The sequence below is a fragment of the Lutra lutra genome, chromosome 10, assembly GCF_902655055.1.
Source record: "Lutra lutra chromosome 10, mLutLut1.2, whole genome shotgun sequence".
In the NCBI taxonomy this organism is placed as follows: Eukaryota; Metazoa; Chordata; class Mammalia; order Carnivora; family Mustelidae; genus Lutra; species Lutra lutra.
Window position 1 is genome coordinate 103711058 of NC_062287.1, and position 70352 is coordinate 103781409.

General features: G+C 40.1%; 5 protein-coding genes and 1 pseudogene across 9 annotated transcripts in view; 1 reads left to right on the forward strand and 5 right to left on the reverse strand.

Moving 5' to 3' along the window:
* Positions 1-1376, reverse strand: part of LOC125079304 (high affinity immunoglobulin epsilon receptor subunit beta-like) — a 16372-nt gene extending 14996 nt beyond the window's left edge. The window contains exons 1-2 of one of the 2 annotated variants that reach the window (XM_047692823.1): positions 1220-1324; positions 736-804 (exon numbers count right to left, since the gene is read on the reverse strand). Coding sequence is in view for 1 of the 2 variants with exons in the window: in XM_047692822.1 (XP_047548778.1) it covers positions 1220-1350 (131 nt within the window). In the remaining variant the exon portion in view is untranslated. Of the gene's footprint in view, positions 1-735; positions 805-1219 lie in introns of both variants that reach the window. The other variant, XM_047692822.1, reaches the window with a different exon arrangement.
* A 3126-nt stretch (positions 1377-4502) lies between these two features.
* Positions 4503-10059, reverse strand: LOC125079372 (membrane-spanning 4-domains subfamily A member 4D-like). Its single transcript, XM_047692931.1, has 8 exons — positions 9916-10059; positions 7577-7700; positions 7009-7162; positions 6534-6668; positions 6297-6353; positions 5853-5978; positions 4988-5089; positions 4503-4645 (listed from the first exon to the last, which is right to left on the reverse strand). Exons 3-8 carry the CDS (start codon positions 7126-7128, stop codon positions 4565-4567), a joined length of 621 nt encoding a protein of 206 aa, XP_047548887.1. The 5' UTR covers positions 7129-7162; positions 7577-7700; positions 9916-10059; the 3' UTR covers positions 4503-4564.
* Positions 10060-10959: 900 nt separating this feature from the next.
* On the reverse strand, positions 10960-11072 carry LOC125080244 (uncharacterized; annotated as a pseudogene).
* Positions 11073-17886: 6814 nt separating this feature from the next.
* On the reverse strand, positions 17887-42793 carry LOC125079887 (high affinity immunoglobulin epsilon receptor subunit beta-like). The gene is made up of 6 exons (XM_047693610.1): positions 42749-42793; positions 27235-27264; positions 25631-25687; positions 24671-24832; positions 18655-18756; positions 17887-17925 (listed from the first exon to the last, which is right to left on the reverse strand). Exons 1-6 carry the CDS (start codon positions 42791-42793, stop codon positions 17887-17889), a joined length of 435 nt encoding a protein of 144 aa, XP_047549566.1.
* Positions 42794-44058: 1265 nt separating this feature from the next.
* LOC125079154 (membrane-spanning 4-domains subfamily A member 4A-like) lies at positions 44059-48127 on the forward strand. The gene is made up of 7 exons (XM_047692604.1): positions 44059-44121; positions 44604-44766; positions 45194-45322; positions 45514-45570; positions 45970-46101; positions 47094-47192; positions 47865-48127. Exons 1-7 carry the CDS (start codon positions 44114-44116, stop codon positions 47943-47945), a joined length of 669 nt encoding a protein of 222 aa, XP_047548560.1. The 5' UTR covers positions 44059-44113; the 3' UTR covers positions 47946-48127.
* Positions 48128-59414: 11287 nt separating this feature from the next.
* LOC125079096 (high affinity immunoglobulin epsilon receptor subunit beta-like) lies at positions 59415-68966 on the reverse strand. 4 transcript variants are annotated; one of them, XM_047692475.1, is made up of 7 exons: positions 68847-68966; positions 65007-65163; positions 64459-64590; positions 63745-63801; positions 62932-63069; positions 61643-61744; positions 59415-60196 (listed from the first exon to the last, which is right to left on the reverse strand). In XM_047692475.1, exons 2-7 carry the CDS (start codon positions 65160-65162, stop codon positions 60071-60073), a joined length of 711 nt encoding a protein of 236 aa, XP_047548431.1. In that variant the 5' UTR covers position 65163; positions 68847-68966; the 3' UTR covers positions 59415-60070. The 4 variants fall into 4 exon arrangements, with proteins under 4 accessions (XP_047548431.1, XP_047548430.1, XP_047548433.1 ...); XM_047692474.1 differs by having other exon boundaries at positions 62926-63069; XM_047692477.1 differs by lacking the exon at positions 64459-64590 and having other exon boundaries at positions 62926-63069.
* Between the last annotated feature and the right edge of the window lie 1386 nt (positions 68967-70352).

The window sequence follows — 70352 nt, forward strand, 5'->3', positions numbered from 1 at the left end:
AATGAACTGTTGACTCCAAAAAAGTATCTCCTGTCACTCCTCACTGCAAATGTCATTATTTTACTCATCCATTCACTCAACAAATATGTATTTTAGGTTCAAAATATTGACCATAATATTTACTTTACTCACTCCAATTCACTTTAATGATTTTTATTACAGATATGTTATTATATACTGTAATAGTCTATCAAATCTTAAGCCTGTCATTCAGCCTTTCCTTTTTAAGCTACCATCCAATTGTTCAATATCTTTTTTAAAAGATTTCCTTTATTTTTTTGACAGAGAGAAAGAGGGAAAGAGGGAGCACACGAGCAGGGGGAATGGCAGGCAAAGACAGAGGGAGAAGCAGGCTCTCCACTTGCAAGGAGCCTGATGCGGGACTCGATCCCAGGACCCCGGGATCATGACCTGAGCCAAAGGCAGTTTCTTAATCAACTGAACCACCCAAATGCCCCAACTGTTCAATATTTTGAGCAGGATTTTCACATTTACAGTCATCATCTTTCTAACAAATGCTGCCCTTTCACCTGGTGCCGAGTTAGAGAAGGACAATGAAGTATTTCTTGGTTACTCCACAGTACAAACATTAGCCTTGTTTACCACATTGCTCTCAACTTAAATATTAACTTCAAAGCCCTACTACCCTTTATAAGTTAACACAGCTTCAAAACCACCTAATCCTCTTTATTCTACCTCTACAAAATTAGTTATAAAAACTCTCATGATTCTCACCAAGAATACTATTGTGAACTTAGCTGGCTCACCACGTCCAGACTTGACATTCTGAATTGCACTTGCAGACTGTAAACAAAAAAGTTTCAATGTCTCAATTCTAACCAAGTTATTCCCCTGTATCATAAATTGGGTCTGCTAGAAAATAGGACTGGAGACAAACTTCCTTCTTAATGCTGAGCCTTACCACTATCCCCTGACGCAGAAAGGGTACTTGCATAATCAGAAAGTCAGAAAGCAGGAACAAAGACAAGATCAAATGTGTCTAAGCCACTGAAACTTTCTGCATTATCTAAAAAAATTTCCTGAAATATTATGCACTGAGTATCTACCAATAATGGAAAGAAAGGAAGAACTGTCTCTGCTTTGAGCCCACATTCTGTCCAGTGTTTCTGTCAGGTTCTACAATTGTGCCTCTCAGAACATAGACAAAAGTACATTCTGGTGCTCTGGATAATGGAAAAAAAAAAATAGTTCTACCTACCTAGGTTTGTTCCACCGCAGGGATGTGGGAGCTTGTAGTCTTCTTAAGCTTATGTCCCTTCTGTGACTATCAAGGACTGTACCAATGTGTGGGGGAGGAAAATTTATGTTTTGATCTCTGTGTTTCCTCATTTGCTGTATTTCCACACCTAGAACTCCTGATAAGCAGTTCTGATGTTTTCAGACAAAGTTGATATACATAATGTTTTGTTCCACAAAATCAAAAGCATTATAACATAATCCTCAATACTGATAGTTTTATTTCCATACATTCTCTTTCTATTAATCTGACAAAGACTGTATTTGTTCTTTTAACTCACTAAATAAAATTATTTCCTTCAGAGCAATTTCTAGGAAATTCATATTTTCAACCAACTTCTCTTGGTCTTTGCTAGTACCTTATTAACTATAACGTCGCTAAAATAAAATAAATATAAACAAAACAAAAAATAAAAATATTTCCAATGATAGTTAAACTTCAGGAATATCTATCTATCTACCTATTATCTACCAACTCAATGATCAGGCTATGATTTGTACACCTAACAAAGTATTAACAAATAACTGTATTAAGATGATATTACAATAAAAATCAACAAAGTGGATTAAACTTCATTGAGAATGACCAAGGGAAAAAGATAGAAGACAAAAGTTATCAATGTAAGGAATGAAAGAAGGGATATCACTGCAGAATGCAGAGATGCTAAAAGGAAATAAAGAAACACTGTGAATATATTTATGAAATAAATTTAACATCTGGAAGGAAATGGAATTACCTGAAATACACAAATTATGAACACTGACTCAAAAATAGATGATCTCAGTAGTTTAATATCTATTAAAGAAATCTAATGTATAGACAAAAGCATTACAATGACAATAACAAAACCAACTCCACCTCGTTAGCCATATCACTGGCTAATTCTACCAAATACTTAAGGAAAAAAGTAATTCAGCATAATCCCTTCTATTTTATGAGGTCAGCCTTACTCCAATACCAAAACAAGACAAATATATCATAAGAAACACATAGAAATAACTTTCAAAATAGATGCAAAAATCATTAACAAAATCTTATCAAATCAAATACAAAAGTATATCAAAGGATAATACACCACAATCGATGGGGTTTATTTCAAGAAAGCAACACTGGTTTAACAAAAAAATCAATGTGTACAATTCACCATATTGACAGAATAAATATGAAAGCCCATATGATCTTCTCAACATACAGAAAATATATATATATTTTTAAAGATTTATTTTTTTATTTGACAGAGATCACAGGTAGGCAGCGAGGCAGGCAGAGAGAGAGAGGAGGAAGCGGGCTCCCCGCCGAGCAGAGAGCCCGATGCGGGGCTCGATCCCAGGACCCCGGAATCATGACCTGAGCTGAAGGCAGAGGCTTTAACCCACTGAGCCACCCAGGCGCCCCCAGAAAATATATTTGACAAAACTTATTTATTCATGATAAAGAAAAAACTCAAAAAACTAGGAATAGATGGGAATTCCTATTATCTGAAAAAACCCATCTACAAAACCCTACAGTTACAACATACCCAATAATGGCCTACTGAATGTACTCCCCTGTCCCCCAATACTACTGTGTCTGCCCTCGCCACTCCTGTTCAACATCTACTGGAAGTCACAGCCAATGTAACACGTCAAGAAAAGAACAAAAGACCTACAGCTTGGAAATTAAGAAATATAAATGCCCCTATTGAAGATATAATAGTACATGTGGAAAATCCCAAAGAATCTTTTAAAAAAATCCAGTATAGTAGAGTATAGTAGACTTTGCTTTCTGAAAAAAGCATTAAAATAAGAGATGGAGTTTAATTTGTTAGGCCACAATGAGATGCATTTTCCACATTATTTTTGTTCCCATAGGCCAGAGTCTAGTGTCTAAGACAGTGTTAAGTGCCAATTAATATATTGTAGTTGACAACGTGGTATCAAACTGTGACAAGAGTTAAGTCAGAATCATACAGAATCATACAGAATCATACCGATTGCCACTTTCTGGTCCTATTGTGGATGGTACAGGCAGGATTGCATTAAGCCATCTCCCAGTACCTCCTTGAATTTTGGTTAGACATGTACTAAGAGAGGCCACTTGTGTCTTTTGACTACATAATTACAAACTGATAGTGTTCCAGGACTTTCAAAAAAGTGAAAACATGATGATGACTGTTCCCTCGTCAAGTAGTTTGGGGGTTATTTTAGGCTGCATCAGGATCTATGAAGCAAAGGAGAATAAGAAAAAGCAGAACTGGGGCTCCTGGGTGGCCTCCTGGGTTAAGCCTCTGCCTTCGGCTTGGGTCATGATCCCAGGGTCCTGGGATCGAGCCCCGCATTGGCTCCCTGCTCAGTGGGGAGCCTGTTTCCCTTCCTCTCTCTCTCTGCCTGCCTCTCTGCCTACTTGTGATCTGTCTGTAACATAAAAAAATAAAATCTTTTAAGAAAAGAAAAAAGAAAAAGCAGAACCTGTGCGCAGAAAGTATGTGTATTTTCCTTTAAAAATATTTTATTTTCATTTATTTGAGAGAATGAGAGTGCAAGAGAGAGTGCACCAAGTGGGGGAGGGAGGAGGGGCAGAGGAAGAGGGAGAAGCAGGTTCCCTGCTGATCCCAGGTTCCATCCCAGGATCCTGGGATCATGACCTGAGCTGAAGGCAGATGCTTAGCCAACTGAGCTACCCAGGCACCCCCCGTATTTTCCTATTTTAAAACATCTTTACTCATTGGAATAGTTTTATAGGGTCCTGAGGTTAAAAGACTATAACTGACTTCGTGATGTAAAATCTTCATGGCACAGATGGAAATAATAATAGGAAATGATAACTCCTTTAAGGTGAAAGGATAAGAACAGGGCTTATTTTAATTCTTTTATTTCACGGAAATTTGTACTCTTTAGGGATAGGGTCAGTAGCAGCATGGTCTACGCAGCTGGCCTACTGTACAGCTCCCAGTATAGGGTTAAAATTATAGTCTGAAGCAAGTGGATTCTCAGAAATTGTGTAGGTGGGCAGTTCTGGTACATATCCTCCACACCAGACCAGAGTCCCAGAGTACCTACAACCTTTCCATTTATTCCATTTTTTCCTATTATGGAGGGTGTGAGATGATGCCATTGTTGATGCTGATGAATCATATGCTTCATTTATCATTTCTAAATGTAATCATGATCGGGGATAGAGCAGGAGACCATAGCAGAGTCAAGCCAACTGTGACTTTTTCTCCCCTTGAGAACACCGAAGGCTCTGTTTACTGCCTGATTATTGATTTACTCTCAATGTATTATTGAGGAATAATTCAAAAGTTGATATATCAAACAACTAAGTGGGTTAGAAAGCCACCTCATCATAGTCAGGATAAAGAGCAGCTATGGGAAGTCCACGCTCATTGGAGGATAAGTCGACAACCACCTGTGGAGGAAGAACACACAGTAGATGATATTTCATATGTTATGACATTACACTTGCCCATGACCCTAGTTCTCCTAATGCACGGATGCTCCTTGGGGCCCCTCTTCTCTTTCTGACATGAACATCTACATCCAGTCAAGCAACCTTCTGCTAGTACCCAGTCTAATTTTACACATGTGGCTGCTAGTGGCAAGACAGATTGCAAGGGGCTCCTAACCTGACAGAGGGTCTTGGATGTTTTGTATGCTTTGAACGGTTCAGTAAAACTTAAAGAGGTAAATGTAAAAGTGGCAAAGAATATCCTAAAACGCATTCTGGGTCTTCTGGATCACAGACACTCACTGAGGTCATATCACAGCAGACAGCACTGCATCCAAATGCAGACAGCAACACCGAGATGATGAATCCCAAGATGATGAGGGCGAGATTCATAAACAAAATCCCCTGCAAATTAAAATCACACAGGGAGGAAAGATGGAAGGACTGAGCGAGGGAACGCTTGCCATGGACCCTGCAGGTTTTCCTTCATAACTAATTGACAGATTGTCAATGGCAGTAAAATATCCCACTCTGGCCACCTTCCGATAAAATCTGGGCAGAGACACATAATTACTCTAATTTACAGACTCCCAAATTTGCAATTTCATTCATTTATAGTTTTCGCATGGAAGAAGTGAGACTCTCTTAACCAATGTTTTCCTCGACATAACCAATTAGTAAAGAGTCTGCACATTTGCAAGCTGTGCTTTGGCTTGTTTTAGGATCCCTTTACATTCCACAGTAATTTTCACCATATAATCAAGGAGATCAGTGTCAGTTTTATTAAACAGATACTTTCTAGAAAGGATCCTGGACTTTGTCTATTATTATGCTGAATGGATTAAACATCTAGATTTCTCTTTACCTTAATAAAGACAGCAATTACAATCATTGAGTGAATTCATTGGCAACCATTCTGATCTCATCTCAAATAAGGGTTTTATTTAGCTCACCTGATGTACTTAAGTCCTAACATCACCAATAATTTATAGTTCGGAGATATTTACTCGCTCAGTGTCGAGGCCCTGACCTTTTTCTTCAAGTGATTTGTCAGTGTTAAGCAGTGCCAGATTGCCCACTTGTGATGAGAAAGACGTCTGCAAGGAATTTCATATATATATGGATAAGTACCAAGAGATTATTTTTCACTGGATCTGTCAATACTTACAGTTATGAAATAATGAGCTGATATGTTTAAGAAGTAATAGGATAGGGTCATTCTGAGTGCAAGGATCATTAGTGACAATCCTGTTGATACGGCCGCCACAGTGTTTGCTCCAACGCTGCCACAGATCTGAAAAAGAATCAGAACCTGTTCTTCTACTCTTGAACCTGGCAAGTGATTGTACATATGTGTGCATTTTATTTAAAATTCAAGTAAAATTGAAATTCATAAAACTTGTGCACAGGGTTGCTATTTGCTACTGGGTAATTTCTCATCTGAGCTGGACAGAGACAACATGACCTGTGGGGAATAGGGAAGGAATCATTCTGGGATCTCAACTCAAGGCAAAGAGAAACCTGGGAATTGGAGACAGCTTGATCATTTTGGAGACAAAGGTTGGTCTACGCTATGCCTGTCTTAATTTTCTGAAACTGTAGATAAATGTACCATCTCTTTTGTTGTCTTCTTTCCAGACACAATAGACACAGTTCCGGATATGATTAACTGTAAAATGTTAAAGTTCAATGAGTTAGTCTGCGAATACATCATTCTGTAATCTTTTTTCCTGACACCAAATACTTCTCAATACTTTTCCCTGAATTTTGTGCTTATAAATGATAACTATTAAGGATTTTACATATATCCTAAGTAATACAGAAATCAAAGTGATTCCAATTTACTTACAAAAATTGGTCCCAAAAGGAAAATGAAGAAATATGCAGTGTTCCCTGGGACTAGATATCGTTCATAGAATGAAAGGAAGACTTTTACCATAATCCACAGGTAAATATTCATTAGGCCAATCACGATTTGGCTCACCTAGAAAATGAGAAAATGCCTCTGAGTTAGGAGGAATAAGCTTTAGAATTATTTGCCCCACATTTGGAGGTTGTAAACAATTCAGGATTCCTTTAATTTCGAGAATTCCATGACCAGTGCTTAAATTTTCATTCAGTGTTACTGAATATAAAACAGTTTGGTGATTTGGCTAAATGGCATATGTGATTTCTTATTCGAAAGTCCTATTTTTTTCTTGATTTGGGAATTATTGCAAACACTCCAAATTCTCCTCTCAGGTCATCATGTAGCTTTGATCCAGAGTAAATTTAGGGGAATATGAGCCACCTCAAAATCCCTAGGGAACCTTCATTGTACTTACCCCAAGAATAACTGGCTTCCCCTTTAGGAAATTCTGCAGGTTGCTCTGTGCCTCCTGAGGGAAAGGTATTGGTCCAGACTGGCCCTGGCGAATGGCTTGATCTCTTTGTTGAGGATCCATAGTTAGGCCCCTTGATGCCCTTGGTCTTCACAACCTGTGGGTTGTGATATTGAGTCACAGGTAGTGTTGAGTCACGACACATGTCTGGCATATGCTGGCCAGAAAGATCAGGTAAAAGGATTAGTCTCTTTGGTTCCATGCGATAGTGTTCACAAATATTTCAAAGTAAAAGGTAGGTACTGTGCTAAATGTAAGAAATTAGGCCATGTAATTGTTTGAATTCTTTTTTTTTCATTTTATTTTATTTCTTTTCAGTGTTCCAAAATTCATTGTTTATGCACCAAACCCAGTGCTCCATGCAATACTTGCCCTCCATAATACCCACCACCAGGCTTAAGAGTGGGAAAGCTAACATTTATTATTTAGCAATGTACTTCAAGCAGGTCCAAATAGCATATTCTCTCCTATCTAGAGTTCCAGAAAGGCTATGTAAGGAATGTAGACTTACATTATAGGAAGCCGAGGATCTTAGCCTTAGTGCATGTGTCTTATGGATCTTTTTGTCTTGAAATCATGTTGACCATCTTGGTCATGCTGCTGAAAATTAATATTGCCCTCTAGTCCTGGTATTCCTGCCCCATGGAGAGACAACAAAGTGTTTGTTACTTTGTTTCTGTGTTTTGCTGGGTAGAATTCTTTCATTTACACTTCTGTTCCTAGGTAGTTATCGGGCATAGTTATTTTTGTTCTGTCTCTAGGTTCAGGCTCCTTCTGAAGTTAAAGAACTAACAGCATTTGACTCAACAAGCAACAATGTAACATGCACGCTCTTAGACTCAGAGTTTGCTCCCTCTTGATACCCCTGACTTGCTCACAACAGGTGACTCACACAACTGACTCACCACACAAACTGTACACAACTCGCCACACATCTTTGCACTGGCATAGCTGGGTAGGAGATTTGGTACCACATCTTCCTGAGCCTTCAGGAAGATTGTTTTTCTACTCATGATCTGCCTACAGAAATGTTAAGCAAAATACCCGCATATTAGCAGTGCTTTTCTTCTCTAACAGCAAGAAATCTTCTTTTTTTATTTGAACACATGGACCATCCTGAGTATAAACAAAAAATATATAGCCTTTTTTGTCTTCATCATGATGACAATGGATACTCTGTTTCATGTACATTTCTCATTGAAGTGAAATCATAGGAAACTTGGTAGAGTCCATGGAGCTAGAATTTTACTTTTCGTATAGAACTGTAAAAATTTCTAGCTGTATGGTGTACAGGTATGTTCAAATTTATCAGAAAACATATTAAAAGAATAGCAATAAAACAAATATTTCTTCTACCTACCTTTATTAAGCTCTGTAAAATCTGATGGTTCTTCTACAGAAATTAAAACGTTTTATTCTGAGGAGATTGACCAAACAAAAAGGAAAGGAAACATTATACAGTTGAACCTTGAACAACACAGTTTTGAACCTTGCAAGTCCACTTATTATGTGGATTTTTACAGTATGATAGTACAGTACTAAAAATGTATTTTCTTTTCCTTATGATTTTCTTAGTAACATTTTCTTTTCCTTAGTTTACTTTATTGCAATAATATAGTATATAATACTTAGAACATAAAATGTATGTGTTAATTGACTCTTCATGTTCCTGGTAGGGCTTCCAGTCAACACTGGGCTATTAACAATTAAGTTTTGGGGGAGTCCAAAGTTATATCAGATTTTCTACTCTGGGGAGGGAGGGTGCCCAGAACCCCCCTGTTGTTCAAGGGTCAGTGGTAATTACTTTCAAATGGAAAATGGCATGGAAAAAAATCATGCACATTTGAAAGCTAGTATTTAAATGTTGAATTTGCTTAATGCAGGCCAGTGACCTTTTCTATAGAATTATTCATGATGTTCTGACTTTATTCCTACCCTTGTTTCAATGACAGTTACTACCTTCTCATACTCAAAATCTCTGTTTTTATTACCAACAGAGAATTTACCTTAGGTATGGAAATAAATGTGAATTTTTTCTTATTTCTTGATAACATTATAATTAGTATGATACTGCCCTTACTATCTAATTTAGTATTTTTTTTTAAATCTTTAATTCCGTTCCTTATTATTAGTCATACCTGAAGCAAAAATACGTTTCTCTGAACAAACTGTAACTCACTTTTCATGATGGTAAAGACAACATCCTAAAAATTTTTTTTTCATTGATACCTGATAAACAAAGCAGTCTTTGGAACTGAGAGTCCACTCAATGCCATATAATTTTTTTCAACAAGAGTAATGATCATGCAAAGAATATGATTCCAGATCAAGACCATCCTCCTTTTGGATCAAAGTTCTTTCATTGACCAAAAAAAAAAAAAAAAAGTCAAATGTCATTACATAAAAATGAATAAAGCAGCACTAAATAATACTAGCAAGCCAGACTTACAGACTAGTAGAAAGCTACTCTGTGTTGTAAATTCTAGATAGTATATGATTTTTAGGCCAGTTCTTCTCTGTCTTTTGAAAATGACTACATGGCTGAGATGGTTTCAGAGAACAATCTGGAATGGTTCTATGGGTCTTTAAAATTGTAACATTAAGTTTGCTACTAGAGAGTCAAACATTTTTTTTAATGAAAAAAAAATCCCCTTAGACATCTATGTCCTTCTCAAATAATGAGTTTTATAAAAAGTAGTTTTTATAAGATTATTCTATGGCTATGGTTTCCTCCTATGGAATAATTTCAGGAAAACTTGTATGAGTCTTAGGGCCTGGCATGGAACTGACATGCCCTCTCATATGCCAGAGGAATACCCATGTAAATAAGAATAAAAGAAAAATACATACCTCTGTCTCAAAACAACATTCAGTCTTAACTCGGTATCTGTACAGGACCTGGGAACACCAGTACCTTAGAATCGGTTTCAGAGGCTTTTCAGTGAAATTCCCCCAAGGCAGCAAGCAGTATATGATCTGTGTCTCTATCAGGCACTATAGGCTGTGGGAATTTGGTATATGTAGGTTTTGCTCAGTAAGACAGAATGAAGAGATAATGATACACCATCCTAAAAGACACCACCCTAAAAGACATCTTTTTGCTCTGTGTTTCTTGCAGATGGGTTTCTATGATGGCGTAAAATGCATGATGCTGACAGAGATAATCATTTATCTCTATGCTTCAGATAGCCACAGTCTTGAGTGCCAAAGCTTTGCACACTCTTTTCTCAGTGTGAGGGCAAATCTTAATTCCTATTTACCTACAACTTCCCAAAGACCTCGCTAATGAAACATGTGCTTACTATTTGGGGAAATATTTTGACTTATAATAAAACCTTAATTTGCCCATAGAAATCCTCACCTTTAATAGAAAATATGGGATTTTTTCATAAATATGGGGTTTTAACTCTCTTGCCTCCCAAATTATACTTCATATGTTTTGCTAACAACACCGGTTCCTCTGTGATAATGTTAGCTTCCTTGACAAATAATAATAGAAAAATTGCACACAATATTTATAGAGCCCATGTCAGGAAATCCAAAGATGGGAGTAATGTGTTATTTGTCCACATCTCTGGAATTATATTCTCCAAAAGTATAAGGGAGCCTTTGCGTGTTCTATAGTCTTGGCTAAATTATCCTTTAACTTAGAAAGAAAGTAGAAATCTGTCATCCCCTCCACTCTGTGACTCCTCTGGGTTCTTTTGTGGTACTTATGGTTACCATCATGAATTATGGAGAATCTCCGTACTACCACCCCTGCCTTCCTTCAAGGCATCATAACCTGAGGTAAAGCTTCTAATAGGGAAAAAGATGTTCTTTTCTTATCCTGATGTCTGTCTACAACTGTACAAAATGTTCCTGTTCTTGTTATCTTGTGCTTAAAATCTGTCAAAAGGAATGCTCTGCCTTTTCTTCACAAACCCAAGTGTCCTCCTTGTGCAGAGGTCACGCAAATCTTCTCTGGATTGTTCCAATTTTAGTATATGTGCTGCCGAAGCAAGCCCTGCTCTGCCTTTTCTTTTTTTTTTTTCTTTTTTTTTTTTTAAGATTTTATTTATTTATTTGTCATAGAGAGAGAAGCGAGAGTGAGCACAGGCAGACAGAGTGGCAGGCAGAGGCAGAGGGAGAAGCAGGCTCGCTGCCAAGCAAGGAGCCCGATGTGGGACTCGATCCCAGGACGCTGGGATCATGACCTGAGCCAAAGGCAGCTGCTTAACCAACTGAGCCACCCAGGCGTCCCTGCTCTGCCTTTTCTTAACTGGAAGAATTTTCAGTACCATATTCTTTAATTCGCTGAAAAGTTCTGTTATGCAAGGAGTTTGACCTCTTTCAACAACTTTTTCTCCACCTATGGGGAGGACCATATAGTTTCTGCCCTTTACTCAGAGCTGTAAAACAACCTTGCACAGCTGGCATAAACTGGCATGGTTAGGACATACTTTTTTAATATGTTGCTTGGTTTAATTTATTAATATTGTTAAGGATCTAAGTTCATGTAAATGTATTTTATTTTCTTATGATATTTCGATCTGTTTTGGACGGGGGGGAGACCTGGTTACTGCTTGCCTCAAAAATAATCTCTGAAGTTTTTCTTCCTCTTTGATTTTCAGAATCGAATACCAATACTATTGGTATTATTTCTTCATTGGATGTTTGATAGAATTGCCCCTCAAAGCCATGTCCACCCAATCTTCTCTGCATGACAAGCCCTTTAATTATGAATTCAATTTCTTTTCATGATACAGGTCTATTTTATTAATCAGGGTCCTCCAGAGAAACAGAACTAATAAGATGCACCAATATGGACAATGAAATTTATTATACAGACTTGGCATGTGTGATTGTGGAGGCTGAAAAGTCCCAAGTTCTGCAATCAGCAAGTAGGAGACCAGAGATCCAATGTGTAGTTCGGGTCCAAATCCAAAGACCTAAGTAACAGGAGAGCCTACTACAAGGTAAGGTGTTAAGGACAGGGTTTATTTTCAATTATTTACATTTCATTGTTATGTATATTTTGTGGCAAACACATCAGAAAAATCACGCTCCGGCACAGATGGCCTATTGCATAACTCCAAGTAGCATTCACAGTATGGTGTGCAACGAATGACTTCCCAGAAATTGTGTGGATCAGTGGTCCTGAGACATGTTTTACAGGAGCAGACCAGTGTCCTAAATCTTCGACAAGCTTCCTGATGTGTCTCTTTCTTCATGCTAAGAAGGTTGTGACATGATGATAGTCCCGATGGCATAAGCATTGTATGCTTAATTCATTATGTTCAAAGGTAATACATTGATGGAAAGAGTAGGTGACCCCACCAAAGCCAACATTAACGGACTCATGACCTTCATATTGTTGAGGACAGTTCAGCCCCTCTTCTCTATGTAGACACGGATATATTTTCAAGAGCACAAACTAGAATAAATCTAGGAGCTGCTCATTGAAGAGGTATATTAAACAACTTAAATAGGTTAGGAAGCCACGCCATCACAATCATGATATACAGAGGTTATGGAGAGTCTGCACTTGTTGGAAGATAAGTGAGCTACCAGCTGTGGAGAAATCAGGACACACAACAGATGAGCATATGGTATTTCTTTTGCTTGTGGCCTTAGGTCTCCTGATGTCCTATGGATCCTTCAGGCTACTTTTGTCTTCTTCTCATCCAAACATCTACACCTACTTAAGCATCTCCTCCTCAATTTCTGCCTAGTCCAATCTTGTGTGTATGGATTGTAGGGGCAAAACTGAGCACTAGGGCTTCTAGTGCTTCTAGAAGCACTGAGCTTCTAATACAGATGTTTAACCTGAAGCAGGAGACTTTTATATGTTTTGTATTGCTTAATAACAATGAAGAGGTAAATATAAAAATGGCAGAGAATGTCCCAGAACACATTCCAAGTCTTCTCGACTGCAGACATTCACTGAGATCACATCACAGCAGATAGCGCTTGCATCTAAATGCAGAGACTCTGAGGGGACAAGTCCAAGCACAAAGAGGATGGGCCTCAAAATCATAATCCCCCGCCAATTAAAATCATGTATACAGGGATGCCTGGTGGGCTCAGTTGGAAGAGCACAAGACTCTTGATCTCAGGGTCTTGAGTTTGAGCCCGATGTTGGGTGTAGAGACCACTTAAATACAATTTTTAAAAAAATGTAAATAACTCTTAAAAAATAAACTAAAATCATGGATAAAGAAAAGATTGAAGGATTAAGCAAAGTGAGTTTCTGCCATTGGCACTTCTTCCTGCCCTTCATAAGTGATCGGCATTTCTCAATGGTGATAAAATATCACATCCTAGGAGCTCATGGGTGGCTCAGTGGGTTAAATCCTCTGTTTTTGGCTCAGGTCATGATCCCAGGGTTCTGGGATGGAGCCCCTCATTGGGCTCTCTGCTCAGCGGGGAGCCTGCTCCCTCCTCTCTCTCTGCCTGCTTCTCTGTGATCTCTATCTGTCAAATAAATAAAATCTTAAAAAAAATCACATCCTGGCTTCTTCGACAGATCAAATATAAGTCAGTGTGCAGCAAAATTAACCACATATTATACAGATGCTCAAATTTGCAGTTATATTTACAAAATGACATGAGCTCCTTTTATCTGTGTTTTTCCTGATACCACTAACATGAAAACTGTTGATTAGCAAACATTGCTTTATTGAAGCTTATGTGATTCAGAATATCTTATCAACACTTTCGGACTTCATAGCAATCTTGACTTTGTCCTCAGTCTATCAGTGCAGGAGAGGGGCCATGCAATATCTGCGGAGAGAATCTTGGACTTTGTCAACATGCAGTCTTTTCATTTTTTTACCTTATGGAGACAGGAATCACATTCATTGAATGAAATCATTGGCATCCATTCTTCTCTACCTAAATAAAGGTTTTAGTTAGCTTCACCTGATACCCATGTCTTCACATGACCAGTAACTTATAGCCTAGAGAAAGGTGTCCAGTCAGGGTCAAGGCCCTGACCTTCTTCCTTCAACTGGTCTTTCAGTGGTAATCTCTGCATTTCTGCTACCTGCATTGAGAATAAATTCTGGAAGTCATTTTGTATATGTAGATAAAGATCAGGAGCTCTTTTCACTGGATCCGGATATCCTTGCAACAATGAGCGAGTCATCTGTTTTCTGTGTCATAAATGAATCTGTCCAAACTGACTACAAGGATTATTAGTCATACTTCTGCTAATGTGGCACTCACAGTATTTATCCTAGGCTGACATACATCTGCAAGAGACTCAGAAAACCACTCTTATTTCACAGTCTTTAAACTGACAAATGATTATACATGTGTGTTCACAACATTTAAAAGAAAAGTGGGCCACCTGGGTGGTCACAGGGAATATGCAACTAATATGATAAAATTATGATAAACACAAGAAGTATTTTAGGGATCAGATCTCATTATGGCATCACCGTCTATGGTGACTGATACAACAGTAGTCAAAAAAGAAGATCCAAACAAGCTTTTGACCTTACATTGTTTTATTTTTCCAGTTTCCATCTGCATGCCTGCAGGTTACAGAAGCATATCCTCACATCTGTATTTCTGTCTCAGGTGTTATAGTGTAAGACTGTGTCCTTATTCTTAAGATTTTTGTAGAATGAGAGCTGAGACAGCAAGCCTTGATAAGGACCTCCTGAAACCTATTTTAGGAAAAATAATGCAGAAAGCTGTAAATAAGCCAAAACATCATTCAGAATCATTTCACCTAAATCCTCAGAGTTTTATTCCCATCCTATTCCTAAAGGTATATCCTGGCCTCCAAAGTCTATCCCACATTACTGAGTTGCTGTTATTATTTTTTTTTTGAACTTTTTAATTTTTTTATTTTTTCAGCATAACAGTATTCATTATTTTTGCACCACACCCAGTGCTCCATGCAATCCGTGCCCTCTACAATACCCACCACCTGGTGCCCCCAACCTCACACCCCCCACCCCTTCAAAATTCTCAGATCGTTTTTCAGAGTCCATAGTCTCTCATGGTTCACCTCCCCTTCCAATTTCCCTCAACTCCCTTCTCCTCTCCATCTCCCCTTGTCCTCCATGCTATTTGTTATGCTCCACAAATAAGTGAAACCATATGATAATTGACTCTCTCTGCTTGACTTATTTCACTCAGCATAATCTCTTCCAGTCCCGTCCATGTTGCTACAAAACTTGGGTATTCATCCTTTCTTTTTTTTTTTTTTTTTTTTTTTTTACAGCTTTATAAACATATATTTTTATCCCCAGGGGTACAGGTATGCGAATCGCCAGGTTTACACACTTCACAGCACTCACCATAGCACATACCCTCACCAATATCCATAACCCCACCCCCCTCTCCCAACCCCCTCCCCCCATCAACCCTCAGTTTGTTTTGTGAGATTAAGAGTCACTTATGGTTTGTCTCCCTCCCAATCCCATCTTGTTTCATTTACTCTTCTCCTACCCTCTTAACCCCCCATGTTGCATCTCCTCTCCCTCATATCAGGGAGATCATATGATAGTTGTCTTTCTCCGATTGACTTATTTCGCTAAGCATGATACCCTCTAGTTCCATCCACATCGTCGCAAATGGCAAGATTTCATTTCTTTTGATGGCTGCATACTGAGTTGCTGTTATTTAATACATAGGCCCCAGAGCGGGCACCGTAGAAGTCAATGTCAATCCCTACATTGCCAAGTTATCCGGGGATCCAGCTACGTGTCATGGTGTGTGTGAACATTTTCCAGCTTATTTTTCTGTGTCCACAGAATTTAATGAAGGTAAAGGAAAAAGAAAATCTATCATTAAAAGATATCCAGGATGACACAAACTAAGGAGAGATAGGAGTTTGTGGCTTTCCTTTTCTGTCTTGAATGTGGAAAAATTAGCCTGGCTATTTCTGGAAACTTAGCTACTTATGAGAGTCTAGAAATTTAATCTGTGCCTTTTGGACATGTAATATATATTTGTATGTGTGTGATTTTATGTCTGTCTATGCATAAATGTGTAAAGAAGATTTCATAAGAGAATATACCTAAGATTCTCTACATGTATGGGGGGGATCATTGTGTTTTCCAAAAATGTATTTAGCATTCTTTTCTAAGACGCTTCTGTGAGGTTAAATCTACATTTTCTCTCTTACTGCTTTAAAAAAAATCATTTGTATTTATCTGAGCAAACCATTGTCAATTTGTGACTTTATTTTTCTTTCTTTTTTTAAAATTTTATTTTATTTAAATTCAATTGATTAACATAGGGTTGTGACTTTATTTTTCAAGGTTATTTTCATCTCCGTGTGGCCAGATTCTAAGACCTGGTCAAGCCAAAGTAAGAAAAATTACTGTGAACCACTCCTGAATGACTCACTTAAAATAAATATGCATCTGTTTCTTTTTTTCTTTTCCTATCCCTTAGAATGCACACACAGGGACTGGAATTGAAATAGCAGGCAGGGTTGCAGACATGAAATTCACAGGCTGAAGAGACTAAGACTGTTCAACCATCCCTGATTTTCTAAAGATATTTTCTTTTCATAAGCTCAAAGGCCAACATTGCAAAACCCAGAACTGTTTGACATCTGAAACAATTCCCAGATCTCCCTACACCCTCAGGAAGTGAGGTACAAAAATCAAGCAACCCCCCAAAGAGGGAAAACTCCTTGATACCCAGAGGATAGTAAATAAAGGGCTATTTCATAAGTGAGCAGAGGAGAAAGCCACACCATTGCTTGGACTTCTCAGAATCAGATAATTCCTATGGATGGGCAACATTAAGGTTATCAATGTCTTGTTTATGAAAGTGGAGACTGTTATTATTATTAAATTTTATTTTAGTGCAAAAGGTGCTTTTTTTAAAAAAAAAGAAAAAAGACTTTATTTATTTGTTTATTTGACAGAGTGAGAGCACTAGCAGGGGGAACAATAGAGGAAGAGGGAGAAGCAGACTCCCTGCTGAGCAGAGAGCCCAACAGGGGGCTCCATCCCAGGACCTGGGGATCACAACTCTAGCCAAAGGCAGATGCTTAACCATCTGAGCCACCCCGCCGCCCCAAAAAAGTGTTTTTATTTTAGCACAGGAATGGGCCCCATGGGCAGAAAGAGTTGCAGGGGGATTGTGAGGTGCAACTGATTGATTGTTATTATTTTTAATACTCCTACATTTTAGCTTTGAGTGGAAGCAAGTGCAGTTAACAGGACTTCCACTCCGTAACTTCTTAAATAGCAGATAAGTAGTTCCAGAATTGTAGGGGAAAAGGGCAAATCACTCAAAAATCCTGGACTTTGAGCTAAGTATAAAAATGCATGAGGGGTGCCTGGGTGGCTCAGTGGGTTAAGCCTCTGCCTTTAGCTCATGTCATGATCTCAGGGTCCTGGGATCGAGCCCCACATCGGGCTCTCTGTTCAGCAGGGAGCCTGCTTCCCCTTCTCTCTCTCTGTCTGCCTCTCTGCCTACTTGTGATCTCTCTCTGTCAAAATAAATAAATTAATTTTAAAAAATGCATGAGAGTCTCATTTTTCCAAGCATTTTCCACCTTGATGAGTGGAGAAGTGCATTCAGTTTGGGGGAGGAAAGCTGAGCATAACATTTGGGTGGCCAGGGAACAAAATGTGACAGAAAATACTGGTTGTCTACCAATTTTCAATATCGTCTGCCTCCTTGAATAGCAGAACTCAGTTTAACTTACACAAACAACTGCCCAGCTAACGACTAAATTATGCAATTTCCCTTGTAATTGTGTGTGGCCACATGACAAAGATCTGGGTGTAGGTTGCAGACATAAAGGAAAGAGCCAGAGAAGCAACCTCTACCCAGAAAGGAAAGCCACACAACTCAGGAGGTTCAAGTTACACTACGAGGTGTGGACTGCCTACTTGTGGGCTGTTACAGGAAAGGAAAATCAAATGACAACATTAAGGCATTTTGGAGGTCGTCTGAGTTTACAGCACAAACACCACAGTAGTATCATCGATCTCTTCATAGGGTGATACTACTAATCATGCTTGGAGTTATTTAAGGGAAGGACTGATTTTTGTCTCCTTGCCATGTTACACAGTGCAATACACAAGTAGGGACGCTGTGTGTATTAAATACACAAATCAATGAATCCATAAGCTAACCAAAAAATGGTGTCAACATGGGTGGAAGTTTCTGGTTATCCTAGGCATCCATCAGTGTGCTGGAAAGTGTGGTCAGCCTATACAGAGAGGTCCTCAGAAATTCTATAGCACCTGTTTCATCTTTGTTCTACTCCAAAATTATACAAATAATTTCAGCCCAAATCCCTCAATAATCAACTGCACCTTCATTCTCTCAAAAACAGCTACTAACCCGGGGGAGCCTGGGTGGCTCAGTGGGTTAAAGCCTCTGCCTTTGGCTTAGGTCATGATCCCAGGGTCCTGGGATCGAGCCCCGCATCGAGCCCCGCATCGAGCCCCGCATCGAGCCCCGTATCGAGCCCCGCATCGAGCCCCGCATCGGACTCTCTGCTCAGCAGGGAGCCTGCTTCCCTTCCTTTCTCTCTGCCTGCCTCTCTGCCTACTTGTGATCTCTTTCTGTCAAATAAATAAATAAAATCTTAAACAAACAAACAAAAAAACAGCTACTTACCTGATCAGTTCTCTCCCCATCTTCATTATAGGTGAGTATGGACAGGGAAAGCGTAATTGAAAATTGCAGACAGTTTAGTATTATGAGTATAACCATGAGACCCTGTTAAAGAGAATACAATTTGACTGAGTTGGGTTTTACTCCCATAGCCTTACAAAAACCTCTCTCCCAGACCTCCCCCTTAGGACTTTGGAGGGAACCATCTTCGCATTACATAAAATGGTGATACCAGGTTGGATCTGAATTTAAAAATATAATGCGGTGCTTTTGAAGAAGAACTGAATTTCAGAAGGAAAAAAAAAGCCGGTGTTCCTATGAATTTTAACAGAACAGTGATTGCATTTAAAAAAAAAAATAGCCGTGGTTACTTTCCTGTGTCCACAATGATCACTTTATAAGTTACTATTTTAATATTGTTCATTCTCAGATAGTAAAAAATATGCAATGTCGACAAGGGCAAATCTTTTCAGTGGATAGGGGATTCAAGGAGAAACGGTAAGGGATCCAAATACCCCTCCTGAATCTGGTCTCCTAACTAAAACCAGAAATCTCTTAAGAGTCGAAGGCTTTTTTATAATTTATCTGAAAGATGTGAAATTGTCCATAAGGCCAAAAATGGTGTCTCAAAAATGTTGTCAATCCTTTTTAGCAGATGTGTGGTAGCTGGCAATTGTGATCTTAATCTGCTTTTACTTGGACCAGGGGCATCTTCCCATGTGCTTATTTGCAATCTATCTTTGTCAAAGTGTCTTTTCCATCTTTAACCCATTTTTTTCAACTTTTATATGGAAATAATTATAGGAAGCTACAAGCAGTTGCTAAGAGAGCATGAGGTGGTTCCATTTACCCTTACCCACTCTCCTCCAATGGCAGTAGTCCACATGTCCATGGTGCAACATCAAGACCAGAAAATTAACATTGGTGTAACGTGTGTGTGTGTGCGGGTTCTGTGAGATTGTATAACTTAATGCGTGGATTTGTGCTAACCACCACCATGATTAAGGCACAATATTATTCCATCTCCACAACAATATCCCTCTTTCCTTCCGCCATCGCTAACCCCTGCTCACCACGAATCTGTTTTCTGTGTCTATAATGTTGCCATCCAGAGAGTGTCATGCAAATGGAATCATACAGTATGTGATATTTGGAGACCGGCTTTTCACTCAGCATCCTGCTCTTGATATCCCAAGAAGTTATGAATGAGTGGTTCATTCCTTCTATTTACGGAGTCGTGTTCTATTGTATGAGTGTATCATGATTAAACCATTGATCTCCAAGTGTCTGGAGAACACTTGCTTGTTACCAGTCTTTGTACGTAGCTGCTCTGAGGATATGAAGCTGCTCTGAAGAACCAAATACAGAGTATGCGTGGAATTCAGTTTTTATCTTTCTGAGACTTATGTACAGGAGTGAGACTGTGTATCTTTGGTTTTTTAGAAATTTGGTAAACTCTTTTCCTGAGGGTTATTTTCCAGAGTACCATTTTTTCTCTCCACCAGCAATGGATAAAGGCTCCAGCTTTTTTGCATTCAGTATTGTCACTGTTTTTTTAAAAATTTTATATATTGTGGGGCGCCTGGATGGCTAAGTGGGTTGAGCCTCTGACTTCAGCTCTGGTCATGATCTCAGGGTCCTGGGATCGAGTCCCGCATCAGGCTCTCTGCTTGGCAGGGAGCCTGCTTTCTCCTCTCTCTCTCTGCCTGCCTATCTACCTACTTGTGATCTCTCTCTGTCAAATAAATAAATAAAATCTTTTAAAAAATGTATATATTGTGTTAGGGAGGTAGTCATACCTTGTCATGGTCTTAATGTGCATTTACCTAAAGAACAGTCACGTTAAATGTCTTTTCAGGTCCAGTTTGACCCATGCGCATATTTTCTTCTGCAAAGCATCTCTTCATATCATTTGCCCACTTTTGAATTGGATTGTTGGTGTTTTGTTCTTGTGAATTCTTTCTGTATTCCAGATGTATGCTCCAGGGGCCAGTCCTTTGGCAAACGTGTTTTGCAACCATTTTGTTCGAGTCCATTTTTCTTTTCATTTTTATTTTATGAGTTCAATCCTATTTTGTTCGTTTTTTTCCCCCAAATCATCTTTATCGTTATAAATCACCTTCATTATCCCTAGTTGTATACTTCATTCTAAAATCTACTGTGATAGTAGTTCACGGACCCACTTTCTTTTCATGATATGTCTTTTTCTTTCCTTACTTCAAATATACCTGTCTCTGTATATTTATAGTATGTTTCTTATAGGGAACACAGAGCTTGGTCTTCTTCTTCTTTTTTTTTAATCCAATCTGTCCATCTATGGCTTTCATTTTGGCTACTTATATTTACTGTGATCACTTATATGGTTAGCCTTGAGACTTTCACCTTATTATTTAATTTATCCTATCTTTGTTTTTATTTCCCTTTCTCCGATTGCTGCCTTCTTTTGGATTAATTACAAATTTTTGTGATCTCATGTGATCTCCTATTTTTGCTCATTAGATATAATTCTCTGGGGGCACCTGGGTGGCTCAGTGGGTTAAAGTCTCTTTCTTCAGCTCAGGTCATGATCCTAGGGTCCTGGGATAGAGCCCCACATCGAGCCCTGCATCGAGCCCCACATCGGCCTCTCTGCTCGGCAGAGAGCCTGCTTCCCTTCCTCTCTCTCTGCCTGCCTCTTTGCCTACTTGTGATCTCTGTCTGTCAAATAAATAAATAAAATCTTAAAAAATATATAATTCTTTGTGCTATTATCGTGGTTGCTTTAGGTTTTAAAATATATATATATATCTACCTATATATATATATATATATATATATATATATATATATTTAATTTTTTAAAAAATTTATTTGTCAGAGAGAGAGAGGGAGAGAAGAGCAAGCACAGGCAGACAGAATGGCAGGCAGAGGCAGAGGGAGAAGCAGGCTCCCTGCTGAGCAAGGAGCCCGATGTGGGACTGGATCCCAGGACGCTGGGATCATGACCTGAGCCGAAGGCAGCTGCTTAACCAACTGAGCCACCCAGGTGTCCCTAAAATATATATATTTAAACATAAATTAATTTTATCTTTAAATTTTAATTTTAACATAATTAAAAAAATAATCTATATTCAATTGATAGTATAACACTTTATCTGTAATGTAAGAACCCTATAATCATATATTCTCCACCCTCGTGGACTGGATGCTTTTGTTATTTTAGACATGATTTATACATATTTTTAAGTCCCCCAAATACATTGCTATTATTTTTGTTTAAAGGGTCAATTGTCTTTGAAAGATATTTAAATAACACAGAATTCTTATAAATTCACTTACGTTGTCACTATTTATGGTGTTTGTGCTTTAGATGCTCATTTCCATCTGGATATATTTTTATTCTTCTTGAAGAACTTAACACTTGTTTTGTAATGTAAGACTCTAGTGATAAATTATTTTAGCCTTTGCATGTCTTCAAACATGTTTATTGGGCATTCACGTTGAAAGATATTTTCACTGGACATGGAATTTGAGAGTGACAATTTTTTTTTCTTTCAGTATTTTAAAATTTTGCTTCACTCTGTTCTCCTTTCAGTCTGCTGTCATTGAATGTATGATAGGTGTTTTTCCCCCACCCTGCTGCTTTTCAGATTTTCTTTCAATCATTGGTTTTGAGAAATTTCACTATGATGTGCCTTGATATAGTTTGTTTTCTTTTTTTTTTTTTTAAGATTATTTATTTATTTGACAGAGATTGCAAGTGGCAGAGGGGCAGGCAGAGAGAGAGGAGGAAGCAGGCTCCCCACTGAGCAGAGAGCTCCGAAGCAGGGCTCAATCCCAGGACCCTGGGATCAGGACCTGAGCCCCTGAGCGAAGGCAAAGGCTTTAACCCACTGAGTCACCCAGGTGCCCCTGGTTTGTTTGTTTTCTTATGCTCATAGTTCATTCAGTTTCTTGGGTTCTGTGAGTATACAAGTTTTAAGAAATTTTGGAAAAATTTACCCAACACTTCTTCAAATATTTTTTTCTGTCCCACATTCCCTTTCTGTGGGGAACCCTAATTACATGTCTCTTTAATAACTTGTAGTTATTTCATTGTTCATTGATGCTCTTTTAATACTTTTGCATTTATTTTGTGTCTATCTTTTTCTCTTTGGAGAGTTTTTGATATTATTTCTTCAAGGTCATTAATGGTATTTTATTAGTATTTATTTTCTTGAATGTTTATTCTGTCATTAATCCTATTAGTCAGTGTTTCTTTTCAAACATCCAATAGTTTTCTTACTTTTGTTTGTTTGTTTGTTTGTTTTAAGTAGGCTCCCTGCCTGGCGTGGGACCTAGTGTGAGGCTTGAACCTACAAACCTGAGGTCCAGACCTGAGCTAAGATGAAGAGTTGGATGCTCAAACACTGTGCCACCCAGGTTCCCCACACACAGTAGTTTTCTTCTCTAGAAGTTTGATGTGGGACTTCTAAGAAAATATTTTCCATGTCTGTACCTAACTGTTGGAAGTATGGAACGCAGCATAATGTAACTCTTAACATCATTGTCTGCTAATTCTAACATCTGTGTCTTTTATAAGTCTGTTTCAATTGATTTATTTTGTTATGGAACATATTATTCTGGTTCTTTGTATGTCTGGCAATGTTTTTTTTTTTTTTTAAATATTTTATTTATTTATTTGACAGACAGAGATCACACGTAGGCAGAGAGGCAGGCAGAGAGAGAGAGAGAGAGAGGAGGAAGCAGGCTCCCTGCCGAGCAGAGAGCCCGATGTGGGGCTCGATCCCAGGACCCTGGGATCATGACCTGAGCCGAAGGCAGAGGCTTTAACCCACTGAGCCACCCAGGTGCCCCTGGCAATGTTTTTATTAAATGTGAGACGTTGTACTTTTATCATGTTGGATATAGGATCTTTTTACAGGCTGACAGGTAGAAACAGACATTATACCTGGCCTTATGTGAATGTTGGGTACTGTTCCCTCTAATCTTTTGGGGTTATCCTTTCTCTGCCCTCAGGTATTCTTTCATGAGCATGCACTGATAAGTACTGCAATTAATATTTAAAGGGCAGCTACTGTATATATCTGGAATTATCTCTGTTTGCAGATCTCTCTTCTCAAGTGCTCTGTCCTGCAAACTCCAGATGCTTTGGTTTCTCCTGATTCTCAGCTTCCCCCATCTCCTCAACTCAGAGAGTTTTCCTGCTTCCACCTGGATTCTCCAACCCTGTGCTGTGGCTAGAAATGCTCGTAAGTCAGTACATGGGAACAGTCATTAGGCTTGCTTCATTTGTATATCATCCCCAGGAATCAAATTCTTTGTCACTGTCAATGTCCAGTGTCTTGAAAATCATTGTTTCATATACTTCATATATTTCATCTATTTCCTGAGTTTTTATATTCATATATTTCATATATTTCTTGAGTTTTGTTGCTGGTGGTGTTTCCAGTCAAAGTCCCTATTATTCCAACTTGTCCAGAACCAGTAATCCTCCAATCTTCTTATTTTTGTTAAAAAGAAATTTCCCCAAGTATAATATATATTTCTCTTCTTCTTCCTTAGATAGTCAATCTCCCTTTCTTCCACATGACTGTATAGTAGAAGGTCTGCTCATGGATACTGGTAATGTAGATAAAATATAAACCCTGAAGGCAATATTACTCTATTTATTGTTTTTAATTGTGTAAGTAATGCATATTTATTATAGAAAATTTGTGGAAGAATTAATGTAAAGTAAACAATGGAAATCACCACAGTCATGGACCAAGAAATAAATAACATTGGTCCATTTGTTGGCCATTTTTCCTGAAGGTATCCAACTGGGATAAAGGAATATTGGGCTTTCTGCCCTGGCAATGCTCATATGGAATGGAAATATTTTGTCTCTTGTTAAAAGGACATCAAATTTAAGTAGAAATTATGAATAAACCTCAAGTGCAGGATTTTCTTTTTTAAGACTTGCCTGTGCTATCCGATCTCCTGATTCTGGGCCTCAGAAGTTGTTAGGCTTTTCGGCATTCAGAAGAAAAATACTTACAGTTGTAACTGATTTTATACCAGGACATAAATCTCTGTTACAGTCCAGGAAGATGATTTTTATTAAGTTGTTGGAGAGAAGAAGACATTTCCAACTGTTTGGAACGTCCAACACGTCGGAAACAGTTGTGCTAAGAGTGTTAGCTCTCACGTTTCCTCTCAGCTGAAATACAAAAAAAAAGTCCATTCACCGAAAATATTCAGGACCCTTTACTTCTATGTTCTTTTTAATAAAGATTTATGTATTTATTCTAGAGACAGAGAGTGAGCTCCTGACTGAGGGGAGGGAGGGGCTGAGGGAGAGGGAGAGAATCTCAAACAGGTGTGCTGAGTGCAGAACCCCACATGTGGGGCTCTATCCCACAACCCTGAGATCAGGTCCTGAGCCTAAATCAAGAATTAAATGCTTCATCGACTGAGCCACCAAGTTACTCCTATTTCCATGTTCTTATAGGCCTTCATAAGCCTTTCCCAGGAGAGATACTCACTTCCTGCCAGTTAAATTAAATGGAAACCTACAAAGGAGCAAAGGGAAGCTGGAGGCAATTGACAACTGAATAAAATGTGCCATAGGCAACATCACGAGCTGTGGGTCTTTGTTACTTCCCTTCCCTGCTCTGGTGGGCCCAAATAGAAGTCTACCTCGATCAAGCCTAAAGGCATCCCTTTCTCTGTATCAACATCATTCATGACCCTGAGGTCAATCTCCAGTTTTACTTGCTGAGAATTGTATTCTGAAACTCCAGGGGAAATATGTCTTATCTAAACCGGAGAGAGCTTCTGATTGTGTCCAGATCTGAGGTGATCAGATGAGGTTGTGGAAAGAAAAGACACTTGTATTTGTCCTCAACTGTACTGAAAAACATGGAACTTCTGGCTCACCGGGCTTTGAATAAGGTATCAGAGTGTGAGATGGCCACACACTATTAATAAATGAAATATGAATTAACAGATACTTTACCAGAGCTTTTGTTCGCTTCTTTGCAGACACGACTGTCACTGATTCAGAAAAGATAAACTGCTCATGAGAGAGAAATGGGCATATTAGCACTGCTTCCTGGACATCGTCCATCCCTAAAGGAGCAACTTTATCCTTAGTGGGTATTCTTTTCCTATGAAAATCCCTTCAAAACTTTGAATAGAGCAGATTATTGAATTGTATATAGTACATGACTAAATTTTCCTGGCTGTCTTCACATCCTTATGAAAATAACTGACAATATTTAAAGGTAAAAAATCTTTATCTAAAATAGAGGGGTGAAATCAAAGGAAACTTATGAGCATTTTAATCAAAGGTGGAGAAAAATGGAAGAGAGAGCTAGATAAAAAGTTATTTTGAGTTTCAGACAAGGGACGATATGCTCTCCTACAACATGATATTCATCTCAGTAATTTCGTCCAGGAAAATGGAGAAGTTGAAATGAGTAGTTCACCACCTCACCATCATCTTCAACAATTCAATGCCCCTTGTACATTTGAAGGTAAATCTGTGGATGAACCAGGGATTATCTAATAACCCAACCCAATACAGTTTCCTAAAGCAAGTGATTAGGATTTTGCTGTATGGCTTTATGCCATACACCTATAATTTTTTAAAAAAATTTTTAACTTTTTTATAAACATATAATGTATTATTAGCCCCAGGGGTACAGGTCTGTAAATCGCCAGATTTACACACTTCACAGCACTCACCATAGCACACACGCTCCCCAATGTCCATAACCCCACCACCCTCTCCCTATCCCCCTCCCCCTGGCAACCCTCAGTTTGTTTTGTGAGATTAAGAGTCTCTTATGGTTTGTCTCCCTCCTGATCCCATCTTGTTTCATTTATTCTTTTCCTACTCCCAAGCCCCCCATGTTGCATCTCCACTTCCTCATATCAGGGAGATCATATGATAGTTGTCTTTCTCTGATTGAATTATTTCACTAAGCAAAATACCCTCTAGTTCGATCCACATCATCACAAATGGCAAGATTTCATTTCTTTTGATGGCTGCATAGTATTCCATTGTGTATGTATATATCACATCTTCTTTATCCATTCATCTGTTGATGTCATCTAGGTTCTTTCCATGGTTTGGCTATTGTGGACATTGCTGCTATAAACATTCGGGTGCACGTGCCCCTTCGGATCACTACGTTTGTATCTTTAGGGTAAATACACAGAAGTACAATTGCTGGGTCGTAAGGTAGCTCTATTTTCAACTTTTTGAGGAACCTCCATGCTGTTTTCCAGAGTAGTTGCACCAGCTTGCAGTCCCACCAACAGTGTAGGAGGGTTCCCCTTTCTCCGCATCCTCGCCAGCATCTGTCATTTCCTGACTTGTTAATTTTAGCCATTCTGACTGCACACCTAGAATTTAATAATAATCCCCAACACAAAGACCTTAAAGCTCACATTACAATGAAAGATCTAGAATCGCTGAGATTGAATATTGAATCTTCAATTAACATGTTTGAAAAATCTGCAGCATTTGCAGGAGGCTAATGCATAACTGGATGGTCCACTAATAAAAAGTTAATTGACTATTGATTATTTTAGACATAAGTCAGATATACTTACAGATAAAGCTGCCCATATGGGAAAGCCTATCTTAAATTAGTAGAAACTGATTTTTTTTAAAGATTTTATTTATTTATTTGACAGGCAGAGATCATAAGTAGGCAGAGAGGCAGGCAGAGAGAGAGGAGAAAGCAGGCTCCCCACTGAGCAGGAAGCCTGACGTGGGGCTCGATCCCAGGACCCTGGGATCATGACCTGAGCCGAAGGCAGCGGCCTTAACCCACTGAGCCACCCAGGCGCCCCTAGAAATTGATTTTTTGTCTTGTGTAATGGAGAACCATAATTCCAATGATCCCATAGAAGATGAAGGTCACACCAATCAGAATCTGAGCCACCTGGATAAAAGACAGAACAGAATAAAATAGACATCAGTGAACATTCCAAGAGAGATTTCTTTGTTCAAACGTAGAGGTCACCCATGGACTGGACCCTCAGAGGTCACTAATTCTACCCCTGAAACTAATAATACACTCTATGTTAACTAAATTGAATGCAAATAAAAAATTAAAAAAAAAAAAGTTGCTCTTAAGTAAAGCCCAGTACAGAGGCATCTGCTTCCTCTAGTGGCAACAGCTAAAATAGCATCACTGTGACCCCTTTCCTTCCCTTCCTGGGATCAGCCCAGCAGGTGTATGCTGGGGATCCATCATGGCCTTCTCAATGGGATTCCCAGCACTCTACTCTACCACCTCCAGGCAACCCAGCCACCATGACCACCCAGGATTAAACAAAACTTCCAGTCTTTCCTCAGCAAAAACTTCCACCTGGCTGAAGTCACTTACCCCCGTTGTTTGAGATTTTCCTTCAAAAATCTCTGCAGCTTGTTTGGTGTGTATTCTGAGGTATCAGATGTTACCGACCTCCCTACCTTGGTTTTCATTTGAGGAAATATCCACAGTTATCCCATTGGAACCCACAGTTTCTCTCATTCTGTAAAGAAACCATCTGTTAGCAGCATTGGATTCACTACTCACTACTCACTATTCACAATACTCTGTGCTCTTCCATGAGAAATATAGTAGGGAAGTACACACCAGTGTTCCTGTCTCTGCAGACTTATAGCTCAGAAATCAAAGGAGTCTTAAGCCAAGCCATGTTTGTCTAAGATAGCAGATCCCAACACTATGACCACACTAGGTCCCTAGTAGCAAAAGTAGGAAAAATAAGGAGAAAGAAAATGATGGAGCCTTAGAAATGTCATATATCAGGAGTCTGGGAAATTTTCTAGGTTATAGAACTATGTCACTCTTGTGTCTGGGTTTGAAAAAGAGTTCTGTGTGGATTAGGCAGCAAGATGGCCCAGAAAGAACTATTTCATGTTGTAGCATGTATTGTGCTGCTTTTGTGTGTGTGTGTGTGTGTGAGACCAAGGAACATTCCCTATAAAGGATATATTACATTTTGTTTATCCACATCATTCAATGGGCATTTTGGTTGTTTCCCTTTTTTGGTGATTATGAATCATGCTGCTATAAAGATTAATGTGCAAATTTTTATACGTCCCTATGATTTTAATTCTCTTGGGTGTAGACCTGGAGTAGAATTGCTGATCATATGATGATTCTGTGTTTAACCATGTCAGGAACTGCCAAACCATTTTCCAGAGTGGGTCAGCCATTTTCCATTCCCACCAGCAGCGTGTGACAATTCCGTTTTCTCCACATTGGCTAACTTTTGATTATAACCATTCTAGAGGATGGAAAATGGTATTGCTTTGTGGTCTTGATCTGCATTTCCCTGTGACTAATGATTTTGAACATCTTTTCGTACATTTATGGCCATTTGTATATCTTCTTTGGAGAAATGTATATTCCACTCCTTTGCACATTTAAAAATTGTGTCATTTGTCTTTTCGGTCTTGACGTACAAGAATTCCTTATATATCGCATATACAATTCCCTTATCTGATATATGGTTTGCAAAAATTTCTTTCCTATTCTGTGGATGACTTTTCACTTTCTTGATGGTCTCCTCTGAAGCCTAGCTTTGATTTTGATGAAGTCCACTTGATCTATTTTTCTTCTGTTTCACATTTTTTTTTGGTCGTATTTTGTCGTATCTCTAAGAATCCATTGTTAAGCCCAAGGTCATGAAGATTTACTCCTACATTTTTCTAAGAGTGTTGTAATTTTAGCTTTTATTTTATTTTTTTTTTAAAGATTTTATTTATTTATTCGACAGAGAGAGAGAGATCACAAGTAGGCAGAGAGGCAGGCAGAGAGAGAGAGAGAGGAGGAAGCAGGCTCCCTGCTGAGCCGAGAGCCCGATGTGGGGCTCGATCCCAGGACTCTGAGATCATGACCTGAGCCGAAGGCAGCGGCTTAATCCACTGAGCCACCCAGGTGCCCCTAATTTTAGCTTTTAAATTTAGATTTTTAATCCATTTTGCGTTCATTTTTATTTATGGTATGAGCTAAGGGCCCAAAATTCATTATTTTGCACAGGGCTATCTAGTTTCCAATGCTATTTGTTGAAAAGGCTATTCTTCCCACATCGAATGGTTTAGGCACTCCTGTCACAGGTCAGTTGACTGTGAACAGACACATGAACTCACTTCTAGACTCTCAACTTTATTCTGTTGGTGTGTATGTCTATCCTTATGTCAATACCATGTTGTCCTGATTATCACTGCTTTGTATTATTGTTTTGAAACTGAAGTGTGAGCCTTACACTTTGTTCTTTTATGAAATGTTTTGCTATTCTGGGTCCCTTGCAATTCCATATGAATTTTAAAATCAGTGTATTAACTTTTAAAAAAGTAACCAGCTCAGAGATGCCAGGGTGGCTAAGTCAGGTAAGCCTTTGGCTCAGGTCATGATCCCAGGGTCCAGGGATTGAGTCCCGCATGCATCGGGCTCCCTGCCGGAGGGGAGGGAGCCTGCTTCTCCCTCTGCCTGCTGCTCTCTCTGCTTATGCTCTTTGTTTCTCTCTGACAAATAAATAAATAAAACTTAAAATAAAATAAAAAGTAGCCAACTGGGATTATAAGAGAGAGAGCATTGCACTGGCTATGGCCATTTTAACAATATTAAACATTATAATTCATGAACACAGGATTTGTTTCATTTGACTATGCCTTATTCATTTGAATGATGTCTTTGCAACATTGACTTTTATGCTCCTTTTATTAAATGTATTTCTAAATATTTTATTCTTTTGGATGTTATTGTAAATAGTGTTGTCTTATTAATCTCATTTTCAGCTTGTTCATTGCAAGTGCATGGAATTACAGTGATTTTTGTACATTGATTTTGCATCCTGCACCTTGCTGAACATGTTTATCAGTTCTAATAGACTTTTTAGTGGATTCCTTAGGATTTCTGATATACATAATGATGTTATGCACCGGTAGAGACAGTTTTACTTCTTCCTTTCTATTTTGAATGTCTCTTATTTTCATCTCTTTCTTTCTTTCTTTCTTTCTTTCATTTCCTAATTGCATAACTAGAACTTTCAGTACAATGTTTCTAACAGGAGTAGTGATAACAATTTTATCTTATTCCTACTCTTGGAGAGAAAGCACCCACTCTTTCACCAATAAGTATGGTATTAGCTATGGGATTTTCATAGCTGTCCTTTAAGAAAGCCCCCTTCTATTCCTAATTATTGAGTGCTTTTATAATGAAAGGGTGTTGGATTTTGTCAGATGCTTTTCTGCGTCAGTTGAGTTGGTTTTGTGAAGTTTCTTCTGTTGAGAACTATTCTAACCCTTATTGGGCTGAGGCACTGAGTCTCTAACTGTGGTGGTTGAATTATCTGTTTCTCCCTTAATTTCTGTTGGTTTTGCTACCTATATCTTAATGTTCTATTGTTAGGTGCATATATGTTTATAATTGTGTTTTCTTGGTGGACTGACCCTTTTTTCACTATAAAATGCCCCTTTTTATCTATAATAACATGTTCCTGCTTCTCTGCATGTCTTGTAATTTTTTGTTAGAAAATGGACGTTTTACATAATATACTACAGCATTTCTGGGAAGAGTACTGCTCCTGGGCTTTCTATTTTTATTCCTTTGTTTACTTTTACATTCACTGGCTGAACTATTTTAGTAAGCCTATTTCTCCCCCTGTAGTGTGAAGCTTCCCATGTTTCTCCTCAGGGAACACAGCCTTGGGAATGCCCACACTCACCCTGGGGTGACCATGGTTTCCTTCTGACTTGCTGGGAATGTTTCTTTCCCTGCCCTCAACCAGCTATTAGTCTCCACTAATTGCACACTGATTGCTCTATTGTTTTGAACAGTGCCTTTATAGTGCCCTTTAAATCGTTCCACAAACAGATGTAATCAGAATCAAACTCCTTTAAAAAGATAGTTTCCTGTCAGTGTTTGAAATTTTTTCTGGCTCCAGGCAGGCTTCTTCTGTCTGTTTCCATTTTTTCCTGTGAAGCTAGCCAGTGTATAGCTCAGCGTATAATTCCAGTTATTCTACTGATGCTTTTCACTACAACCTACACCAGTTTTGAGAGAACCCTTAGGCTTGAAGTTCTCCATACTCTGCTTCAAAGGAAGCAACTTCCTTTGATTTGGAGACCTCTGTTCTATGGTCAGCTCTGTTCTAAGGTCAGCTACTCCCCATCCCCAGGCAAAATAAAATAAAATAAAATAAAATATAAAATAAAATAAAAATCTCTAAATCATAGCTCTGGTGCTATGGGAAAAATGACACATTTCTTGATCTGTGACACTGCTACTGTTAGGGTCCATGATCAAAGGAGTGAGACTGATACAAAGCGAAGGTCAGGCAAAACTTTATTTCGAGCCAGTATTGAGAATGAAACCAACCAGTTGGGGCCGCCTCTTACAGAGAGAGCGACCACTCTCAGCCTCACACACTAACTTATATAGAGCAAAAGCCATGTGGTTGGGCCTGGCCACACTCAGGTGACCAATGAGATTGCAACACACAGAGAAAGTTGCATAGTTGCTCAGCTCTCCAGTTTTGTTAAGTGAAACTTAGAGGACATATTTCCAAGTAAGAAATTAGTGAGATAAAGTGGAAGCATAATATTATGGGTCTTTAAATTTCTTGTCAGTTTTTTAAAGGAATGGAGTAAAGAAAGATTAAGGAAAGAAGTAGTGGGAAAGAAGGAAAAGGGAAGGGAGGGAGGAAGGAAGGGAGGAAGAAAAGAGGGAGGGAGGGAAGGAAAGAAGGAGGGAAGGGTGAGGGAGGACAGACGGTGCTCATCACTCTGGTGTCAACATTGTCTGGTTTTATGTATTTCACTGCAGCCTCAGTGAAAAGTTAAGATGTAAAGACAATTTGAGACACTCCATATTTTAAATAATCAAAAGCAAGTAAGATTGCCTACATTCTGAATTCACTTTTGGTAAAAAGAACAGAGTAGAGCAATTTAGCCCACTTGAAGGGTCTGGGGACACACATGGCTGTTTGCTTGCTTGCTCCTGGGTCTAATGGGAGATTTTTATCCCCTCCCAGGAGCACCTCTCTCTGCTGACTTCATCCATCATTCATTTGCTCCACATGCGCACCAGGCTTCTAGTAAGTGCCAGATTTGATCTTGGTCTTTCCATACACTGCAGTAACTAAAACGGCTCCTTACCATTGAAGGACTGGGAGTCTAGTTCTTTAAAAACACTAATGCTTCCCAGTTTGTAGTCCAAAAATTTGTTACTGCAGCAATCCCCCACCCTTCTGCCATCCCTGCAGAGAACACAATTACACAAAGTCTATTTCCTACTCAATAGTCCGATGAGATGAAAACTTTCCCATAATCAATTTTACTACAAATAACCCTACTGAGAGTGCCAGTGCGGCTGAATCTGTTCAGCATCTGCCTTCAGCTCAAGTCATGATCTTGGGTCCTGGGATTTAGCTCCACCTCTCATTGGGTTCCCTGCTCAGCTGGGAAACTGCTTCTCCCTCTCCCTCTGCCCCCCACCCCCACCTTGTGCTCTCTGGCTCCCTCTATCTCTCTGTCAAATAAATAAATAAATAAATAAATAAATAAATAAATAAAATCTTTAAAAACAAATAGCTCTACTGCAAGGATCCCCGGGGAAGCATAGCCAGAAGAAAGCTTATTTATGATAAAGGGCAATTCCCTCAGGAAAGCAAGAGGGAGGATACAAGGAAGGGAGGCAGGGGAGCTGGGAGAGGAAGTACAGTGGCTCAGAGCACATCTCAGAACAACCCCAGAGAGCCCCACTCTGCCCCGTGTCTATTTATCTCCAGAGTCAGGGTCTGTCTCCACAACCCAACATTTACCCAAGGACCCCCTCAGAGGCCCCAGATCATGAAGAAGAGGGATGCATACCTGGTTTGTTCCAGCACACGGAGATGGGGGTTGGGGTTCTCCTGAGGTGTTGCTTCTTTTCCGTGTCTGGCACACACAGAGCCACCACATGGGGAAAAAGATCGACACTCTGATCTTTCAGAGGCTCCTTATTTGCTGTACTTCCACATCAAGGGGCTGTGATGTGTTTTGGCAAATGCTGCTAACGGGTGATACTTATCCAACTTCACGGCTCATAATTAGGAGAATTCTAGCCTACTCCTTATCCTAACTGATGGTTTATTTGTCACTCCCTCCAATTCCCTGTCCTTCCAGTTTGCTGATTAAAGTTCTCTTCATTGTCCCATCATCAGTTCATTAAAATGGGTCCCTCTTCAGTCATCTCAGCATCTTCCTGTACCTCAGCTAGAACACCTCTTCAGACACACCTGAGAAGGACCAGGGTACGGATGAGCATTGACAACCTTAGTGGTCACCCTGGCCCCATGTCTCCTTTCTGGGCTTTAGAAGAAAATTACAGAAATAAAAATAGACAGAATGGTAGAACTCTTAGTGAAATAGGTTTTACGCTGAGAACTTTAGGAACACTATCTCCTCAAATCCCTACAAGAAGACGCTGAAACACAGTGGTCCACCTATACCCAGATTTGTTTTGTACAAATACAGTACAGTACTGAAAATAAATTTCATCTTCCTTAGGATTTTCTGAACATTTTTTTTCCTCAAGCTTACTTTACTATAAGAATACCATATATAGGGCGCCTGGGTAGCTTAGTTGGTAAAGCAACTCCTTTCAGCTCAGGTTATGATCCGAGGGTCCTGGGATCCGGTCCTGTGTTGGGCTCTCTGCTCAATGGGAGCCTGCTTCTCCCTCTGGCTGCTGCTCCCCTGGCTTGTGCTCTTTCTCTCTCTCTCTCTTTGACAAATAAATAAATAAAATCTTTTTTTAAAAAGAGAAATATTTGATGATTCCAGACAGACAGTTAAACAGAGAGGAAGCAGCACAAAAAAGGTCATTCATGAAGTGATCAGGTTGCTTTGTAACATAGGCAAGGGAGGAGTCCTCTGAGAACCTCCTTGTCCCACTGTTGTGATCTGAATCCTAAGAGTCTCTCCTATCAATGGCAAAGCAGGTCGCTTAGTTTACTAATGGGAATTCCTGATTTAATGACTCTACTGCTGTTTGGATGGCAATAAAATCTGGATGGGTTAGACAGAGTATTTCAGAGGTGATAGTAACTTCTTTAGCAGTAGAAGGCAAGTTTTGCTCATGAATCACAGGGGTGTGTAGGGTAGGGATGGAGGTTAGCAGGCAGGATTTCTAGGTGATCAGGAATATTAGCCCCAGATGTTTAGACAATAAAGAGCATTCCCAAGTGCGGCACTCAGTTATAGAAATTTATGGAAATTTAGAGGAAGAATTGGCTTGGTTCATATAGGTGCAACCCCCCCCCCACCCCCGCCAAGAAAATATAACGAAACAACAAAAGCAGCAGCTAGCTGTTGGTGCATGACTGTGCACCCATAGCCTTTTCATTTTATGAATCTCTGCATCAGACTAGGGCATCACCCCCTGTATTCTAATCAACAGCCACAGCAATGATACATCCCCTTCCAGTGTAATAGAAAGGCAAGGGAGCTATGTTGAACCCCTCTTGGTTATCCCTGAGAACTAAGAATGGGTGTTAATTAGGACTGACACCTGTTTTACTCTTGACTTCCCTATCTTATAAAAGGAGCAACCTGATACATAGAATTAATGAGTAGGAACAATGAATTCTTGATCAGTTTAGGTGCTGTGGATACATTGATGCTGGTCAGATGTATATTTTAATGCTACTGATGGAAAATAATTGACAAGGTGGTTAAGTGTTATACTGACCAACCATATTTCTTATCAACCTCAAAGCAGTGCTCACCTGTGAAATGGGTATGAACAATTGAAACATCTGTTATGCAAAATGTTTTCCTTCTAGTTCTACTTTTGTGGAGAGATTTTCATGGTTGGGAGAAAATCTTGATTTCAACTATATTTCTTCAACAGGAATAAAATATGACATGCCCTCCTTAGAACATTAGGAAAAGGAAGACCAGAGACAAATGACAGGTCATTGCCAGCCATGATTTTCTTTCGAGGGTTCAGTAGGTGTTCCTTTCCTGTAGATTCTTCTCCAGAAGAATTACAGGGTTTTGAGAAGGTTGCCTGGAATTATGTCATTGTTGATGATGCCAAATGAAGTTCTAAAAGACTAGGAGAGAATTCCTAAAACAATGTAACTCCTGCAAGGAATATTCCCTATATTCTTCTCATGTCATGATTCTTCTGTGGACAAATTGGCTTTTGATTCTCAAAATGTCAGTTTTTCTAATACTGCTATTTTCCCTCACGTAACCTATCACTGACTTCTCTGACAACTGGTAGACAGAGGGAGGAAAATGTATGTCAGGCTCTGGGGATCAGTGTTTGTAGGTTGTGATAAGGTCTGAACGTTTCAAAATAAAAGATAAAAGACTATCTCGGAGAGAGTCCACATCTTAACCCATCTTATCAGGAGGAAGTAGAGGCTGGAGGGTGCCCGTGAGTGTGTTGCATAATTATTTCTTTACACAACAGGGGAACTCAGTTTCAAAGAAAAAACCTAGCATAAATGAAAGAAATACCCAGCTACCTTACTGTATAGTGTCCCAAAGAACCGAGGGTACTGCTTCTTGGGGAAAGTTCTGTGATGGAATCTAAACCAGTGCCTTACAGAGCTATAATCCTGTGACTATGGTGGAATGGGATGATGTCTATGGGCCAAAGCATGAATCCCTCTCTTGTTGTCCTACACATATGGCAAATCTTCTCCATTTGCTCCTGTTAGAAAATAAGTTTGGCCCCAGGCCAATTTCTGGGACTTATCCAAATTCTCCTTTTTGAGCTGTAATTTCAAAATTACTTAGGAACAAATTATTCCTTTAAGTAAAGATTACTGCATTGAGAGCATAAATTGAGAAGGTTAAACCCTTTTTGGAAACATTTCTAATTTTGTAGAGAACACTAATGTTACTATCTCACTGCAGATTTAATGTTGCAAGCTTAAAGTTACAAAGAATTATTCTAAACTGTGTCTTAAAAAGATCTCGCTTATTTCCAATTAACATTAGACCTTTTCCATATACAGAATAGAAAACTGACCTAGATATTTCCTTCATAGCCATTTAGGTAACCAAGATAAGCATCCCAGGGGATCATTCTGAGACAAGTCTGAATCTCAGGGTTACTTACGCTGGTAGCTAATGTGTGATTTTCCCTTTTTCGGTCTTCCTCAGCATTTGTAGAAAGATAATTAATTTGGAATTCTTGTACTGATTTAAGACCTTTCATCAAAGAGGGAGGCCAAATTCAAGAATTAGTGTCTGTGTATTTTCACTACCCTTGTTGTAGAGGAAGATTGTTCTAATAATTGTGTCTGACAATTGTGGAATTAGTGCAAGAGAATGAAAAGAATACAGACTTTACACCCAGAAACCTCTGGTCGAGTTCTACAAAAGGAACAGCAAAACAATGTCTGTTGCCTCATTGTTGAATTGTGAGGAGTTCAAAATACTAAGATCAAGGCGATTTGAAAGCTGCAAATATGGTGTTTTCAAGAGAGAATGGTGATGATCTTATACAGAAAAGTATATTTTCTTCAAACTGTTCTGTTTGAGAATACAAAAAGAAAGGAAGAATTTTAAAAAGCTGAGCACACAATTGGATATATGGGAGCTCACAACCACTCCTAACTGCCATTAAAGCAACGTGTTGAACATTCTCAGGAAACCGTAGGTAACGAAGAGGATAATTCAAACAAAATGTATAGCTTGAGTTTTATCAGTTGTAAGGAAGGAAATATTCTTCCTCTAGCCTTCAGATTCTTCCAGCTGGACTAAGAATGCAATCTACATGGGATCGGTTAATAGGAGTTGAACCATAATTTGAGGTAAATCCTACTCTTTTTCTATATATGGATGATTTAATCTTTTACTCCTTCTCTAGAAAGTTGTCACTAGAAGGCTCTCTTTATCTACATCTAAAACTTACCCCAAAAGCTTACTCTGATTCCAAATACACAACTTTTCTAATATTAGATTTATCTGGGGCATGACATCTCCAAAACAAGCAGATATCAACAGACCACTAATGGGGCATTTACTTTTTCTCAACCAACTACCAAGAAAGAGCATAGCATTTTTGGGATGGCAGTAGCATATTATCAGCTTTAGGTCCCACATTTCTCTGAAATAGCTTCCGTTATTCCCTGGCCAAAACTGAGGTACTCAAATTTTTACCCCAAGATTTCACTCCTGATGTTATTTCTCTGCTTACTTCAGGACTATTAAAATGGTGAATAAAAACATTTAGAATTTTTCCTGTTGCCAATGGAAATAGACTTCTCTCTTCCCCACTCCCATGTCTTTTTAAAATCAAGTCCTTGAGAAACCTAGTATTTGTGAATCTTTCCTATATTCCTTTGATATGTATGTGTTTTTTTTTTTTTTTCTGGCTAAATGGACCTCTTGCCAGCATTACAATTCAGGAATATTTTTCTTAAGGCCCTAAAGCCATCTCTTTGAAATGTAAATAATAAAAAAAGATAGCATCGCCATTTCTTTTTTGCTGTTGGAGTTTGGCTTAGTACCTTGCACCAAACTGTAACCATCTGCTTGTCATAGGGATACCAGATGGTTTATTATTCCTTTACACAAAGACAGTTAGCTAGCCTAAATGGCTATTCCCATGGCTATATAAATTTAGGGTGAAATATAAAAGAATATATGTGCTATCAAGTGGTCTGCCATGAGGTCAGTTGCCATTATTCTTGGGAACATGTATCTAAAAGATTGTACCTGCTTAGCTGTCTAAAAATCCCTTTTGTGTCTTAGTTATGACTTTTTGAGGAAATATAATTAAAAACAAAATCTGCTCCCAACCCAGAAAACCTCTCCACAAAGGAAAAAGAGAAACAGAACCATTTCATCATTGGATAAGCATTAAATCAGAAGATGATGTGATTAATAGATTTCTCCTGAGTTCCTGCCAATCATACAAGTCATATCACATTTATATGACAATGGAGGCCTTACAACAATTTTTACATCTTTCCAAAAAATGTTTCTCATATGCAAAATACAAAGACACACATGGCCATCATCTAGTCTGTCAGAAGGCAGTTTTGCAATCTAGTGAGAGCTGCCTGTTGGAGCTAGACTCTTACCCTTCAGAGAAACTGGGAGGTAGGGGCACTCTCTTCATGACTATATTTCAAAAAGATGGTCCCAGGTCACTGAGAAGGACATTCATGGGTCTTAAAACTGACAAGGAACATATTTAGCTTTTCAAATGATGCTGGAAGTCTGGGTACAGGGACCCAGATTGGGTTCTGCAAGACCAGTCAAGAAGGTCTTTGGCTTCTTGAAGGATGGAAATCAAATGTGAACCAGCAGGAAGTGAGAGAAGAGTTTACTGAAGATGTAGGAGAGCAGATAAAGAGAGCATCTGGGAGACTTGGAAATAAAAGGAGCACGAGTCTCATCTTTCTTCAGGCTCTGGGGTTTCTTACTGAGGATGGAGGTCTGGCATACATGTCTTCTCAGGTATCCAGGAATTGGTGAGAGCAAAGATGAGGGTCCAGGTGTCTTTCCTTAAAGACAGGGGGTCTGGGTGTCAAGAGGTCTAGTGCCAGTGGCTTGGAATACACATATGAAGGGTTTGTCCAGTCATTCTTACCTGGTCCTTCCTTAGATATAATCTCTTTTAGATAAATCATTAACTCCTTGTCCCTTACCAGAAGGACATATGTTATTTGCATTCTGAGGTGTGTACAGAGAGGTGGAGGTGCAGGTCCTAGCAAGAATAGAAGCAGGAAAAGGAGCTAAAAAGCAGAATTTTATGGAGTCCTTCAGTTTTCCTGTCTCAAAAAAGATGTACATACATTTCAATGAGACAGAGAAAGAATTTATCAGTTTTCTAAAGTAAATGTTACAAGAAAGGGAGGGAGAGGGAAGTCTTTTCCCTGATTTTCAACAGGGCAAATTAATCTTTCTATTTTTAACTTGTATTTGCTCTTACAGATGTACTTGGTACACTGGCTTATGCTTATTCAAAGTAACACTGAAAAATGTGTGAAGGGGCATGGGAGATATAGGCTTCCAGTTCTGGCATGACTAAGTCACAGTAGTGAAAGGCACAGCATAGGGAATATAGTCAATGGTGTTGTAATCATGTACTATGACAGGTGGTAGCTATGCATGTGGTGATCTTTGCTTAAAATTATAGGGGTCAAGGCCAAGTCACCCTAAAAATGTACCACAATGGCATATTGATCATTCTGAATCAAACTAACTTGGTAAACCATTGTTGCCAGGACACCCAGAACTTCCTCTGTCCCTCAGAAAGTGGAGAATAAATCTCCCATGTGCAAACATACCCTGCTTGTCCTAAGAAGTAAAAGGACACCCTTATCACCTGAGAAAGGGACTTTAAAGGTGAGGAAGCTATAGAAATAAACTTTGTTACATTTCTACTAATCTACTATGTCAGCCCAAACTCTGCTTAGAATTCCTTACTCATTAAAGCTCTTAAATGCCTGTTTTCCTTTTCCTGTAAATTCATCCCAAATGGGTAGCCTCTTTGTCTAAATATATAACAACTGCTTGCCTTGGTCATTTCTTTGGGTCTCAACTTTATTAGTGGACCTCTGTGCACACATAATTAAACCATTTTTTTCCCTCCTGTTTATCTGTGTCATGTAAACTTAATTCTTAGTTCAGCTGGAAGACCTTGAATGGCAGAGGAAGAAATCTTCCTCCCCTGCTACATGCAGATGTGTCTAATCACTATGTTGAACACCTGAGGGTAAGATAACATTGTGTGTCAACTTTACCTTGATTTTTTTTCCACAATATCTTTTATTCAGTTGATTTATATTTCATACAGCTCTTTTTTTTCCATTTTAAAAATTTAATTTCTTTTCAGTGTAACAAAATTCATCGCTTATGCACCACACCCAGTGCTCCATGCAATATGTGCCCTCCATAATACCCACCATCAGGGTTCCTCAACCTCCCACTCCCCACCTCTTCAAAACCTCAGATTGGTTTTCAGAGTCCACAGTCTCTCATGGTTTACCTTGATTTTTTAAAAAGGGCAACATTTGTAGATATTGTAGACCTGGAAATACAACTGTGAATAAATTTGTTAGCATTAAAAAAGATGTAAAACTGATTTCTGTCTTTTCCACTTTTGGTGGAAAGGATTCTGAGTTGGCAGGATTTGAAATTTTCTTCGTCATCAAAAATTCTCTCTTTATCCAGACATCTATCTCAGAAAGCACATGTTCAGCTTTATTAGAAACCATGAAATCAGGGACACCTGGGTGGCTCCGTAGGTTAAGCACCTGCCTTCAGCTCAGGTCATGATCTCAGGGTGCTGGGTTGAAGTCCCATATCGGGTTCCTTGATCAGCAGAGATCCCACTTCTCCCTCTGCCTGCCGCTTCCCCTGCTTGTGCACTCTCTCGCTCTCCCCTCCACCCCCTGGCAAATAAAATAAAATAAATTCTTAAAAAAAAAAAGAAACCACTAATCAGCTTTCAAGAGAGGTGGTACAATTTTATAATAAAAAGGCAAGAACAGGGTGAACAGACACAATGGGAATTGGATGGTGGGACTGATGTGGGGTCATTGAGCAGGATGGACAAGAAAAAATTCTTGAGATGTTTTTGGAGCAAAAAGGTTCTTTTTATGATAGCACGAGGACAGTGCCTGTGGGCAGAAAGAGCTGCACTGGGATTATGAGATGCAACTGATTATATACTTTTAACTCGGGTGGGGGGGGTGGTTGGAGCTATGGGAAGTCTCTAAAGGGATTTCCCTATGTTAAAGAAGACTTACAGGACCCTGGAGGTCTGGTTGTCATCAAGATAAGATCAGTTTTATTCTCTAGCAAAGCATTAACATTCAGGCAGCTGTGAATTCCTTGAAGAACATCACACTCTGTGTGTCTCAGGCATTTATCAGTGGGCTACAGGTGGTAAGGAAATTTAATTTTATCGATGTTTCTCTTGCCTTGGTTCTCCTCATTAGGATGTCTTCCTCTATCCGTTCCTTATATGAGTGGGATTTAGGAAAGACAGACCAAACAGACTGATAGGGAGCAGCATGTATAAGAAATTAGTTGGAGATTCCATTACCTGATTATTGTTCGTGATCCTGCTTAAAGCTCAACCTCTAAAAGAATAGGAGGTGATAGGTTTTGCTTTTCCTGAGTAGTCTTCTGCCTCCATGACCTCCTGAGAAGACTTTTATTTACTCAGAAATTACTCAGTTAAAATCACCTACTACTCAAAAACTGCATGTATACCAGAGACTAGGAAGAAGGGCATAGGAAATCCCAAGGGAGTAGCATGTAAGAACTAGGACACTTTCTAGAAATATCAGCAGAAGCCTGGAAGATCATTATTACTGCCTGGGATTCTTAATATCACAATAAGGGGACATAGTACTAATTCTAAATATTGCCGGGTAGAAAGGAATGTTTGGGCACGTGACTGATCCCTAAGTGGAAGCAAATCTTTGAGTTTCAGGTTTTGTGACTTGACCTGTCCCTGTGGATCCCACAGAGTTGCCCTCAGAAGACAGTTCTTATGCACAGGTAGGTGGGCTTAGCCTTGAAAGCTTTTTGTTTTGTTTTAATATCTGTTAATATGAATGTCTGACAACTGAAGCTTTGATTTTGAGAGGTGTTCATTTCAAACAGGCATCCCCTCAAAGACAGTTGTCCAGAATAAACCACTGCCAGCCACACGGTAAGCCGCCAGGACTCCTCTGGCACTGACTCCTTTTTTTAGAGTTCTTTGTTGATTTCCCTAACTGATCATTTGGGCCACATGTTTTTTTTTTTCTCTTCCCAGTGCTTTAAATTCCTGATCTTGTGTTTTAAATTCTCCAGTAGAGAATGAGTTCCCCAAATCCTAGGTCCTCACCCTTGTCCCCAATAAAAGCAGAACCCTAGACCCCTGCTCCCCCCTTCTCTCCCATCCTTGACCTTGCTGTGTGCCCCCAGTGCACTGTGTAATTTCCAGGTCTTTCCCGATGATTGCTGCTGAAGGACATTTTGCAATTCTAATAACCACAAAGGTTGGTCCAGCCCTAACATTGGTTTGGAAAGGGGAGATGTCTGTGGGAGGCTCAGTGGAGCCCAGAGGAGTGTTTCCAGGCATTTCTAGCCTATTACCCTACTATAGATGGTCTGAGGTTGCGCAGAACTCCGGAACTGCATGGTGGTAAGAAGATTCACACCGTGGAGGAGGGATTTGTCAGTATTAGACTCAAAATAACACAGCTTGTCCAAGAGAGGACGATTCTTGTGGGGTTGCTGTGTGGGTTATAGCCTAAAACCAAAACTGTCCCCCAAGGCGTCTTATCATATGGAAAAGGACTTGCAAGCCCAAATAGGGACAGTAGAGGGAGCACTTTCTCAGGGGTGTGGATACCGCGGGAAATCCGCCTACAAGGACCACGGAGCTGTAGAGAACTGACTAGGTATTCTAATACAACACATCACTACCATCATCATTGGGCTTTTACTCTTATTTAGGAAATACTGTTGGATATTGGTGGAAAGCTGATGTCTTTGAGACTCAGTGTGCCAGCTGGTGAGAGTACCAGTTAAGGGGCGGAAGGAATGAATTTGTGAGAGAGACAGAATCTACATAAATGATCACTGTTCTTCACAGGCACATACGCCATGAATAACTAGGAAATACTTCTTTGTGGCACATCTGGCTAGAATTAGAAGGAAGAACCGCGCCACTTTTATTTAGTGAAGTGGGTATGCCCTGGGTTACAAGTCTAGAAAAATCACATAGATTATGCTAAAAATTCCTGATACAACCAGAAAGTTTAATATGGAAAGTGTATTGCATAGTTAAAAATGTTATGTCATGGGCGCCTGGGTGGCTCAGTGGGTTAAGCTGCTGCCTTCAGCTCAGGTCATGATCTCAGGGTCCTGGGATCGAGTCCCGCATCGGGCTCTCTGCTCAGCAGGGACCCTGCTTCCCTCTCGCTCTGCCTGCCTCTCTGTCTGCTTGTGATCTCTCTCTGTCAAGTAAATAAAATCTTAAAAAAAAAATGTTATGTCATAAAATCAACTGATCATATAAAATGACATAAAATAGCATTAATTAAAGCAAGGGCTTCAGCAAAGCTTTGGTTTATGAAAACTTATGAAATCAGGGTAGCGTGCACCCAAATAAGTGAGGATCTGGCATGCACTGACTTCTGCGTAGAACTCAGGAGGAACGCAGCAGTGGGGAGGAGGTGACGTGGAGAACACGTGCACACTCCGATACGGTTTTCGGGGAGTGAGAAGTGGAGTTAGATTATTATCTTCGGGATGTATTACCAAGATGAAGAACATCACAGATACTTATCTGGCAGGTTGAATGAGATAAGTCACAGGAAACAAATGGCCAACACAAGACTCTGGGCAATGTTTTCTTCACATTTAATACATCAGAGCAGACCACTGTCTTTGAACACTGTCAACTAGAAACCACACACCAGAAGGGACCATAACCCATTCGTGTATACCGAGGAGATGCAAAGGTAGGAAGAAATATTTTCTTGTCTTAACCCCATGTTTTGTCTCTGAGAAGGCGTCTAGGTGGGAGGGATGGATACAAGTGTTTAGACTATGGGGCTCCCTATAAGTCAAGCTAGAGGAACTTTGTGAATGGAAAACTCTTGCTTGAAATCTTGCTGTGAATGGGTTGTTGCTTTTGTTTCTGGAAGATGAGGGGGAGAGGTAGATATTTGGGTTTCGGTCTTACAGGGTTAGCTAGACTCCCTGCTTTAGGATCAATAACGTGTGTACACTGCCGAAGTTTGGAAGCTGTAATTTAGTATCGATTTATCTGCTTGGGTAGGTATGGGAAAAATCTGGGTTATGCCCTAATCAAAACATAGGAGTAAAATGTGGTATATTTCTCAAAGACACAAATCCCTTGCCATTGGATTTTGCTATTGAACAAGGAAGATATTTAAATGTGAATCTATGCTGAGAGTGTTTTCTTTCCTGGTGTCAACAGCAACACAGGGACGTTGGAGGCAGAGACAGCCCAGGACTACACAATCAACCTTCCTGAGAGTGAGAGTATAAGCCAGCTGCACCACCTGGGTGCCTGGGTTTTGCCCTCCCAGCAGCAGAAGAATCTGCTGCTCTTCCTGAAGGGACAGCCACAGGTCCTAGGGGTGAGTGGGCACAAGATCAGCGCACGGGCTGTGGGGAGAGGAATGACTTCCAAGATGGCACTGGGATTTCCTCATGACACTCCAGTTCTCTAGATCATTGATTGAGGTGGACTGAGTGGAGCCTTCCTGAGCTGCACAAACCTTATAGATTCAAGAAGTGGAAAGAAGTGGAAAGCTGTCCATCACTGGAATTAAGAAAAAAATTGTCTCTATTTAGGTAGCAACTACATGAAAAAATAGTTTTAACCTACTGTCAATGTCCTGCACTGGACAAGGAAAAAGACTTGATGGGTATCCTGTTATCTTCCTGGGAGATCGTCTCAGGCCTGGGGGTCTCAGAGGTGGGAGAGAAGTTAGTGTGCACTGATCTGAGAGAGAATCTTCCTCCTGAAAAGCTGCACCCTCAAGGATGTCTTTTACCCTCCAGGTGGCTCAGATCCTCATTGGACTAATAATGCTGTGCCTGGGTGTGACAATCAGTCCTTTTCCTCCATTTGAGTACAGACTTCATTACATGGCCACTAAAACAGGCTATCACATATGGGGATCCTTCTCTGTGAGTATTAGCGATTGTTCCAGCATTTGCAATTTTTCAGGTACCTGCAATACCTTCATCCTTCTCTCTCAAAAATCCACACACTGCTGTGTAGGTCCCAAGCTCGGACTGACTGTTTGGGGAGCAAGGAGGCTGTTGTAAGGACGGGAGGGCAGGGGCAAGCCCTCAGTGAGTTCTCTCTCTTCGGTCAGTTCCTCACATCTGGAGCACTGTCTATTGCTGCGGGAAGAAAAGTAACCAGGTGTCTGGTAAGTGTCTCACTGGTGAGGCTCAGGTAGGTCTAGTGAAACAAGGAATTGCTCAGCCACAAGGCTATGGCACATAGAAACTTGTTGGTTCTCTAAAGGACCCTAGAAATGTTTGGGGGCATCCCCTACAAGTGCTTTCTCCATGGCACGTAGGCAAGAATGAAGGGCTTAGCTCTGTGCTGTGTGAATTTCCATGGGCACATGTTTCCTGTGCCTAAGACTGAGGCAGCCAAAACTGTAACTGTGCCAGGGGCCCATCCTTATTCCGTAGACTGGGGAAGATCCCCAAGCAAATTCCCATACTCAACTCAGAGCAGCTGAATGGTCCTGACTGACAAGTCGAACACAGGAAGAACAGGAGAAGGGTTTGCAACAACTTCTCTCTCTCATTCTTTTCAGATCCAATGCAGCCTGGGATTGAATACAGTCAGTGCTATTGTAGCAGTGTTTGGCACAATTATGATAATTTTTGAAGAAATATTCATATATGGAAATGTGATATGGAGGTCTTCCTATGGAAGTTTATTTACAGTAGGTATATCCTGTTCTTTTAATGGAAATCTGTAAACTGGTCTTGTCTGAATTTTCCTCTGTGAATTCTCATCACAGAACTGACCACAGCCACTGGTTATGTAGATGCTGGACACCCTCCTGAAGGCGAAGGGATCTAGGCCTTTGCGTCTTGCCAGACGTCCACCCCCAGGCCCCTGGGGTCCACCCACCAGCCCCAGGGATCCACCCCCAGCCTCCTGGGGTCCACCCCCCGCCTCCTGGGGTCCACCCATCAGCTCCTGGGGTCCATCCTCCAGCTCCTGGGGTCCACCCCCAGCCTCCTGGAGTTCACCCCTCAAATCCTGGGGTCCATCCCCCCCACTTCCATACCCCCCATGCTGAGGCCTCCCCTGCCCTCTGAAGGCCTTGGGCAAAAAAGTTAGCTTTTCAATACCATTCATGTCTGAAATCCCTGATGTGTGGTCGGTGAGTGGAAAATTCTGTGAGAACTCAGTTCTCTGAGGGACACTTTTCTCATGATTTTAAAAACTATCTGAGGAGAAAAAGAAAACTGGTATTCTGGGTGCTCTGTGATGTTCAGAGATTCTGAACAACCAGCTGAAGTGATGGGGGAGTGTGCATTCATATTCTTAAATGCATGTGCAGCCAGAGAGGGGGAGAAGTTCAGGGGGTTAAACGCAGGCTATTCTAAGAAACAATTGCTGAGAGACCGAAGGAGACATGTAAGCCAAGAAGTCAACCCTGGTCATGAGACATGGGGTGGAGTCAGGCAAACGAAAATCAGTATGGACATGCCCAGAATTACCTGATGTTCTTGAGCCTGTGAGGAAAAGAGGAGAATTCTAATGATCCATTTTCAAGTTGTTCATTTGGTATATTTGAATTGGGAGAAAATTCAGGAATCCACCAGATGTGAAATTTGGCCAACAAGCTCTGCCCGATTCTCTCCTTTTACAACTCCTGCTTTTCTGTCTTCTATAACTTGTTGGGATTTTCCATCTGTTTTGCAGGGAATGCTGACTGGAATGGTGTTCCTCTCTCTGGCAGAAGGCTGCATCGCTTTGTCTCTCTGTATCTATGCATGCAAGGTGGCCTGTTCTGTCAACAAGGTGAGTGCTCTGGGTCTTTATGGTTTCTCTCTCTCTCTCTGCCTCCGTGTGTGTGTGTGTGTGTGTGTGTGTGTGTGTGTGCGCGCGCGTGTGTGTGTGGGGGGGTGTCCTCTTTTTGTTTGGGGGTATTAGGAAGAGAAAGTGGGAAAATGTTGTTTCGTATATAAATCTTTATCATCTTTGAAGGAGATAGCACAGGTGGACAGGGAGGGAAATGGCCAACCATACTCAGCCAAAGAACTGTCCCTAGACCCTGAAGAGTCCTCTTTTTCTTTTTCTTTTTTTTAAGATTTTATTTTTATTTATTTGACAGACAGAGATCACAAGAGCAGCCGGCAGAGAGAAAGAGGGGGAAGCAGGCTCCCTGCTAAGCAGAGAGCCTGATCCTGGGATCATGACCTGAGCCAGGACCCTGGGATCATGACCTGAGCCAAAGGCAGAGGCTTTAACCCACTGAGCCACCCAGGCGCCCCGAGTCCTCTTTTTCTGATAGGCAGTTCGTTTGTGGTATTGTTGAAGGAATAGAGGGTTAAAGCAAGAACGAGAACATAGACCCACCAGGTATCAGGATTCTGAAGGAAAGTGTTGAGAGACCATATTGGTCCTAAGCATGTGGGACAACTTCCCCCTAACTGTAGACTATAAGGATTCAATGTTCTGATTTTTCCACAGGTGGTGGTTTTCTTACCGAATAATGACAACAACCCCTCAGTAGTCTCTCCTGAACATGTGTATGATGAGGTCACATTTTAGTAGATCATGGTGGTTTGGCATTTCCAATCAGTTTGACCTATTAATTCTCCCTTGTTTGGCTCTTTACCACATACAACCAAGACTGTGAGAATACACCTGCCTGACTGTCCTTAAGTTTATATACCTGGGATCCATCTGTGGGTGGAAACACAGTATAATAAAGATTTATTTTATTTGCTGATGAGGATTTTTCTTTTGATTGCCCACCATGCCATTGACCAGCTTTTCAAGGAATCATAAAACAGTTCATTCTATGGTCCCCAAATCTGCATAAATAGAAATAAATTGTTTGATTCAGATTTTCTCGTATCAGTCCACGCAAATCTTTCACAGGAGACAAAGAAATACACGTTGATTATTTCCTATTCCAACAGCTCTCTGTGTCCCTATTTTTTTTTTTAGATTCTGCCCCCCTGGCTGAAGATCCAGGACATTTCTACTGCCAATGATTTCTTAGTCAAGGTCAAGCAAAATATTACTTATATTTTTCTTCCTGGGTTCCTTGATACCCCTCTCAGATACAGGCATTTTGGGATTCAGAATAGCCCCACAAAGCTCTTTAGATCCTGATTCCTAGAACCATTGCATATATTACATGGCAAATGGGAGTCAAACATTGCAAAAATAATTAAGATTGCGAATCCTGGGTTGTCTCTCAGGCCCAATATAATCATATGGGTTCTTAAAAGTAGAGAACTTTTCCTGGTTGTGGACATGGAGGTGATATGACAATGAAAGAAGAGTCAGAGATCCAGTGTGACAAGGGCCTGACCCACCATTGCTGGCTTTGAAGGGGCTGGTGTCAGGGGATGTGATTATACTGGGCCCAAGAGACAATTCAGGAGACTCTCCTTATTTTCATCTTAATGAATTAATAATTATATTTCATTAACCAAATATATAACATTTATTTATTTAATTTAACATGTAATATTTTATATAATTAAATATAATAATTTAATTAAATATATAACATTTATTTGTTTATTTATTTTTAGAGAGTGAGAAAATGCCAGTTGAGTGCGGGAGTGGCAAAGGGAGAGAGAGAATCTTGGGTAGGCTCCATGCCCAGCATGTAGCCTGACATGGAGCTCCATTTCACAACCCTGAGATCATGACGTCAGCCAAAATCAAGAGTCAGGTGCTCAACTGGCTGAGCCACCCAGGTGCCTCCTCCCTATTTTAAAGTCAGATTAAGCAGCAATCCTCATTTATCCTGTCTGAGGAGCCACTGGTTTTCCTTCCAGTTAATAAATGACAGATGATATAAATATAGACTGGCGGAAAACATAATCATTGAAATCATAAAATCTTAAGTGAAATTAATAGGGAGAAAGGTAAAATTGGACTCATAACTCATATCATATAAAAGGCACTTCCATATGAATAATGGATTTAGGAAAGAAAATCATTACAAAGTCTAGAAGGCAGTGTAGAATGATGTATTACTATGTTGAGGCACAGAAAAATTTCTCAAGCAAGATGAATAGAACTTGCCTGAAAGTATGTTTCATTACAGTAGGTGCAAAATTAATTCTTCAATTAAAAAGAAACGAAAAGAGAGTGAAAAATCAAGAAGTAACTTTCTAAGGCATAATTGCAATACACAAAACATCAACAGGATTAATGTGTAGCATCTTTAAAAAAAAGATTTTATTTATCAGTTTGAGAAAGAGAAAGTGAGGGAGAGCATGAGCAAGAGGAAGGGTAGAGGGAGAGGGAGAAGCAGGTTCTCTGTTGAGCAGGGAGCCCAATGTGGGACTTGATCCCAGGACCCTGGGATCATGAACTGAACCAAAGGCAGATGCTTAACTGACTGAGCCACCCAGGCGCCCCTATTGTGCAGAATCTTTACAGACTGCAACAAATCAACTTTTTAAAAAAGACATAGAAAGGGGCAAAAAAATATTAACAGGGACATCATAGAAGAGAATATGCAGATAACAAAGAAGCACAAGAAAATCCACCTTATCAGTCTTCAGGGAAATGTAAATTAGGTCCATAGTGGGGGCACAACTTCCTGCCAACTAGGAAACCTGATGACACCAGCTGATGGCTAAGATGTCAATTAATGTGAACATTTACTCTTATTTTGAGGGAGATGTTTGATTTAAAAAACATTCCAGATAACAATTTTAAATTTTCTCATAAAGTTACATACCATGTTTTCCTAAGAACCAGTTCTTGCTCTCTTAGCTATAGACCCAAGGGTATACTTGTTTTTTTCTTTTTTTAAGATTTTGTTTATTTATTTGAGAGAGAAAGAGGGAGACAAAAAAAAAGGACAAGAGAGTGTAGGGTCAGAGGAAGAATCAGACTCCCTGCTGAGCAGGGAGATAAATAGGGGGCTGGATCTTGGGACTCCAGGATCATGACCTGAGCAGAAGGCAGATGCTTGGCCAACTGAGCCATCCAGCTACTCCCCCCTCCACACCCCGAACTAAGGTATACTTGCACACATGTAGACTAGGACTCAGGCACCAAAAGGTATTTTTTAAAGGTTTTATTTATTTATTTAAGAGAGAGGAGAGATTGCAAGCTGGAGGGAGAGGGAGAGAGAATCTGAAGCAGACTCTACACTGAGCATAGAGCTCAGAGGGAGGCTTGATCTCATGATCACGAGACCATGACCTGAGCTGAAATCAAGAGTCAGTTGCTTAAACTACTGAGCCACCCAGGAGCCCCACTGAAAGGTATTTTAAAGCAAGGATGGTGACAGCATACAATTGAAATAATGCAAACATCCCACTGAACGTAATGGATAAAACACACACACACACACACGCCTAGAGAGAGAGAGAGAGGGCAGTATGTATGTGTCCAGGAACATTATAAGGCAATGAACATGAATGAACCAGAACTCCCATGTGGCAACCTCAATGAGTCTATTTTGAAGTGAAGAAAGGAAGGGTGCTAAGGGGACCAAAGAGGGACATGCCTGTCAAAGGAAGTAGAGTAATGGTGTGTATGGTCTATCATCATGGGAAGATTCTCAGACCAAGGAGAGAAGGGATTCTGATTATTTCTGAAAATGGTAATTAGGCCTAACCAATTAACATTTGAGCTTTCTTCATTATTTTTCTTTTTTGTTTTGTTTCCATTTTCTTTGGTTAATCCAGTTACAAGAATCTTTTTCCTTAAACTTTCTTTTTTAAAGATATTATTTATTTATTTGAGAGAGACAGCCAGAGAGAGCGACAGAGAGCAGGAGCAGGGAGGAGAGGGAGACATAGGCTTCCTGCTGAACAGGGAGACTGACATGAGGCTTGACCCCAGGACCCTGGGATCGTGACCTGAGCTGAAGGCAGACACGTAACTGACTGAGCCACCTAGGTGCCCTGAGAATCTTTTTCTTTAAATCACCAGCCCATGATCTTTATGAGAATGAATGTGGCATTTGCAATACCACCTCCTTAAATGGTTCTGTTCACATTTCATTGGGATAAAGCATGTGGAAGGGGGTTCTCTACTTCCTATGAAAAGTGAGCATTGTCGTGTGAAGAACAGTGCATGAACAGATTCCCCCACAACAGAGTCAGGTTTGAACCATGGCCAAACTACATATGAGTGGTGTGACCTACAGCAGATCTTGTCTTTGCTAATCCTGAATTACCCATCTATAGAATAGGGGTAGCTACTAGGGGGTGTGCTATGGCTGGGAGGTTGCTTTCTCTTCTATGTTGTTTCCTTCCATGGGGAGGGAGCTCCACCAGAGCATCTGTCTTATGTATCGCTATCTACTTCCGCAGAAAGGAAGAGGTAGTGTGGTATGTTTGGGAAGAGAAACCAGGCATAATGTAGACAGTCACTGCTCCCTCTGGAAGAGTAAGCTGACTGCAAAGCTTACAAAAATGTAGTACATGACAGTGGCTAACCTTGTGTGGGTCCTGCCTTGCCATGACTTTGCATGGTTGTGTCATTCTGAGACCCATTCTTGGGAAATCTAGAAGCCACCAGTTATAAGCCACATCGGCCAGTATCAGACTTACTGATCTTCTGTTTTACTCTCTCATTTTCTAAAAGGTGAGAAACATGATGAAGGATGATAAATAATATTTACTGGGTGTCCCTCAAATCTCAATCCTTGGTGCTTAAGTCAGGGCCACTGAAAAGGAAATAAAACTAATATCTTGGGTCACAGAATGATGCGCACAGATAGAAACTTCTTGCGGGGCATGGAGGATGGACTTACCCTTTTGCGGTCCTGTAGAGGGGCCTTGTGGGGTTTCTACCTTGACAGTCATCTAGCTCATAAGAGCATGGTCCCTTGATGGATAGTTACATCTGTAAACTATAAAAGTACCAAATAGGAGATATTTATAACTATATCTATACCTAGCTGTGTATCTATCTAACTAACAAAAGAGGAGAAAGAGTTTTTTATTTTATTTTATTTTATTTTATTTTTAAAAAGATTTTATTTATTTATTTGACAGAGAGAGATCACAAGTAGGCAGAGAGTCGGGTAGAGAGTGAGGGGGAAACAGGCCTCCCACTGAGCAGAGAGTCTGATGCGGGGCTTGATCCCAGGACCCCGAGATCATGATCTGAGCCAAAGGCAGAGGCTCAACCCACTGAGCCACCCAGGCGCCCCAAGAGTTGTTTATTTTAAAGAATTGACTCACGTAATTATGGAGGCTGGCAAATCTAAAATCTGCAGGGTAGGATAATGGAGGGTCTTCAGCTCTACTCAAGCCCCCTAATTTAAACGTTAAACTCATCTAAAAAATACCTTCACAGAGACAACTAAAAGAATGGTTTGACCAAATATTTGCATACTGTGGCCTAGCCAAGTTGACACAGCATTACCCATCACAGTAAACATGTAGGAGGAATTTCTCAGTATAGAAACGAACTCACCATGCCAACAAAGACAGTAGGGTATCAGCTACCGCAGGATGAAAAGAGTTCCCAAGTAGGCTTTTACATATTAAAGAGTAAAAAATTATTCTATCCTGCAGCTCAGGAGAGTCGTCTGTGTCTCTCGAAGCACTGGTGAGCTTGTAATTCAAACAGGCAGTTTCGGGTCTGGGAAGGCACCAGGGAGTAACGTGCACTGAGAAGCAAGCAGAATAGGGCAGAGTGACTGACCTTGAAACCCCGAGGTGTGTGCAGAGGCTCAAAAGTCCTACTCAAATATCATGACTGTTCATTTCTAAAGAGTACACTGGTTGTAGATAGGCTGATTGGCATTTACTGTTTCCTGAAGAAATATGCTGGAGAGAGGTTGGTGTTCAGTCTCTAGGGGAAGGCTTTCTGATGAACACAACCTTCTAGCCTCTCTGTCAGAGACTGACAGGCGCAACTCAAGCACCAATTAAAAGGTGCTTCTATGAAAAAGACGCATTTAGAGGCACACAAAGCACAAGGCGGCCTAACACGATATACCGCCTCTGGACAGAGACATGGGGAGAAAATGCTTCTCAAAGCCTGGGGCATGCAAGGGTTCGGAAAGGCAACGTCTTGGAAAAGTCATGGCGGAAGCATCAGGAACTGCGTAGGTCCTTGAGCCAAATGTGAAGCAAGGGTTTTAGTTTAGGAATCCGCTGAGGGTGATTCTCCAGCTGAAACAAGAGACACAGTCCGGAAGCCACCATCATGGAAGGCCGGTTTCACAATCCTCATCGCCCCTTGTTAGAGAGATGGAAGGATCTGTGGTGGGGTAGCGTTGCGAATGGCAGGTCGGAAGAGGTAGGAGGGGCCCTGCCCAGACACAGAACCTAAAGACCATATTGCGTGATGGGAACAGAAGCCAGAAATTTCTGTTCATAAACCTTAAAACAGATGTAGTGAAAGAATTAGAAATTATTATTTTTGTAGTGGGGGAGGCGCAGAGGGAGAGGGAGAGGGAGAGAGAACATCTTAAGCAGGGTCCACGCTCAGCACAGAGCCTGACATTGAGATCAGGACCTGAGCTGAAATCAAGAGTCGGTTGCTTAACTGACCAAGCCACCCAGATGCCCCAGAATTAGAAATTATTGTATTAACCTGGATCCTCCCTAACACAAGTCTTTTGTTTGCATCCAGAATTTCTGCTCAAAACAAACAAATAAACAAACAAAAAACCAAACCAAAACAAAACATTCCTCTAGCTTAGCTAACAACTTTGGTCACCGGATGGCATGAGCAGGTCCACATGGGAAGCTGAGTCTGGGTCCAGGAGAAGCATGCCAGACAAGAATGCAAAATCCTCAGTATGAGAGCTGAGGCAAGATTGGGGGTTCAAGAGAATGGGAGAGGTTGACCTGATAAAACTAAGGAATTCATACTTGGAGAAAGGAGAGGGACAGCTCTGAGCAATGCCTGAGTGGTTCCTACACCGGGTTGGCACAGTGATGTCAGAGCCATACATCCCTGTGTGAGCATGTGGGCATGACTTCAGATGCTTGGACTCCCCCAGGAGGATGAAGGGCCACCATCTGGGAAGAGGTCAATCGATTTCTCCTTTCACATCCTGTCTCAGAGCAAATCCAAGAGAAACTTCTAACTAAGCCCATACTGTTATTTTTTTTCCAACTTACTGAAGTGAAATTCACATACATTAAAGTTAACCATGTTAAATTGAAAAATTCAGGGGCATTTAGTACATTCACAATGTCCCACAGCCATCACTCTACCTGGTTGTGTCACTCCAAAATAAAACATGTACCCAATAAGCTGGTTCTCCCCCATTCCTCTCTCCCTCGTGTCCTGACAGCTATGGGTCCACAAGCTGCCTTTGTGGTTTTACCTATTCTGTATGTTTCATATGTATGGAATCATAAAATATCTACCACATTTCGTGTCTGGCTTCTTTCACTTAGCATAATATTTTCAGCTCATCCATATTTTAACAGGAATTTAAATAAAGCAGAGAATAGGGCAAAATAGGAAGTCAGTATCAGGCCTGATGGGATATTGGCTAATACTTACTGAGCTTTTAATATATACCAGGATTTGTAGATGTATAAAGTACCTTCTAGACAAAATGTCCTTCATAGACAAAATCTTGTTTTTCTTCAAAATAGCCTTCTGAGTTAGGTCTACTATAGTCCTCATTTTAGAGACCATGGAGATAATAAATAATTTCTAAGATCACAGATTAACGGCACCGGCTGCCAGTTCGAGGCTGGTTCCTTTAAAATGCATTCTTCACTGCTTGAGTAGGTGTACTTTTCATTATAGAACCTTAAGAGAAAGCCAGGCTTGAATATGAGTGGAGGAAGGAAAATGAGATTAGTTACAGCAGAGTACTCTTTCCTTAGAGATAGCCTTTTCATACTCAACTAACCTATTCCCATCTTTACATGTGTCTAGTATGTATCTAATGGGCATAGATGTCTTATCTCTGTTTTATATTCTCGCAAGCCAGGTGACAAGTGCTTTTTATATAATTTAGCAAATTATTCCTGAGATCAGTATGTACACTATGCCTATTATTTGCTTCCTGTAATAGGATAGGAGCCAGACTGATGGGGTTTCTATGCAGCCCCACACTGAAGTCAGGGCTGTAGGAGACAAATGGACAAGGAGCTCATCCCATGTTGATCCAGGGTCTCTACAGTGAACCTTGTTAGCTGACAGCACAGGAAGTGGCCATGATGGTGCCCTATGGAGTTCCATTATCCTTGTAGACCAAGGGCTGCTGCTATATTCCTTGAATATACATAAATCAGAATAGGAGGTGATGGAAAATACACTTTTTTCCCCCTGTAGCTGCTGTTGTTTAATTAAGAGGTCTCTGACCACTAGGAATCACGACTGGAAGGGATGAAGTAGACTGCCTACACTCAGATATCCTAGTTTTTAAAACAGGTACATGGACTGGGTGGAGCTGTTTCCTTTGATGAGAGGAGCATGTTTTGAGAGTGGGAAGGAAGGGAGCCATTGGGTAATTTTGTAACCAGAATTATAGGTGGCAGAGGAAACTGGTTCTTGCCCAGAATATATTTTGCTCTCCATTCTGGGCATGGACTTTAACTACCTTTTAGCAACCGCTGCTGGTAGTTCTATATCACGGCCACATTCTGGAACATTATTGACAGTAGGGCATACAAGGCCAGAGGCAAGAACTATCGTGGTGACCTCTGTTGTGTCTTTCTTACAGTTTGCTGCACATACATACAGGGTTTTAAGGAATGACAAAGACCAGATGGAAGAAGTTAGGTTCACTGGATCACAACCTGGGGGAAAGCTGCCTCTGGGCAGGGGCTTCCAATGTGAATTATTATGCCTGAGAAATGAGAAACACCTTACACATGTAAGGTGTTAGACTTCCATGTGTCTGTTGCAGGGTCTATGCTCATCACACCACTTTCTACTTTCTGTATACCTGACACAAGGCACTTAACTTCTTTGGGTTTCATTTTCCTAATTGGTAAAAGGGTTCTTTATAAGCACTGTCCTCGAAAAAAATGTGAGGATTAAATAATTTAATAGATTTAAAGTATTTAGGACAAATCTTGGCATGTACTAAGCACTAGATAATATTAATAATTATCTCTTAAAGAACCCTCATTTGATCTCCAGAATGCTAGGTCTTCAGAAATAGCCCTTTGCTTTGTTTGTTTGTTTGTTTTGTCTTTTTATTTTTTCTCTAGTAATTTTCATTTTGAAAACATTTCCTATCTTAGACATACAATTAATAAAAAATGAGCTGTACTCATTCGAACCTCTGATTAATGGTGTGTTTAACTTTTAATTGAGCTGTTGTTCTGTCTTTTAAACTCTATGAAAGATCAGATTTCTTGATTTCTTAATGACCAAGGGTGAGGGCAGGCCCTGGTCTGAGGGACACTCAAAGATACAAGGTATCTAAGAAGATTAGTGAGTTCTGTTTACTTGGTTGTGAAATAGTCCCTAGCTAAAGGTTGACATGACTTGCTCGTGAGAGTTAAACAATCTTAAATATTCATCTAACATTCACAGTCAGATTAGGCCCTAAAAGGGGAACCTTCCAGGGTACCTCATCTTCACTAAAGAACATGGAAGATTTGAAAATAGTGTTTGTCATCTAGCCACTGCAGGACTGGGGAGAGGATCAAGCTAATTTCCACTTCTCACCCTCTTAGAGAGTCAGTAACATGCATAGCAGAGACCCACACAGAGTGTGGCAGAGATCGTTCTCCTTGTATCCTCTGGATATTTGTAGAATAGCTGTTCTTCCTCTAACATGAGATGATTTGGGGGAACTAAAGCTAGGTGTGGTAAGATCTCACCCTCTAGATCAGGGAGTGGATGGGTTGAAACCTGGTAGAACCTTCACTGGACAACTAGAAACACAAGACTGAGCAATCTGGGTCTAGTAGTAGGAAGACTTGAAGCCTCAATTGTTACTTTTTGAGACTATCCAAACAGATTGTAAGGCTGTCTCACATGCAGGAAAGAGCATATTCTTAGTTTTACAAGTAACAGGGGTGATTCACGAACTTCTGAAAAGAAAACACTGATTCTCGTGAGAGTAAAGGCAGCTAAAAAAATTGTCTGAAGAACTGGGTCTTCATCCAGCCATCTAGCCATCTCCATCCAGCCATCTAGCCATCTCCATCCAGCCACCTAACCATCTCCATCCAGCCATCCAACCGTCTCCATCCACCCATCTAGCCATCTCCATCCAGCCATCTAGCCATATTCTGGAGGAACAGTCCTCAGGCCTGCTAATAATGTCTTAAAAACAAAACAAAACTCTTTATTGACATATAACTTTCATATAAAACACTAGTTATTTTGATATTAAAATTTGGAATGTTTTGACTTATATATACAATCATGAATCATGATCACAATCAAGATAATGAATGTAAACCTCACTCCCCACAAAATTCCTGCCCCTCCTCACCTCCATGCTCATCTCCATAAATAATTGACCTGATTTCTGTTGCTCCAGATTAGTTTGCCATTTTGGAACTGTATATAAATGGAATCATACAGCTGGTAATTTTTCTGTCTGTCTTCTTTCACTCGGCATAATTAAATTGAAATTCACCCATGTTGCATTGTCTGTGGACAGTTCATTCCTTTTTAATTGCTCTGTGGTAGGATTTCACTGTTTGGATATGCCGCAATCTGTTTATCCACTTACTTGTTAACAGACACTGGAAGTGTTTCCAGTTGGGGCGATTACAAATAAAGCTGCTATTGACATTTGTGTACAAGCCTTTGTATTAACATATGCCTTTGGGGGCGCCTGGGTGGCTCAGTCGGTTAAGCAACTGCCTTCGGTTCAGGGCATGATCCCAGAGTCCTGGGATCGAGTCCCACATCAGGCTCCCAGCTCCATGGGGAGTCTGCTTCTCCCTCTGACCTCCCCTCTCGAATGCTCTCTCACTCTGTCTCTCTCTCTCAAATAAATAAATAAAATCTTAAAACAAAAAACAAAAACCTATATACCTTTATTTCTCTTGGGTATCTACCCAGAACAGAATATCTGGATGATTAGCAGGTGTTTAAATTTTTAAGAAACTGCCAGAATGTTTTCCAGTGTAATTGGATCATTTCACATCCCCACCAACCTTGTATGGGAGTTTCTATTCTCCATGTTCTTATTAATACTTGTTATGATCAGTCTTTTTCATTTTAGCCATTCCAACAGAAGTATAGAAGAATTTCATTATGGTTTTAATTTGCATTTCCTAACAACTAATGATACTGAGTATCTTGTGTTTATTTGTAATCTCCATGTCTTCACTGGTGAAGTGTCTGTTCAATTATTTTACGCACATATTATTACTCGGGTTGTTTGGTATTTTGTTGCTGAGTTTTTTTTTTTTTTTAAGATTTTATTTACTTATTTGACACAGAGAGAGAGACAGCAAAAAAGGGAACACAAGCAGGGAGCGCAGGAGAGGGAGAAGCAGGTTCCCTGCTGAGCAGGGTGCCTGATGTGGGGCTTGATCCCAGGTCCCTGGGATCATGACCTGAGCAGAAGGCAGTTGCTTAAAATGACTGATCCACCCAGGTGCCCCAGTTACTGAGTTCTGAGCCTTCTTTATGTATCCTGGATATATGACTATTATCAAATATATGCTTTATAGATATTTTCTCCCAGTCAGTGGTCTCTGTTTTCTTAAAAAACACACCCTCATTTCCCCCAACTCCTTGGAAGGGGAGGTGAACCATGAGAGACTATGGACTCTGAAAAACAATCTGAGGGGTTTGAAGGGGCGGGCGGTGGGAGGTTGGGGGAACCAGGTGGTGGGTATTAGAGAGGGCACGGATTGCATGGAGCACTGGGTGTGGCGCAAAAACGAATACTGTTACGCTGAAAATAAATAAATTAATTTAAAAAAGAAAAAAACCACACCCTCAAATCTTAATCTCAAAACCTGCTTTGAGAAACCAAACCCTAGATAGCACCTTATGAAAAAATTTAAAAACGCTGTGATACACAGTCACCAATAAGAAAGCAACACTACTTTTTTTTTTAATTTTTTATTTCTTTTCAGCATAACAGTATTCATTGTTTTTGCACCACACCCAGTGCTACACTACTTTTAAAAAAAAAAATCATTGAGTGGTAGGGTGATTAAATTGGCATTCAGTTAATAATGAAGTTGCATTAGATTTTTATTGTATGTCATACATCAGAATGTGGTAATTTACACTTTGTATCTTATTATATTTTCTCATGTTCACCTTGACACAAGCAAGGAAGAGCTGCTACATTCAGCAGTCAAAGGAACTTAGATTGGACCCAATGCCGGACAGTATGCCACTACTTATCCAAACTATTTGTATAAAGATTTTTCACTTGAATCAATTGTCAAGCAAGAAGGAAGTACAGTTTCCAGGAAGAAGCAAGTGGGTAACAACAAATTACTCTGTGAGACCCAAAAACTAATATTTGCTTAAAAATGGTAATAGATCATCCAAATGAAGAAAAAAAAAAGGTCTATTCATCTATGGAGTGTTCATACTAGTACTTGCTGGTCAACTATAAAATAAAGCACATATATTGATAATTTTGTGTGTGTGTGTGTGTGTGTGTGTGTGTGAGAGAGAGAGAGAGAGAGAGAGAGAGAGAAATTGCATGATGAAATCTGTGGGAAGGAGGGTATTTGTAGGAGATTCCTAACAGAAAATCTGTCTTTGGTTGCCATCATGGATCCAAGATGCCCTGGTGTGGTAAAGATGATTATGATGGTGTCTCACAGATCAGAGTGAACAGGATCTATATCTTGAAGCGCTAAGTCTTCATAAATTTCAGGTTGAGTCAATAAATCTTGATAAGGATCTTCAGAATGTGATCTGATCAAGCAACTTAGTGCAGAAATCTAGAAATATGACATCATGACATTTACAATTATTTCACCTCAATTTTCAGTGATTTTGTCTGATCTTGTCAATTTATCCCTGCAATGCTCTAGGTAGCTCACTGATTCTCAGCTGGTGGTACTCCTACTCCCACCCCACCCCCAACCCAGGAGGGGATATTTAGCTATGTCTGAAGATGTTTTGGTTGTCAAAACTGGGGGTGGGAGACATTGTTGACCTCTAAGGCATAGAAACAGGGATGGTGTTAAACACCTTACTTTGCACAGATCATCCCCACCACCCCCACAACAAGTAATTATCCATTCCCAAATGTCAGTAGTGCCACAGCTGAGACACACTGGCCAGCCAAGGTGTTCCCGACAGCCGAGGCAGAGATGGGGCAATTCCAGCCATATCTGGAACCACAGTAAAATACATTTTTCATTGATTTTGTTGGGTATTTATGTAGTCAATAATCCATGCCAGGATCTATAGGAGTTTGAGGAGGAGAAAGAGAGAGGGTCATTCCAAAAAAATAATAAAATGTTGTTCGTGAAGGAGTACTTGGGTGGCTCAGTCGGGAAAGCATCTGCCTTTAGCTCAGGTTGTGATCTCAGGGTTCTGGAATTGAGCCTCTTGTGGGGCTCCCTGATCAGCAGGGAGTCTGCTTCTCCCTCTCCTTCCATTCCTCCCCACCCCCATGCTCTTTCTCTCAAATAAATAAGATCTTTTAAAAAATGCTATCCATGAACACAGGGAGATATGCCCCTCTCTCTTTCATCCTAGGGACATGGAAACAGAAATATTGGTATGATAAATTTGGTGGGGGGGGTCACAAGGCCAATAATTTTTGAGGGCTTTCAGAATCTATGACATGTGGCTATGTGAGAGATATACACATATGAATATGTAGGTACACATGAGCACAAGAACATGTCGGCATGTAGATGATTGATGAGGATAACATGGAAAATCATGAGGTATGGAATTACTATTTAAATTATGTGTTTCCAGAGTTATTGCATCTCTTACTTGACTGCGACATTTTCCATTAAGTATTTATTTTATCTAGTGATTTTCACTAGTTGAAGACATGGGTAAAGCCACTGTTTCCTTATCTCACAACCCAGTAAATATAATACATGTTCAGTATATTTTGGATGAATGAATAAGAAATGAATGTGTAATGTGTGAGGAAATGAGGGAAACTGTGTAAGTCATGAGGAATGAAATGTTTCTACAAAGAAATAGGTAGAGATAGATTGTCTGATGAGTGTAACACAGAGCCACGGTTGTCTAAATTCACCAGCTCCCTGTCTTCCCATTAAGAGGGCTTTTGGAGGTGATTGTGGTGGTGGTTTTGCCATCTCTATTCAACCAGAGATGGAAGTTAACAGTTTGCATCTATGATTCTCTGAAATGTTTTAAATGCTCCCTCATCTTCCCAATAAAAAAAGGCTACTCACCCAGCTGATCTCATTGCCATGCACAGTATAAGTGAGCCCACAGAGCGAGAAGGAAATAAAAATTTGCACACAAGTCACTATCATTTGAAAGATCAAGATAACCTATGGAAGAGAAGAGGAGCAGGAGCTTAGATTTTCCCACTTAGCTTTAGCCTGCGCTCTGCTCCCCCTGGTTGCCCAGGGGCAAGGGTTAGTGGATATTTTGCAGAACAATGCGCTCCCTATCCAGGATATGCACATTCTCTTCTGACAGAAGACTGGATCAGACACAAACCTTGCTTCAGTGAGCACCAGACATAAACTCTTACAGAAACAAATATAGTTATGGGAGTTCTAAATGGCAAAGTTCTGCAAAAAAAAACTCCCTTCACATTCTAGAGGGAGTTACTGCTACTTCAGCCATTTTGTCCCATTTATTAGACAAACACTGACTATGAACAGGCCAGGATTTCTGTCTGTCTGTCTGTTTCTCTCTCTCTCTCTCTCATACCCGCACCCACGTATACACAGGCATACACATATATACACAAAGGTCATGAGATTCAACTTTACTTGCAGAAAAAATGGATTTACCAACATTCCACTTGCCTTTTAAATTAACATTAAAAGGACGCAGACCAGCTCCCAAATTTTATATAATTTTAACTATAGTTTAAATGTCTACTTTAACTAATTCTAATCCATAGGCTAATTTTCTTTTTTTTTTTTTTAAAGATTTTACTTATTTATTTGACAGAGAGAGAGAGAGAGAGAGATCACAAGTAGGCAGAGAGGCAGGCAGAGAGAGGAGGAAGCAGGCTCACTGCTGAGCAGAGAGCCCGATGTGGGGCTCAATCCCAGGACCCTGAAATCATGACCTGAGCTGAAGGCAGAGGCTTACTCCACTGAGCCACCCAGGTGCCCCCATAGGCTAATTTTCAATTAGTGTTCCAGATCAAGTCTCTCTTCTCTGATCTATGAACAATAAAAGACTGTTCATAGATCAGTGGGGACGGGGTGGGGGGGGGGACTGTTCATAGATCAGTGTGCCCAGAGAAGAGAGAATTTGGAATGATAAGAGTATATGTTTTTCAAATGACACACTCACACAATTCTTCAATTCTAATATCAGGTTTTTGTTTCCTTTCTTAACAAAATTCACAATTACATTTGTTCGGGGTTTTTTTTCCCCCTGTTACTTTTCAACTTTGAGAAACTTCATGGTAGGTTTTAGTCTCTGAGGACTAATGGAACTGAAAGCAAGCATCACAGGTGAAAAGACCATCCAACAACATAGTACTTACACTTACAAAAGTTTTAATCAGTGAACACTCACGTAACTCTGAGCATTCAGATAAGAATACATCAACTAAATTCACTGAGAGAAGAACTATCCCAGTGCTTGAAAGTAGTGTGCTGATAATGTTAGCTCCAATAGTCACTCCAGTCTGCAAGAGAATAATGCATTAAGTAGAAGTACTCAGGGCCTTTGTATTTCCGGATGCCTCTTCGGCAGTATCCTTGAATCACACCCTGGCTCCATGGGCTAGTGTAGGTGAGCCTTCATAAGCAATCCAGCCTCTTTACCGGAGCGGTATGCTGGCAATCCACCTCACACATGGGAGAGAAGGAAATACCTGGTCCTCCTGAAATGAAAGGTCATGGACAGAGCCAACATGGTGGGGGTTCTGTCTGTTCTGATATCACTGGTAGGAGTGATCTCTAATATGTCCTCCTGAATTAGAAGCTCCTGGAATTAGAAGCTCCCTGATACAAATGCACAAACATATGCACCATCCTCCCCATTTTAGCCTTCCAAAATGTACCTCTTCAACCACTGTGATGGGATCTGTATGTAAGACTCCCTTACTTTGCTTCTTACCAGATTTTTTAAAAAGTGTTTGCTAAAATTCATACAGTTGAACACTTTCTCCTTCTAAAAAAAGCTAAGTATATACCTCATATGCTAAAGAATTAATAGATCATTGAAGAAAAAGTTGCAAGGTAGTCAATAAAATAGACTGGAAAATCCAAATTTTGTGTTGGTTTAGCTTTGTGTAGAGAGTCAGAGTCAACTGTTCTTATTAACTCATGAAATGAGCAAAAAGGAAAATAATACTCACCAGAAATTTTGTTTGTTTTTTTGTACATGAGATGGTCAAAGATCCAGACATGATGAACTGTTTGTAAGACAGGGAAGATATTCATGGGGGAGAACTCTTTCCCATCCACATCACCTACCACCACCCTGGATGACCTACACTGAACTCCACATCTCACCCAGTCAATATGTATATTCTGACAGAATATTCCTAAAGAAGAAATCATTGAACTGAATCAAGTTGGATCTGAGTCTACTTTGGGCATATGGATGGAAGAATATTGATGTGGACAGAAGGTGAGGCAAGGGCTCCATGTAGATGCCATCAGTTGTGACAAAGTTGAATGGGAAGAATGATCCTGCCCTACACACCCCCATCCTAATATATCCAAACATATTCCAACCTGAAAGTTCATTTGCTTTCTAATGTATGCCTGGATCATCTCAGTTAAGTATGATCTCTCCTTTCAAAGGAGGGAGCATGGGACTCGAGCATTTTTTTATTTTGGCCAAACACTTGCAGTTGGTCCTGAGGCTACTTTTGTCACCTTCTCTCCTACAAATTCCCTATCTATTCAGCATGGTGGCTCTGCTAAAAAAAAAAATCAATCAATCAATCAATCTCAGCTGTTGTCTATAAAAAGAGAGGATAAACTAATTAAATACATTTTCCCTTTATTTATAATTTCCAAATAACTTCTTTGGTTTCCAAAGTAGTTCTAATAGATATACTCACAGATGCTCCAGCCCAGAATGGGTAGCCAATATAAAAGCAGAATAAAAGATTCCTGTCCTTAATGTACCAGTAGAAAAAAATCTCGATGATGCCAGCTAAGAAGCATTTCAGACCAATCATTATCTGAGCTACCTGGAGGAAGAAAAACAGAACATAGGGGTGAAGTAGAAACTCTTCACAATTAGAGACATCTTTCCCTCAGATCTCAAGATCATATATGAATCACGTGTGATCTTTTCACCTTAATTGGAAAATAATCCTTGGAAGAGAATCCAAAGAAATTGTATTGGTTTACCAAGCCTTGTTGATGGATATTACCTCATGGGGATATTACGTTTGGGAAAAACATCCCATTTGATCTCTGGGAGCCCAGAACACCTTCATCCCAAAACATTTGACCTAATGGTACACCCAAATATATCGCCCTCACTCACTTCCTACCTAATCTTATGAATTGGCATGAAATAATTTATCCCAAATAAAATTACAGACCACGTTAATTTTCCATACTCACCCCCCCAATGTCTACAGGACTAACGGTAACTTACACCCAGGGATTGCAGATTCTTTTTAAGGAAGTTATGCAGCTTGCTGGGTAGATGTCCATCAGAATCAGATGCGTCTGCTTGTCCCACCTGCATGCTTTGAATTTCATTAGTTGAAATGCCCTCAACAAACCCACCGGTACCAATGACATCTCTCATTCTGTAAAAGACCACACGTAGTCAGAATTCTTCATCAAGCCCCACGATGCTCAGGATGCAGAATTCTATACACATTTCTGGAGGTGTTTCGAAGAAAGCAGCTGCACACTTCCTAGTACTGAGAGGATTATATATATATATATATATGTGTATATATATATATATATATATATATATATTTAAAGATTTTATTTATTTGACACAGAGAGACAGCCAGAGAGGGAACATAAGTAGGGGGAATGGGAGAGGGAGAAGCAGAATTCCTGCAGAGGAGGGAGCCTGATGCGGGGCTCAATCTCAGGACCCTGGGATCATGACCTGAGCCGAAGGCAGATGCTTAACGATTGAGCCACCCAGGTGCCCCTGAAAAGATTGTATTTCATAGGAAGAGAAGACATTGGCAAAAGGTATCATCTGTAAAACTTGTTCCCTTGGCTCCCAACGAATCTATCTGAGGGAGATGATAAGCAACCCTTACTGGAGGCCTGGAAGCCTGGGTTCTGAGGCCCTGCAGGATGGAATCAATGCCCTATGGGATTCTGGAGCACAGTAGTGGGAGACAGGCAGGGACAGGTAAAACGGGGTGCCTCTCCCAGGAATCAAAGATGCTCACCCTTGCAAAGGGTGAAATCTGATTGAAAGGATGTGTACCGTAACGTCAGGCACACCCTGGCAAAGATCTCAACTCTCCTAGTTATTTGTTCTGGAGCTTCGGAAAATTCATGTACATTCTCTGAGTTTCTTTCTTTTTAAAAGATTTTATTTATTTGAAAGAGAGAGAATGAGAGAGAGCACAAGAGGTGGAAAGGTCAGAGGGAGAAACAGACTCTCCACGGAGCAGGGAGCCAGATGTGGGACTCGATCCCACGACTCCAGGATCATGACCTGAGCCAAAGGCAGTCGCTTAACCACTGAGCCACCCAGGTGCCCCCATTCTCCAAGTTTCTATTCTTCAGTTGTGATTGAGGAATAGCAGTGTTTATCTCATTTCATAAGGACTTTATGATGTAATGTTATTGAGATAACTCATCAGAGCTATGTAATAATCAGCAATATGAGGAGTGTTTCCACTTAATTTCTTTTCTCCTCAGAACAAGAGCAATTTGAAGCTTTCCTATTAATTCTCCCATATCACTGCCTAAAATTTCAATATGATCAATTTTTAGAATAGAACAGAATGGATCTCATTCTATTGGCTTTTCCTCTAAGCCTAAATTATTATTTTTTTCTTTAGAAACCACATTGCGATACCACCTTACACCAGTTAGAATGGCCAAAATTAGCAAGACAGGAAACAACGTGTGTTGGAGAGGATGTGGAGAAAGGGGAACCCTCTTACACTGTTGGTGGGAATGCAAGTTGGTGCAGCCACTTTGGAGAACAGTGTGGAGATTCCTCAAGAAATTAAAAATAGAGCTTCCCTATGACCCTGCAATTGCACTACTGGGTATTTACCCCAAAGATACAGATGTAGTGAAAAGAAGGGCCATCTGTACCCCAATGTTTATAGCAGCAATGGCCACGGTCGCCAAACTGTGGAAAGAACCAAGATGCCCTTCAACGGACAAATGGATAAGGAAGATGTGGTCCATATACACTATGGAGTATTATGCCTCCATCAGAAAGGATGAATACCCAACCTTTGGATCAACATGGACGGGACTGGAAGAGATTATGCTGAGTGAAATAAGTCAAGCAGAGAGAGCCAATTACCATATGGTTTCACTTATTTGTGGAGCATAACAAATAGCATGGAGGACAAGGGGAGATGAAGAGGAGAAGGGAATTGAGGGAAATTGGAAGGGGAGGTGAACCATGAGAGACTATGGACTCTGAAAAACAATCTGAGGGTTTTGAAGGGGCGGGGGGTGGGAGGTTGGGGGAACCAGGTGGTGGATATTAGAGAGGGCACGGATTGCATGGAGCACTGGGTGGAGTGCAAAAACAATGAATACTGTTATGCTGAAAAGAAATAAAAAATTTAACAAAAAAAAGAAAGCTACACTGTTTTTTTTTTTCTTTTGAGAGAGAGAGAGAGCGAGAGCAAGTGAGCCCATGGTGGTGTGTGAGTCAGAGGAAGAGGGAAAGAGAGAATCTTAAACCTGACATGAGGCTCAATCCCAAGACCCTGAGATCATGAGCTCAGTTGAAATCAAGAGTAGGAGGCTTCATTGAGTGAGCCACCCAGGTGCCCCGAAGCTATACTATTTTTATATACTTAACATAATAAATGCATTATAAGATTTTGAAAAATAGAGAAAAATTCACGCAAAGTTAGATTAACTACACACCACTAACGACATTTGTTTCCATTCCATCCCAATAGTTGTTGATATATATATAAATGGTTTTTGAGAGCTTAATTATGGTTTATGTGCATGCTTATCTCTAAATTTTTTACACTTAGCATTATATATTAAAAATCTTTCCAAGTGTCTTCTAATCATCACTTTTACATCTGTACAATATTTGATAAAAAGGCTAATGGTATAATTTATTGAGCATTCTCAAGATGCCATATATTAAAGTGACATTTTTGTTACTGTAAATAAATATCCATTTAACATTAATATTTATAAAATTTCCTTTTGTGGGATTACTGCATCAAAGCATAAGGATCATATAGCATGTCTTACACAGCCCAAATTTCATGCCAAGAAGGTTTTCTCTGTTTTCGTCGTCACTGGAAATACCTGGATTATCAGGTTAGGACACCCTCGCTGAAACACTGCTTTTCTAAAGATTAAATCAAGTATTTACAAAATATTTCAAACTAAATGTAAAACATAGTGGCAGTTTTTTTTTTTCTTTTTCTGGCTGTGACATTCTAGTAATTTAAGATTTTCTTTATCGTTTCTTTAGCATCTAGACCATCGTTTGGCACCTAGTGGGAGAAAAACCTTTACTTTTTAAATGAATTAATGATAAACAATGAAAGGAAGATATTGCTGAAATTCTAAAACAAAAGCAAGTAATTCTTTTACGGGTAAAACATGAATTCTGATGCAAAAGGACAGATAGAATTAAGGACAACACACGTTGCTCTAGAAACTTCCTGAATCACTTTTGACCATGGAGTGTACATTGGCCTCTGTGAATTCCTTTTATCTGTGTATTTCAGAGTTTAAGAAAATGGCATACTCACCTTTCGGTGAAGAAGATAATTTTATTTTCCAAAACTCTAATTTCAAAATAAAACACTGCCCTAACCTGTGTATGAGCGCATATGCTTGTGGTTAAAATTTTTACAGGGATAAGAAGGGGATAATAATGATTGTCTCTGAGTGCAGAAGAGGGGAAAAGGGACTGAAGGCTCAGGGCTAGGGCTTCAGCTCTGCCTCCAAAGATTTATTTATTTTTATTATGTGACATTGAAACAAATGAAGCCAAAAGCGGTCTGTTGACTCTGGGCAGTAGGTGAAGTATTTGTAACGGTGTTGTCTGCATGTATAACCTTACTAAAGAGATAACAGCAAGAAAATACAACAACCAAATACAACACAACAACCGCTTTGTTGGCAGAGAAAGGATGTCCTGCTCCCTGCTCCCCTCCCTGGGTCCTCACTCTGCAAGCCTGGATCTGCTCCCAATCCAAGGATTTTGTGTATCCCCAGCCCAGACTCATCACAGAATCATTGCCAAATTCTACCAGAATATATGAAACTGAAAATGCTCTGCACCTACCTTGATCTCTCTCCTAGGCTGCTGGGCTTTTAAGCAACAAGCTATCCTGGTTTGCAACTTTGTGTTTCATCTCTTTCACCCAGCTGCCCCGCTGCCTTCTGCCCTGGAGAAGGATGGTTATGGCAGAATTGTTACTCTAGACTTCTTCATTTCCAGCTTCCGCTTACATATACGGGCAGTAGAGATAAGCAAGCCTTAACAGTATTGGAAGATAGTCAGCAATCTACCAAGCTCGGAAACAAAGCTTCCTGGACTCTTCTGACCGTACATATTCTATCACGTTTGTTTTCATTGGATTCCTTTATTTAGGCTCAAGCTCCCTGGCTGACATTTACATTAATGGTTCTGTGCTCATTCTTGTGATGTTCTCAACGTGCTGCTATCAAAAAGATAACTTCAAACCCTGGCCTCGTCCCCAGTGCCACATGCTTTTTTTCCTTGCTAAGAGGACACTTTTGAAAGGTTAAAAATGTTTCCTTTCCCTTATCTCCAACATCAGAGAGCAGTATAGTCAATGGCGTTCAGAATTTCTTCTTCCAGTCCTTACATGACACAAGGATCTACTTATGTATTTTAGAATTTTTTTTTTTTAAAGAAAGCTGAGAACTGGATTGAAGATCACAAGGCTTAGTCAAACCAAGTCTATGATTATTCAAACCAAGTCTATCAAAACGCCTACCTGTGTTGTCAGGGTTAATTTCAGCATGTCTATATTCCCCAGAGCTGTTTTTGGGGGAGTACCTGCAAGGTGCTGACCTTGGTCAAGGCATGAACACATTGACTCATTGTGTTGCTTTGTAACCATGGGTCTGAGGAGTTTCTGGGTGGTTTGTGCCAGCTTGTCAGCATTATTTACTGATAACAGTGTGACTGGTGATTTGCACGTGGCTTCAGGGAGACCACAGAATGTGTGCTGTTGGGGCTGGTTGCATAACATGCCCACAGGACAAGGCAGGTATAAGAAGTCCAACCACCACTACAATTTTGGGCTCCCTGGTCCTGAGGTATTCTGTTGGGATTCGCTATCAAAAACAGAATGTGCATTCCGGAGGAAGGGGGAAGACAACTGAAACTCAAGCCTGACATTATGGACTGTGAGGCAGTTCTTAGCTGGAACATCTATCCTTAGTTTAATGCTAGTATGATATTATGTCCTATCCCTCCAATAGATCCTAGTTGTACACATAGTCCTACTGGGTCCTATGAATCTTCCTTACAAATTAAACCCTAACTCTTTCCATTGGAACATTGGCATCAGAAGTGACATTGCATTGAAGACCAAGATTCATCTTTAACTAAAAATATTGCTCAGGATTTATTTATAGAAAAAAAGGATGCTTTTGATAAAGGGGGTACAGAGGTGGTTACTGAACCACTGTGGCGTGAAGTAGCACAGGCTTTAAAATCAGTTACTGATCACAGAACTTCCAGGTATAATATGGAAATGATAGAAACTTGACCTTAGGATCTAGCAAAATGAATGAGTAAGAAACTGCAAAAAAGTGG

What these genes read in the sequence shown, in the direction of transcription:
- LOC125079372 (XM_047692931.1), bottom strand. Translation starts at nt 7,128, where the DNA reads ATGGATCCTCAACAAAGAGATCAAGCCATTCGCCAGGGCCAGTCTGGA. An exon ending in CAGCTCATTATTTCATAACT is followed by an intron (nt 5,090 to 5,852) that starts GTAAGTATTGAC and finishes TTTAATTTGCAG; the next exon opens with GGGATTTTGTTTATGAATCT. An exon ending in TCTGCTGTGATATGACCTCA is followed by an intron (nt 4,646 to 4,987) that starts GTGAGTGTCTGT and finishes CTTCCTCCACAG; the next exon opens with GTGGTTGTCGACTTATCCTC.
- LOC125079887 (XM_047693610.1), bottom strand. Translation starts at nt 42,793, where the DNA reads ATGCAGTTCCGGAGTTCTGCGCAACCTCAGACCATCTATAGTAGG. An exon ending in CTCAGACCATCTATAGTAGG is followed by an intron (nt 27,265 to 42,748) that starts GTAATAGGCTAG and finishes TACTAATTTAAG; the next exon opens with ATAGGCTTTCCCATATGGGC. An exon ending in AGAAGCGAACAAAAGCTCTG is followed by an intron (nt 24,833 to 25,630) that starts GTAAAGTATCTG and finishes TTTGTATTTCAG; the next exon opens with CTGAGAGGAAACGTGAGAGC.
- LOC125079154 (XM_047692604.1), top strand. An exon ending in GAAAAGTAACCAGGTGTCTG is followed by an intron (nt 45,571 to 45,969) that starts GTAAGTGTCTCA and finishes CATTCTTTTCAG; the next exon opens with ATCCAATGCAGCCTGGGATT. An exon ending in TGGCCTGTTCTGTCAACAAG is followed by an intron (nt 47,193 to 47,864) that starts GTGAGTGCTCTG and finishes ATTTTTCCACAG; the next exon opens with GTGGTGGTTTTCTTACCGAA.
- LOC125079096 (XM_047692474.1), bottom strand. Translation starts at nt 65,162, where the DNA reads ATGAGAGATGTCATTGGTACCGGTGGGTTTGTTGAGGGCATTTCAACT. An exon ending in TGATTAAAACTTTTGTAAGT is followed by an intron (nt 61,745 to 62,925) that starts GTAAGTACTATG and finishes TCTCTTCCATAG; the next exon opens with GTTATCTTGATCTTTCAAAT. An exon ending in ATGGCAATGAGATCAGCTGG is followed by an intron (nt 60,197 to 61,642) that starts GTGAGTAGCCTT and finishes TCATATTTCTAG; the next exon opens with ATTTCTGCACTAAGTTGCTT.